Source organism: Haliotis rubra, unplaced genomic scaffold (genome assembly GCF_003918875.1).
Source record: "Haliotis rubra isolate DU_JTF1 unplaced genomic scaffold, ASM391887v1 Scf1090, whole genome shotgun sequence".
NCBI lineage: Eukaryota > Metazoa > Mollusca > Gastropoda > Lepetellida > Haliotidae > Haliotis > Haliotis rubra.
Genome location: NW_025764993.1, coordinates 68212 through 140300, shown reverse-complemented (window position 1 = coordinate 140300; position 72089 = coordinate 68212). Strand labels below are relative to the sequence as shown.

Sequence of the window (72089 nt, the reverse complement as noted above, 5' to 3'; positions counted from 1 at the left end):
GGAAGAAGCAAGTTGCTGCTTTAGTGCATGTTTATAATTGCACACAAAACTACCAAGCACTCGCCATACTTTCTCATGTTTGGTCGACACCCAAGGCTCCCTATAGACTTTGCCTATGGTCTTGATGTTGAACCTGAAAAGTCTAGATCACTTCTACAGTGCATCGAATCTTTGAAGAGTAGACTTAAACTGGCATATGATTTGGCTGCAGAAAAGGCGACAAAGTCTCAGCGTCGTACGAGAGCTCGAGCAGCTATTCTTCATGTGGGAGACAGAGTACTTGTTAAACGTGTAGCGTTTGAAAGTCGTCATAAAATTGCGGACAAGTGGGAGGATGACATATATGTTGTGATGACGCACCCAAACACCTCAGTGCCTGTATATGTAGTTGGTGACGTTAAAAAATAACTCACTCACTCTTTCGAGCTCCGTCATAGGTGGATGCAAAGTCAGTTTCTAACTTCTATGTACATGTTCAAACACACTTGCAACACGCAAACAACATCATCAGAATATCACACGTAAAGCCATCGTGTTGAAGTTTAAATCGTTCACTCCAAACAACCTGTCTTCTTGGTACATATGCTTCCTTTCAAGTGGGAAGATACATCCAATCTTCAACTTGAGGTATAAATACCTTATAAGGGCACAACATAGGCCAGAAGTTAGCTGAATACCATACAGTAATGTCCCTTAGCGTGACACTCCTTCATGTGCTTGAGAACACGTGCAATCATAAATACAGGAGGCACTGTCCAGTTATTGTTTTCACCCCAGGACACAGATAAAACATCCACTCCGTCACTTCCTGGATTCCAAAATCTGGAGTTAAACCTTACAACTTTAGTATTGTAATATGACGAAAATTTGTCAAAGTCAAATGGGATAAATTTGGCAGAGACACTTGGAAACACATAATCCTGGATACCTCAACCATCGCCATCTACTATCTTACTGAGATAATCAGCACGCTCATTTTCTAACCTAGGTATCCACTGCATGTCAACATTATATTCATTGCACAGCTTGAATATATCTGCTGCCAAAGCTTGAATATCGGCTTTCATGCTACCTTTCGACACAGTCGACTCTACATTTTGAGTGTCAGTAAACAATTTTACATTGTGCGATTCCTAAATGGAAACGACACTTTTCATAACCAGAAACACAGCCTTCAGCTCTCCCCACGTGGAACTTCGTGACACTTCTATTGCGTGACTAGTGACCATGTGTTATGGCTTGACCAACTTCTACAAAGTACCCATCGAAAACGGAATTATAAGCATCACTGTAAACTACCCGTATAGGAATGCTTCCATAGCATAGAGTACATTCACTGTGTCTATCAGTATGTGCAGCCAAAATTGTAATTGATCTCTACTCCAAATCGATAGCATTACAGTTTCCTTCCACGATGTAGCCTTGAGTGTCTGAATACTCAGAAACTTTGTCATTAGTTGAGACAAAGTACCAACAACCATCTTCATAGCAACTACTTGTCCAACAACCGAAGCTAAGCTCTTCAACGGGACTGACACAGTAGAAGACAAAAGTTCTGCTATACTTTGCTGAAGCTTATAAATCTTCTGGTGAGGAATGAACATCTTAATTTGTCTAATATATATGATAAAACCCAACCATTCGATCACTTGAACCGGCTTCCATAGGAACGTTTCTACTTTTGGTACACAGCCTGATTCTAACAAGTATTGTTTGACATGTTGGCCAACAGCTGTGGTTTCACATTCGGAAAAAACTTTAAAGGATCCCATCATCTACAAAAGTAAAAATCTTGTAACCTTGGAAACAGCAGAATTCTCCTTAGCGGATCTATTGTTCCTTATATTCATTCTTTATGGGGCAGAGTAAAATGGTGTTTTGTATCAGTTTTCAACAATGTCAAAAACAAAATCTACAGCACATATTTCTTTCCAAAACGAAAGATGATTTTGCAGTCTACCATTCACATTTATATCTATCCCATCTTGTTCATATTCAGAAAAGTCAATTGTAATGCGAGGTTCAACAACGTTTACGTAAAGTATACTCAACTTCAGGTTCTGCTTCCTTGGAACGTATCCTACACTCTGTCAAGCTTCCCACGTTGTATTGTTAAGCAAGGGTGACTGACGTCTCCAGTGGTTGAAGTCGCCAGACATCAAGCACGCTCCTGACATTTGATCTCGGCCACGAAAATTATTAGACTGGTCACCAGCATAAGAATCTGTTGAATCTTGAGTGACTGTCGAGGATGGAAGCTGGGTCGACTTATGTGGGACTAGATACCCTTTTCTTGATCGCTTTGCTTTCCGCTCGGTTGATTCTTTTGTCGTCATCACAATCAGAATTCATGAGCCACATAATTGCGCACTGTTTCCCAGTCCCCCTCTGAGGAATCAGCTATCTTTGTATGCTTGTTTCTTGTCTTGAACTTCGAATCTTCTTGACTAATTAATTCCAGTCTTACCATACTGAACAGCAGCAAAACGTAATTGTTCAACGTTTTCCAGAGCTTCGGAATTGAAAGCAAACTGAATACTGTCCCCTTCTCTTTTCCATTGATAGCCCCTCTCGGCTTTCAATTTATGTAACAACCATAAATATGTTGCTGGAACGATGAAAAAAGTATTGAAAGAGCGTGTTATTTCTCTCTGTATTTTCTAGCATGCGCCTCTGGGTTTTATGGAGCCAACTGTGAACAGTCCTGTGCTGCACGTCACTGCAAGATGGACTCTGTCTGTGATGCGATACATGGCGAGTGTGTCGGAGGATGTGCAGCTGGATATCGAGGAACAGACTGTAGACAAGGTAATTCTTTCAACACAGCACTTTACCCGTAAAACAACCATAAATATGTTGCTGGAACGATGAAATAAGTATTGAAAGAGCGTGTTATTTCTCTCTGTATTTTCTAGCATGCCCCTCTGGGTTTTATGGAGCCAACTGTGAACAGTCCTGTGCTGCACGTCACTGCAAGATGGACTCTGTCTGTGATGCGATACATGGCGAGTGTGTCGGAGGATGTGCAGCTGGATATCGAGGAACAGACTGTAGACAAGGTAATTCTTTCAACACAGCACTTTACCCGTCAAACAACCATAAATATGTTGCTGGAACGATGAAATAAGTATTGAAAGAGCGTGTTATTTCTCTCTGTATTTTCTAGCATGCCCCTCTGGGCTTTATGGAGCCAACTGTGAACAGTCCTGTGCTGCACGTCACTGCAAGATGGACTCTGTCTGTGATGCGATACATGGCGAGTGTGTCGGAGGATGTGCAGCTGGATATCGAGGAACAGACTGTAGACAAGGTAATTCTTTCAACACAGCACTTTACCCGTAAAACAACCATAATAATGTTGCTGGAACGATGAAATAAGTATTGAAAGAGCGTGTTATTTCTCTCTGTATTTTCTAGCATGCCACTCTGGGTTTTATGGAGCCAACTGTGAACAGTCCTGTGCTGCACGTCACTGCAAGATGGACTCTGTCTGTGATGCGATACATGGCGAGTGTGTCGGAGGATGTGCAGCTGGATATCGAGGAACAGACTGTAGACAAGGTAATTCTTTCAACACAGCACTTTACCTGTAAAACAACCATAAATATGTTGCTGGAATGATGAAATAAGTATTGAAAGAGCGTGTTATTTCTCTCTGTATTTTCTAGCATGCGCCTCTGGGTTTTATGGAGCCAACTGTGAACAGTCCTGTGCTGCACGTCACTGCAAGATGGACTCTGTCTGTGATGCGATACATGGCGAGTGTGTCGGAGGATGTGCAGCTGGATATCGAGGAACAGACTGTAGACAAGGTAATTCTTTCAACACAGCACTTTACCCGTAAAACAACCATAAATATATTGCTGGAATGATGAAATAAGTATTGAAAGAGCGTGTTATTTCTCTCTGTATTTTCTAGCATGCCCCTCTGGGCTTTATGGAGCTAACTGTGAACAGTCCTGTGCTGCACGTCACTGCAAGATGGACTCTGTCTGTGATGCGATACATGGCAAGTGTGTCGGAGGATGTGCAGCTGGATATCGAGGAACAGACTGTAGACAAGGTAATTCTTTCAACACAGCACTTTACCCGTCAAACAACCATAAATATGTTGCTGGAACGATGAAATAAGTATTGAAAGAGCGTGTTATTTCTCTCTGTATTTTCTAGCATGCGCCTCTGGGTTTTATGGAGCCAGCTGTGAACAGTCCTGTGCTGCACGTCACTGCAAGATGGACTCTGTCTGTGATGCGATACATGGCGAGTGTGTCGGAGGATGTGCAGCTGGATATCGAGGAACAGACTGTAGACAAGGTAATTTTTTCAACACAGCACTTTACCCGTCAAACAACCATAAATATGTTGCTGGAACGATGAAATAAGTATTGAAAGAGCGTGTTATTTCTCTCTGTATTTTCTAGCATGCGCCTCTGGGTTTTATGGAGCCAACTGTGAACAGTTCTGTGCTGCACGTCACTGCAAGATGGACTCTGTCTGTGATGCGATACATGGCGAGTGTGTCGGAGGATGTGCAGCTGGATATCGAGGAACAGACTGTAGACAAGGTATTTTTTTCAACACAGCACTTTACCCGTAAAACAACCATAAATATGTTGCTGGAACGATGAAATAAGTATTGAAAGAGCGTGTTATTTCTCTCTGTATTTTCTAGCATGCGCCTCTGGGTTTTATGGAGCCAACTGTGAACAGTCCTGTGCTGCACGTCACTGCAAGATGGACTCTATCTGTGATGGGATACATGGCGAGTGTGTCGGAGGATGTGCAGCTGGATATCGAGGAACAGACTGTAGACAAGGTAATTTTTTCAACACAGCACTTTACCCGTAAAACAACCATAATAATGTTGCTGGAACGATGAAATAAGTATTGAAAGAGCGTGTTATTTCTCTCTGTATTTTCTAGCATGCGCCTCTGGGTTTTATGGAGCCAACTGTGAATAGTCCTGTGCTGCACGTCACTGCAAGATGGACTCTGTCTGTGATGCGATACATGGCGAGTGTGTCGGAGGATGTGCAGCTGGATATCGAGGAACAGACTGTAGACAAGGTAATTTTTTCAACACAGCACTTTCCCCGTACAACAACCGTAAAATGTTTTAATAAGAATCATTTGAAAATCGTTCAGAAAGTTTCGTTCTGTTACCGTATTTACCTTATACATGTGTAAAGAGCTAAAATTCAAATCCAATGAACGTGTGCTTGCAATCGAATGGTTTATTTACGTTTCTTTAATTCGAAACAGAAACTGCTGGATATACATCATTTGTGAATATAAAAAAGTTATCATTGTTAATTGCACAGACACACCAGTCGCTGCACGTTGCCAACAAGGTGTTCTGACATTTGTGAATCTGAGGCAAAATATTCATTCGCCGGTTATCATTGTGCGTCGCTTTTTTCCCAGTCTTCCCCAAGTTCACATCTTTTTTATGATGCATAGAGCAGGGTTTCAATTAAAATGCTCCACTTCTATTATTGTAGTGTCTAGTTGTAACCCCATCCGTTTGCCGATACGTGTCCCACAGCCTAAAATTACACGGTTTGATTTGAAGGACTCTCACGGAACTTAGAATATTGACGACGTCACTCTATCCTACTCACAATCCGTAATTCTTTTAACATAGCAGTTTACAACAACGGTAAAATGTTTTCAGAATAGACATTTGGCAAACGCCCAGGAAGTTTCGTTCGTTATTGTATATATCTGATACGTGTGTGAATAGCTAAAATCAAATCCAATGACCGTGTGCTTGCATAGAAAAGTTTCTTTTCGTTTTCATAATTCAAAACAGAAACTACAGGACAAACAGCATTTTCATTTTTTTCATTTTTCCCCAGCCTTCTCAAGTTCACATCGTTTTCGGATGCATAGAGCAGATTTCAATTTTAAATGGTGAAATCTCCTCTCCTGTGAACAGTGAGCGTCACTGCAAGATGGACTCCAGCTGTGGCGTGACACTTGGAAAGAACATCAGCTTCCTTTCCTCTCTGCTTCCTTTATACCATCAACATTTGCCTGCTTGTCTTAAACCGTATGTATACTAGTTTTCTTCTTTTACAGAGTTAGAGAGTTATTGGGCAGTCGCTCCTATAACAACTGGCATAATCGGCTTTGCTGCTGGTGTACCCTTTATGCTGATTCTTGGAGTTGGACTGTGTGTTGTGCTGATACGACTACGGAGGTAAGTGAACCTGAAATACGTACTTTTCAAGGGGAGACCGCTTTGGCTGTCGGCAGGGTCTGGCGTGCTTGTCAGCCGCTTCGCTGTAATGATCTAAATTGGGTTCAATAGTTGATGTTTATTAATGTGTTTGGTTTATGTTACCCGTATTATGACTTAGGCAACTGACTGTAGATTACCTAGGGACAAATGAGGTATTATTTTGCCACAGTTGCGTGTTTTATTCTATCGCGCTGACTTCCCAGTTTTCGCGCATTTGTGTTAATTTTCATCTAAGGTTGTTGACAGAAATATTTGGGTATGGAGAGCGACAATGATGCTGATGGGGATGAGGATATTCATTCTACCTCATTGAGGAAACCTCGACATGTGCCGAATTTACAGAGAAACACGAGTCAATGACATCCAAACATTTAAACGAAAACTTGAGGATGGCCGAGTTGTGAATGATCTGATTTCGGCATTACCTTTTGTTTGTTGTCATTTTTACTTCTGTTGACTCAAGATTACGTTTTACAAACTTGAGTCCATCTGTTTTGGCTCGGGATATTAACTAAAACATTGGGAATGTGGGGCAAACTGTCCAAAAGAGTCTTAGTGAATCTATTAAAAACTGATTTTGTTAGTGGCTGTATCCTCGAAGGGGGTTAAAGTACTGTAAAATTGTTGTCCTCCTGAGAGGATACGTAAGTCCCAAAACAATTAAAGTAAATTTAAGCATACTGCTACTTTTAACCGCAGTATATATGCTATTTTAATCTATGGCTAGCAAAAGGTGAAATATGTGAACGACTTTTGCGTGGAAAAGAAAAGGAGATTACTATTTCAATTCTGCTTATCTTTTCAAGCCCACACTTGCCTGATCGTGTCAGAATGTATTATAAGTCATTTCAAATGCATGTGTACATCCCACCAGCTATTAGATTTTACAATTGCCAACAGTTTGCAATGTCTCAATGTCAAAGTAACAAGAAGACAAAGTCATCAATATCCCCCGCAATGGCAAGATGCTCTTCATGAATATGTCTACGATTATGTCAAATGTTTTGGCGTGTAAACAGCAAAGTGGAAGGAGAGTATTGAAAGGTTTTAACGTTCAGCCCCGGAAGGGAATACTACCACCAAATTCATTTGAAGCCAAACTTGTTGCCATGGACACGCAGAAAATATTTTCTTCAGAAATTCAAAACAACCCAAAGGCACCAGTACATAACCAGACCTATCTATGCGCCAAGTTTGGTGAAGAAACATTTAACGGTTCTAAAATTCTGCTCCGGAAAATAGCACAACCACCAATTTCAGGCCATATCAAACTTGTTGCCATGGAAACGCCAAACATATTTTATTCGGAATTCCAAAACTACCAAAAGGCACCAGTACACCACCAGACCGATCTATCTAACAAATTTGGTGAAGAAATATTGAACGGTTTTAAAGTTCTGCTCTGGAAAAGAGTACAACCCCCAATTTCAGTCAAAGTCGAACGTGTTGCCATGGAAACGCAAAAACTTATTTCATTCAGAATTCCCAAACTACCAAAAGGCACCAGTCATCCGCAGATGTACCAATGTGCCAAGTTTGGAGAAGAAATAGTGAACGGTTTTAAAGTTCTGCTCCAGAAAAGAACACAACCACCAAATGCAATCAAACTTGTTGCCATGGAAACACAAACATGTTTAATTCAGAATTCCAAAACTACCAAAAGGCAGCAGTACACCATCAGACCTATCTATGTAACAAGTTTGGTGAAGAAATAGAGAACGGTTTTATAGTTCTGCTCTGGAAAAGAACACAACTACCAAATTGTGTCGCAGTCGAACTTGTTGTCATGGAAACACAACAAAAGTTTAATTCAGAATTCCAAAACTACCAAAAGGCACCAGTACACCAAAAGACTTTCTATGACACAAATTTGGTGAAGAAATAGTGAACGGTTTTAAAGTTCTGCTTCGGAAAAGAGTACAGCCCCCAATTTCAGTGAAAGTCGAACTTGTTGCCATGGAAACACAAACATGTTTAATTCAGAATTCCAAAACTACCAAAAGGCACCAGTACACCACCAGACCTATCTATGTAACAAGTTCGGTGAAGAAATAGAGAACGTTTTATAGATCTGCCCCGGAAAAGAACAACCACCAAATTTAGTCCAAGTCGAACTTGTCATGGAAACACAAATAAATGTTTTATTCAGAATTCCAAAAAGTAGCAAAAGGCACCAGTACATCACCAGACAACCGATGTTCCAAGTTTGGTGAAGAAATATTCAACGGTTTTGAAGTTCTGCTCCGGAAAAGAATGTGCACGGACGCACGGAAGGACGGATGGAGCGCATTCCCTTGTGTTATGCAAAGTTTTAATGTAGATTAAGCTCAGTCAACCAAAATCAGCACCTACTGAAACTATTCTTGTGGCTCCAGCTACAATTGTAGATGGTTCCTTTCTTGTTCAAAGTCATTGCGGATTGTTTCAGTACAACTAGCAAAGAAGAGTTAATAGAAGGAATGGTATCGTTTACTTCTTGATGTGTCAAGAGATATCTTGCATAATTTACTGGTTGAAGGGGAATTGATAGGGCTCTCATTTTCCTCACTATCCTGCACTGGAACGCTGAAAGTCGTGATGCACATGGAGCCAATCTGAAATCCTTTTCATTAATCATTTATCCACTGCGTAAAGGCAACATGTTTGTTTCCTGAAAGTAACTTAAGAATTAATGGTTACAATAGTTTGTGTAAGGGCAGATTAACTAGTTATCCAAATGTAAACAATTCACACAGAGGAGGATGCACTGGGTGTTTTTCAAATCTGAAGTATATTTACAGAACGAGAACATCCTTTGAGGGTGAAGTAGCAATATGTTATGCTAATGAATGAAAAAGCATAGAAATTAATATAAAACACTGGAAAATCAAGTGTGAATGATTATAGATCGTCCATAGTTCATGCTTGACAACTGTACAAGAAACTATCGAAACGTCGCACCGACGAATAAAAAAAGTTGTTATCCATAAAGTTTATTCTATATGGTCCTTCCCAACTTCTCTAATGCCACCTAAAGAAGTGATTTCGACAGTCATCATGGTTTCTGGGGCAGTGATAAATCAGATTGTGGAGGCATTATTGAATGCTGCTGATCTGATTATCCTAAATAACGGTAAAAAGACTAGAATGGATCCTGGAAGAGAGACATTTTCTCCTTTAGATATGTATGTATGTGGTTCCTCTTCATTGGCAAATAAGTGCAACTGGGAAGTGTTAGTAGAAAATCAAGTCTAATGCGGTTTTTAAAAAATAATAATACCATGTTTAAAGCTCACAACCGGAGCAGATAATTTGTGCTATGAGTTGTGTAAGCATATGCCAGATTCTTCTCTTGTAGTTATTCGCGAACTTTTCAATACTTCTGGCCATCGGGATCGGTTCCAGAGGCTGGGTGACTTGCCATAATTGTACCTGTACTAAATACAAGCGACAAAACCATTTCCACATCCAAAACAAATCTCTGATAAAAGGAGACACTTATGATTATGTCATGAGTATACATTTGTTTCAGCAGTATTAGAGCTGTACGATGTTGTTTGTATGAAAAAAAAGCCTGGACCAGACAATCAAGCGATTGTCTCCATGAGATACGATGACTGCGCATGTGTTTATGACTCACTATGAAATAGCGTTGATACAAGCTGTTCGCGCAAAGGTGAGCGTATCCTGCCCCACCGGTGGCCTCCGGCATAAACATATGCTAAGTCTAGTTTTGTTTTCCACTGAAATCATTCGGGAACGGATGGTAAGTCAAAATAGGGAACTGCATCGAACATCATTTTAGTCATTGATTCTACTGTCACCGACATGTCTACTATATAGTTTCTTGAAAGCTTTACTGAGACCTTGAATGTTGTAACCTTGATGAAACTTCTGAGCAAGAGAGGCATGACGCGCTTGGAAATCCTAATAAAAAGAGCACGCTCGATTGTACCACAAATGTTGTCAAATGTAAATACCACAAGACGAAGCTATTGGAATATTGCTTGACATAAAAGGGAAGTTTAATATCATACCTTCTGCCATACAGTCTTGTGGAGAGTTTTTCATCACTCTTTATTTTTATACATAGATGTAAATATAACCGCCTCCGTGTTGTAGTGGTTAGAGCATCCGCCCGGAGAGCGGAAGGTCGCGGGTTAGATCCCCGACCACGTCATACCAAAAGGCGTTAAAATATGGTCCTTGTTGGTCCCTGCCTGGCGCTCGGCATTAATGGGTACAACAAGGACTGGTCGGCTCGGAGTCAGTATAATGTGTCTGAGCGGGGTATTCATGCTTCACTGCGGCGTGGTATCTCGGTGGGCTAGCACTATAAAACCAGCTTAAGTCTGGCCTAGTACAAGCAGCCGCACATACACATACACACGCATGCACGTCGTCATATGAGCGAAATATACTCAAGCACAACGTTAAACCCAATTTCATCTCACCTCACCTAGATCTAAATATGAAACAGTTTAGGCGGTCTCACTTTTTTCAGATGGTTCAGATAGGTAAATCAGTGCAAGGCAATTGGCGATTTGTTTATTGAACGATATTAGATCATTGATGTACCGGAAGCTTAAGTTAAACATATTGGCCGTATTACCGTGTTTCGATTTTGCCAATCCAAGCAGAAATTCCGATTCATGTGCATGAAGAAACAGATCAATGGGGATGTCTATTTTTTGGTGAATTTTATATATTACATGTATGTATACTAAGCAGCAAAAGAAACGTCAGTTTGAAAATTCCCGTCGCAGAAACGGACATTTAATGTTTTGATTGCATAATGTTGACAACATCTCCAACTTTACCTGAGCAAAAACATTCCTTCCTAAACTCAGAATGGAACCCAGGAAATGGTCTCAAAAACGCAACCTGATCTCGGAGATGGTACGGTGTTCTCCGTGTTTTTCATGCAACTCATGCTGTACGTGCTGTTCACAAGGATCAGCCCTATAACATGCACCCCAAACCTGGTTGAAACATTCACATTACAACGTCAGCAGGATGTCCCTTCTCAAGACAGCTCAGAGGAACCAGGCACAAGGAAGACTTGAAGCTGGCCAGACTGCACAAGTTGTTGCCAATCACTTCCTGGTCAACGTTCGGACCATCTACAGGCTGCAGCAACGTTTCCGGGCACCAACACCACAAATGATCGCCCCCGTACTGACAGACAAAGGGTGACCACAAGACGATAAGACCGCCATGTTGTGCGACAGCATGTACAGAATCCCTTTATGCAGGCATCCGAAACAGCACGCCAGACAGTGGGAACACACGGAAGACCAATCAGTACTGATACAGTTCGCCGACGTCTTAACAGCAGGAACCTCCATTGCCGTAGACCTTACCGTGGACATATCCTCACCCCTCGTCATCGGCGTGCACGTCTGCAGTTTGCCCTACAACACCGAAACTGGCGAGACAAGCAATGGGGAACACGTCATACCACATTTCGCACGTCACCGGAACAACATTTACCAGCATGATAACGCCCGGGCCCATACTGCCAGAGCTAAACGGGACTTCCTACAGCGGAACGGTGTCAACATTATGCAGTGGCCAGCCCTTAGTCCTGATTTAAACCCCCTGTGACATTTTTTGGATGGAATTCAGAGGAGACTGAATAATGTCATACTAAGGCCGAACACAGTCGATTTATTGCGCCAGGCCTTTCTCAGAGTATGGTTCCAGGTGCCAGTGACCTTCATCAATCGACTGGTGCACTCCATACATAGACGCTGTGCTGCAGTTATTGCCGCTCGTGGTGTTCACACTAGATATTGAAGTCAAGAGTCTGAATGGACTGCAAACGTTCACGTAATGTCTTGGAATTGTGCTGAGTTATTCATTGATGTGTCAAGATATTGTACGCAAACAATGTTTTTGAACCGCTTATTATGACCGTATCTGTAATGATTTGATTACAGTGCCTATCTCATTTTGAACTCGTACTGACGTTTTTTTGCTGCTGAGTATATTATGAATTTAGAACTAGATTAAGTCTCGATATGGCTGAAATATTAAATCTGAACTCACTTACCAACTCAAGCAAATATTTACAAAAATCCGTTTGTTTATGCTTCATACCTTGCAGATTGCAAAGGCTCAACCCTTCTCAGGAGGATAGGGAAATAGTCCAGGAGCAAGTCGACCAGAACACTGCACAATCGTCAGACAACTGCATATCGATGTCCGAACAGGCTATTGGCGACATCATCCACAACAACGACTATGCTACGTTAGATGTTGCAGCAGGGGCGAACAATGACTATGACGTCATTCAGAACAGGATTTATGAAAATATGTAGGTCATGCTCAATAGTTACAAAACACATGAAGTTTCAATGTTTCTCATTCTATTCAGAAGGGAATAATAAGCTGTGGCAATGCCTGAAAGCAAACATCCATTGCCTACTAACGACTCCAGCACCTTAAACATAATCATTTGTGTCACAGTTGCTCTGAGTTCTGAAGAGAATGCATTCGTTTATTTTCTCACTTTCTTCCCTTTATACCATCCTTGATTGGTGTAATTGTATAAGCCTGTATGTAGTCCATGTACATGTAATGGGGTTATATTTGTGAAATATTTTGCTAACGTATATGTCATTAACTGATAACCTCACGTGCATTATCGTCGTTGTTTTATATCATCTTTCTGCTTGATTTCCGTTTGTTTTTTTAATTAAGTGTTTTTGCTGTTTTTTATTTTATTTTTTTTTATTATTGGGAGGTGGGGTTTCGCTTTGTAAATTTCACCGATTTAGGTATTTCTGTGACACTATCCGTTCTGAAACTGCGTAATTTGCGAACTTTAAATTTGAGTTCTGGAGTTATCAGATGCTGGTTGTTGCAGGAAGCAGTTACTGAAGAGGACGGTATATGCCATAGGTAGTTTCTCTCTCTCTCTTTCACTAATCGTGATATTTAACTTTTCATGATTTTGGGCTGCATTGACAAGGGGTATTAGAGATATCGGTTTACCCCAAATGTTCGAATATCACGGCAGGGTCAGAATAAATTGATCAGTCATTATGGGCCCTTTGCATTCAGTGATAAAGAGGTTGCCTACCCTTGCTGTATTACTCGGTGTATTACGTATTGCATGAAGATTAAAAATGATTTCATACTTGTCCGTTAGTCCTCAATACTCCTGTACACATAAAGTACTAACCTAGCGTAAACTTCTGAACCATATTGGATGAAATAAACTCCCTCATATCATAAAAAAAATATTCAAGCAATTAAAATAACATAGTTATAAAGAAATTTCCTCGTGTGTTAAGACGGATAATGAAACAGTATCGTTACCTTTTGAGACTGTTTGATTGTAATCCAAGTTTGTATCTTTACACACACTTTAAATATTTTACATACTTACTGGGGATTTAAGACCATATGTATGTTTGTTTGTTTGTTTTTCTTTATGCACATATCATTTGTCAGTATCTATTATTTTTAATATGTATCGTTGGCGCACTTTAGTTTGAGCCAATAACAACATTGTTAGAAAGGAAATTTATATACCTGACCTGTTAATACTGACGAGTGAGTGAGTGAGTTAACATTTAACGTCACCCCGGCAATATTTCAGCCATAAAGTGATACAAAATGTTGCACATACACAATAAATGCAAGTAGTTCAATACCCAGTCATCGACGGACTGTAAAATAACTAGAGTATCACAAAAAGAGTTAAAACTAGCTAGTACTATTTTTAAAAGTAGGAAACTATTTGAGACAATACAATGTAAAAATGGGCTAGTGATCGCCAACAACTAAAGGAAGATCACCATACTAGGGACCATGGGGACTTACGTTAATACTGACGATAGTTTCATTGATGACAATGTACAATGCTTGTCTTATGTTACACTTTTGTTTATAAGAGTACTATTTGTACTTGGTTGATCAACTATTTCGTCAAAGGTGAATGATATATACATTTTGTAATCTGGTAAGTTATTGCTCAGAAGAAATTATTTATTATACTACAAACAAAAAGTAAGGGAACACCCTAAAATTTGATAGTCATATGTAAACTTACACTGGTGTGTCTCACTACCCTTGTTTTTCGCTGTTTTTTACAATGTTTCATTTCACTCAAACTCAACGAATATTGAATCAGTTGCTTCACTGCATGTTCCAACATGTCGTGTAAAGTACCCATTAACACAAAAGTTGCATTTACCTAAGAGTATAAATGACCCCAACATGTTTAAGGTTATATAAGACTATGTTTTTCCGTATAATCTCTTCTATTGCCATAGTGGTGAATGCTGGATTCAGAGCTACCCATTCTAAAACTACAAAACTACACGAAAGTTTCCCAGCGGGTCATATCCGAAAGAGAAGGGTGATAAAATTCATGACATTAAAAACAGTAAACGTATGTGCATACAATACATGTCATATGCCAGGATGTTACATCCTCATTTCTCCTGACATCGCCCGTGACACAAGTCCCATCTTTGAGGGGCATACGTCAACGTCAGTACGTTAGCTAGCATGCACATCTAGTAGACATGATGCTATATACGAGATTGTATACGACTGTCAAGCGATTCCCTGGTTCCTAGGCAACACTTTAGGAACTGAAACGTTTAAGATGGGACTTCAACAGTTGCACATCTTTCATTCAAGTAAACGAGGTTGTTGAGAAAACCTATGCAACATATTTAGGACTGCTTGCCTCTAGGCAGGAGACCTATTGTAATCGTTCGGATTATAATGATGATTATTATTATTTTTTATCATTCCGCCGATATTTGTACCAAACATAACTCCCAAACCAATGCTCCGAATCGCTTACAAAAAATCACACAGATGCGCACCGAGGTGTAGATATTCCCCTAAAATCTCTAGGCTCTAGGCCCAATAGCAAAGGGGAGATAATTGAAAATTAATTTTTAAAAATCAAAGTTTGACAGCAAATATCTCAAGAACTAATTGGTTCAACACTTCCAAATCTCTTGTACAGATGCACAATCGAATTCCCAACGATTTTGCCTGGACGGGTCAAGTCGCTAAAACGTATCGTTTGGCAGTTATTTTTCTGAGTATTTTGCAGAGTATTTTGCTCCCAAAATGTGCAAATTCTGCACAAAATACCAGTATGGTAGATGAAGGTGATGGTATTTCCAGAACACAAATTGTTTTGACCGTAGATCCAAGAACAACTGAGATACAGCCTTTTAAAGAGGGAACTATTTCTTCTCCGTAACTTCTTGATCCGCTCGCCTGTCAAAAACGTCTCCGTTTTGGACGATGATTTCTACCCCTCAGATGCAATAGATAGAACTAAAGCCAATGAGCCCTCATTGCTTGCAATTATATTTCAAGATATATTCCTGTCAATTACGTGAATGTGAATGATGTATATCTTGTTTATTTGGACTGTGTTATGATAAATGTCTAAATCACTGTATATATTATTACATTCACTGTTCAGTGAAATGTATTTAATTTCATCAACATGTTTGCACAGTCGAATCGTGTTTGTTCTTCAAGTATCACACTTGCATGTCTATATGTATGTACAGCGGACGGAAGATAGCAGACATGGTCAGGGGAATTACTTGATCACGTGTCTAGATAAGCCGATAGGTAAAAAAAGTTAGGAAGATTCCAGTTATTATCACTATTGCTAAGAAAATGACTGCTTTCTGGTATGAATTTGAAACTGTTATTTATCCATTTAAGTTATCCTCATGTCTGTATCAACTCACAAAGTTAGATACCACCCTCAAACCTTATCACAATAATGCGTAGTTAAGTCACATTAAGAGTATTTGAGATAACTCTGGTTAACCTGTATTATTGAAAACGTAGTTCCGTGACAATACATTGGCTGATATCTGTAGTAGAATCCACGCTAAGAGATCAGTTTATAAAAAAAACGGAATGAAACTATATACAGTAGCTCTAAAAGCATGTATTATGAATTTATGAACTAAGGAAGGATAAGCCAACTTTCTAACCATATCTGCTTCTCCCACAACACATTGCAAACCCAATAGTGCGGTTTAGAACCTCTAATCATCATTTACCAGAAGAGACCCGTCACTGAAAAAAATACCTAAACAGTTAATAAAAAAGTGCCATTTATGGAATTCCCCATTGATAGCTGACGAGTTACATTATTTGTTTAAATGTTCGTACTTTGATAATAGCAAATCTATTTATATTAAATATTATTTCTGTAAATAACCAAATCTTATACAAGTTAAAAACCTTTTGTCCACCTGTAAGTACTGTACCATAATATCTCTATCAAAATTTATACGGATTGTAAATGAAACCGTCAAATTGTAATATATTTATTTACCTAAGTGATCACATGTTACCTATTTAATATTCATATTGTAAAATATTGTTCCTGTACCACTGATGGTGGTTTGTTGGAACAAAGAAATTGATTTGAATCGAAAACAACATAGATGCAAATGTTGTAGAAGTAACAGTTGTGTTACTCTGTTGTCGGAACCTTCCATTTCACGTGTCCTGTGCAGCATTCTCTGATTTTACACACTCAGTACACAGCCTTGTCATCTGGTTATATATTCCAGTTCCAATTATATTGTATCTGAATTGCATATACTATCATCTAAAAGCTAATTTTCATGTAAATATGTTATTTTCACTGCTTTTATATAAATTTCTATATTACTGTTGTGTTTTCCTTCAGTACATTATGTCCGCACCTTGTTGATTTGGTGTCACGTAACAGATGAAATGCATATGCAAGATAGCGAGATGTGTCCTCCTTACATAATAAGGTTAAATAGACATACCCCATGGTTGTTCGAACTACAAACACATTAATTGTCATGTGTCTTTTGTGTGCTGGAGAATGTTCCGCCTCTATTGTTGATAATAAGATCATTCGTCAGTTGTTCAAGCAATGCCTAATATATCATTAACTGACTGAATCATGACTTGAAGTCATCTTGGCTGTTTTTGAAGCGTGTTCCACAAATACAAATATTTGCGTCATGACAGTGCACGTTACCAGCATCACATGGCGTTAGACAAGATCGCTTGGCGATTATTCCCTTCGAATTAGCAGCCTTCCACGTGTATACAATCAACATTATTTATCACACTGATAAACGTTGATGGTGTGAGTACATTGAGTGCACTGAATTTGCTTATTAATGCCTATTTGTTGAAGAATAATAATTTTCTAAATCGCGCGAGGATGTCGGTAACTCGAAGTCTGGATGTCCGTAACGTGCAGTGAATGATGCTGGTAACACATACTGTCCTGCTTTAGTCGGAAAAAAGAAATTGTCGGTAAATAGAAATACAAACGAGATACAAATATCAGTTCTTATGTTTTACACAGATGTGTACGCCTGCTGCATTAACAGTATGAGCGATTTTTTCTGCGCACCGGAGAGTTGTTGCTTGCCTTGAATCAGGGTGTGTTTAATCACACTATCTATGTTTCATTGAACTTGAACGGATTTAGATGTGGGTGCCCATTGTCCATTACGCTGAGAGTTTTTGCTCTGTCCCTCCTCAAATCGGGCATTTGACATGTTGATTTCGTTGCAATGCTAACGTTTAAAGTACATTTTACAGCGTGCATTAATTGGGTAGGGCTGAATATATAAAGCTATATACATGTAGTCTGTCAACCTAACTTTAGGGACTGCATATTTTGCACATCTTTTATCCTCATTGTCTGTGTCAACTGTCATTACCTTATCCCAATTATCATTGTTTTTATAACTGCTCTTGAACGGACCTCTGTGATTGATTGTATATACATGTACATATCTGGCTTCCTGTAAATCTGGTATATATAGTTTGATTTCTACATATGTCTTTAATCACCTGAAGAAGGGGCAAGAAGTAGCCCAGAAACGTTGTGTTATACAATAAACAAGAAGTTGCCATCCATATACTCGTCTTATATAGGATCCAGAATGTCCCGGATGTTGTGGTCGCCATTGAGATTTAAACCAACAGTTACAAAGCCCAGTTTACAATCATGGGAGAGACAACCCAAGACCATGACAGGTCCCCTAGTCACGCTGACGCCCGTCTGTGACGTGCAATAAAAATGACTCGCATCCGACCAATGCACCTTCCTCAATGACATCAAATTCTAAGGACTTTGGGGTAAACACCACTCCAAATGAGCACTCTTGTGAAGATTGGTCAAGGCTCGAGGCTTGGTCACCGTTCTTGCCCCTCATCCCATGTGCCTTTATGCGGTTTCTTACGGTCCCATTGCACAGACGTCTGTTGGGGAGCCATAGGTTCTTCAGGACGCCATTTGTAGTGAAAGGCTGACGTCTCGCATCCATATCCTTAACTTTTTTTCCAATCTGTATTTCAGTATACCAGGGTTACATGTTTGTACAGTTAGCGTTGTTAGTGCGTATTCTGTTGCATGTTTTTAAGCGTACTTGGCTCTTCAATTATATCGAATAAATCTTCTTTCATTTCCGGAGTATCTGTTCTTTCTAGTATGTTTTCTGCCATCTCATGGTCAGTTTGAGTTTGCTCAGCGTATAAAAGTAGATATAAATTTCATTCTACAGCACAGACGATCCCACATCCCTCATTCTACAGCACACACGATCCCACATCACACATCACACCCACCAAAAAAATCACTCATTTCATGCTCCAATTAGCAAAACCAATGGAACCAATGACCAGAAATCCCACATTCACATCCCACCCTAAAAAAACCCCACATTTCATGCTCCAATTAGCAAATACAATGGAACCAATAACCAGAAATCCCGCATTTCATCCTAAAATAATCTTACAATACAGCAATTAGCTAGCAATCCCATATCCCACATTATATCCCACATCCCACATTTCTTTCTAAAATAGTCTCACAATACAGTAATTAGCTAGTAATCCAACATCCTACATTTTATCCCATATCCCACAATTCATCCTAAAATAGTCTCACAATACAGCAATGAGCTAGTAATCCCACATCCCACATTTTATCCCACATCCCGCATTTCTTCCTAAAATAGTTTCACAATACAGTAATTAGCTAGTAATCCCACATCCCACATTTTATCCCACATCCCACATTTCTTCCTAAAATAGTCTCACAATACAGTAATTAGCTAGCAAATCCACATCCCACATTTTTTCCCACATCTCTTCCTAAAATAGTCTCACAATACAGTAATTAGCTAGTAATCCCACACCCAGCTTCATTAAGCGTAGTGATACACAATGTCTTCTTCATTAAGAAGTTAATGATTGGTTTTAATGAGAAACTTATTTATCGTGAATGGATGTTTCCCGCTATATTTGAATTACGGTTTGCTTAGTGTCACAACAATTGGAATGCTGACTATTCAAAAATATATTTATATATAGATATATAGAGAACAGTTAAGAAAGGGTGGCGTGACTAGATGATACTCAATGCATGGTGTACTCTATATATAGAACAGCTATGAAAGGACAGCGTGATGACTCAGCACATTTTCAAAATCTGCCAATGAGCAATGATGATTATTAGCCAATGACATGGTTTGAATTCACCGATAGGTGTGCGCACGCTCGCAACCATCTACTTCCACTGCTTACAGAAATGTTATTTGTACTGAGTACAAGCAACAGATATCGTGTGCTTTTGCTGAACAGATATCATCGGAACAAGAGTTACAGATCGGTTCATATTCTTTTATACAAAATCGTCGCCATTTAGTCAACATTATCCTGTTAGGATTGAACTTGATGGCAAAACCTTCAACTGTGCTGAGCAGTATTACATGTACATGGAGGCAATGACGTTTGGTGATGTGGATACAGCTCAAAACATTTTAAAAGCCTCTTCTCCTGTTCAACAGAAGAGATTGGGTAGATGTGTCAAAAGCTTTATTCAACATAAATGGGATGTGTTGAGCTACAGTGCTGTGTGAAGAAAGTTTACTCAGTCTTCCACTCCTCAACATATGTTAATAAACACCTCTCCAAAAATATTAGCTGAAGCCAGTCCATATGATAGACGGTGGGGTGTTGGACTCTCTCTTGTCAACCCAAAGCTAATAAATCCGTCTAACTGGAAGGGACAAAACTGGTTAGGAAAAGCTTTGATGGAGGTCAGGCAAGAGCTTATGAATAAGGCTGTTGTGATTGAAAAGTGTTAATTTCCTATTTACAGTAAACTGAATGGTAAAGCATCTTTCTACTCATGGAAGCAGGTTTTGCATCCATCACACAGCTTGGACGAAACAGTAGTCATGCAGTCTAATAATGAATGGTTTCAAGATCGCAGTGAAAGTGTCAAGAATGCTAAGAGGAAGTTTCAAGATGATTCTTGAACAACTAAAAGAATCATCATCAAAAAGACGAGAAAGTTCTTGTGCGTCGACGAAGTAGACAGTGTAAATCACATAACGCACGCTGAAAATCTTCTCACTTTGTGTTACACTTTGGAACTGTCTAAAATTCTTAGACGGCTGTCCTGTGTTTTGTGTTTTGGATGTATGTTCGATTCCAAGGGTTAACTGATCCACACATGTAAGGATATGTCAGAACAGGATCAAGTTGATCATCTTTTCATGAGTGCAATGTCTGAACTCCATGATGATCACGTGATTGACAACTGGGTGGAAGTGTTTAGTGATGATCCATCTCTGAATCATGTGAACATAGTTTCATACCGCTGTAAAGACTATGGGGACACCCATTTTAAAACATCAGACTGGTTTAATGATCATGGTATATCTGTGTAACCTTGAATTCTATTAATTAAAATATATGTTTTATTATTATTTATACCTTCATGTTATCTATTGCTTGATACAGCTGGTTCCATTCAGTACATTGTGAGTTCACAAGAGATGAACAGGGTATTGACAGAGAAGCACGAAAACGCATTAGAAAAGTATTATTATGATCGTCACAATCCAGGAGCCTATTATGGATCATCTAAACTTCGACAGGTATTTAAGATGAAAGCTCAACCTGATGTTAAGCTCAGAAAGGTGAAATGGTTTGTCAACAACCAAAATACTTACAGTTTACACAAACCAGTCAAGCATAGATTTAAAAGGATGAAAGTCAGAGTGAATTCCATTGACGAAATGTTGGATGTGGACCTTGCTGATCTTTCACGTTACAGCATAGAAAATCAGGGTATACGTTATTTGCTTGTTGTGATTGACATACTGAGTAGATTTACCTTTGTCCTTCCTTTGGAAAATAAGAAACCCGAGTCCGTGTTGAAAGCCTTTAAAAAATACTTCAAGAAAGGTACGCGTAGATGGTGGTAGTGAGTTTAAGGGAGTGATCAAATCTTTTTTGGAAAAACATTAAAAGTAATTATGTAGAACGTTCCAACAGAACACTGAAATCGTTGATCACACGTTTCATGACGCGCAAAAACACCAAACATTATCTCAGTGTTCTACCCGATTCATTGTACAACTACAACCATACTATACATTCGTCTTTACCCCTTTTATCTCCTGCTCAAATCAATAAAAGCAATGAATTGGAAGTATGGAAACACTTGTATGTCAAACATTTGTTGAAGCCTAAGAAAGCAAAAAGTTCAGTGATAAAGAAATACAGATATAAAGTAGGTGACCTTGTCCGCATCCCATATCTGAGGAAACCTTTCAGTAAAGAACTTGATCTGAAGTGGACAGAAGAACTCTTTAAAGTAACAGAACGTTTAAAAAAACAAGATATACCTCTGTACAGAATCAAAGATTTCCACGGTGAACTTATTAAAGGGAGTTTTCACACTACTGAACTGCAGAGGGTTAATAAAAAAGAAGATATTGAGTGGCAAGTGGAAAAGATCTTAAAAAAGACACACATGAGAGGAAAGACATACGTTTTGGTTCGCTGGTTAGGTTGGCCTAGTTCTTTTGATTCACATGTTGAAGAAAACCAACTGAAAAATCTATGATGGAGAAATATGTTTTTCTCAAGAGCTCTGACACCCAAAATTCTTATTTCAAGGATAACACCCCCTATCATTTTTCGCATAAATCTTAATCAAAGATTGGTGTTGGATGGATTTTGGGTTGTGTCTGAGGAAAGTCTTTGTAGAACGAACGAACGAAATTGGAGGTTTTACGTCGGCTTTTAGCGTGGCCAATGTCGCCGACGGGGTAGGTGGGGTTGATATATAAATTAATTAATAATGTAGTAATAGGGATAAACCACCATACCCAAAAAAATGTAAATTGTGGGAGATTAAACTTAGGTAGTTTTAGAATAAAAGTAGTTAAAAATATGATATAAATAAATAAAAAGCCGAAATTATAAAGAGAGACAGAAAAATAAAGCAGTTGTTATGAATAAGAGGAGTTGGAATAAATGGGGGTAGTTAAAGTTGGGTGAGGGGGTGGGGGTGGGAGTGAGTGTAAAATAGGTGTATAGCATATTGGGGATATGATGTAGTGATACAGTTATGCTGTAGTTATTTAATATAGGGGGCCTAATAAAGAAAGAAAAAACGGGTTGAAACGGGGGTGGGGGTAGGGGGTGAGGGGACGATAAGGCAAAGGCCGTGTGTGTGGTGAGGAACTGTTTGTGAACTGGCTTGGGGCTGAGGTCGTGACCTTTGTACATGAGGGCTGGAGCTAGGTTTGTTTACGCTTTAGTGGTTGCTGATTGGCTGGGAGAGGCGCGGACCTTTTAGCGGAAATAAGACAACTGTAAATAAATGAATTTGTTTCCCAGGTCTAAATGAGCAGGCTTATGTTGGTGGTAGGGAAAGAGTATAGAGAAGTGAGATTTTGGGTGCCTGGTCTAAATATATAGGCTATTGAGAGGTAGTATGTTGAGGATTGTTTGGGAGGATCTAAATTTTATTTATTAGATTTGAGTTTTGGATAAAGGTGGTTATGGCATGGAATACATTTGACGGGTTAAAAGGATTTAAAAGTAGCTGTATGTTGTTATGATATTTAGTTGGAATGCTGGTGTGTAGTTGAGTGATGTTTGCTTGTTGGAGGTGGCAGTTTGTGAATATGTGTTCGATGGTTTCAGGTTGATTGCAATGTGTACATAATCCATCTGGGTGTCTGTTTTGTTTGAATAATGGATGATTTAAGTTTGTGATGCCAGTGATTAATCTTGTAATGAGTGTGTCCATGTGTTTGTTGCTTGAGTAGGTGAGCGTTTTGGTGATAGGTTTAGTTATGATTGCTTTGACCCAGGTGGATTTGTTTGTGTTAAGGTTGTGTTGGTAGTTTTGGTTGATTATGTGGTGTTTGATGAGTTGTTTTATTTCGGTTTTGGATGTATGAAATTTAATGGGTGGAGAGTTTTGTGTGGTGGCTAGTTTGGCTGCTATGTCTGCTGTGTTATTACCTTGGTTGTGTGTGTGAGCTGGAATCCACATTAGTGTTATGTTTTTATTTAGTTGTTGGAGTGAGTCGGTTTGTATAATTATGTTGTGTATTAAGTCGTTTCGTGCTTTTGAGTGCTTGTGTTGAAGTTGTTTGATGGCGCTGAGAGAGTCTGTAAGTAATAGGATGTTGGTGTGTGGGCATAGTGGGATGAGGTGAAGTGCTGATAAGATTGCTGTGAGTTCTGCTGTGTTAAAGTTTGTGTGGTTTGTATAGTGGAGGTTTGTTGTTAGGGGTGTTTGGTTTACATGGATGCCTATGCCTATGCGTTTGTTTGTGCCGATTGAGGCGTCTGTATAAATCTGGGTATGGTTGGGATAATTTAGGTTGATGTGGGTTTTGGATGAGGTATGTTTTGGTTTGAGTGTCTGTGGGTTTAGGGAGATTTTGGAGTGTTTCTACTAGGGTGATATCTGTAGGGGGTGGGGTTTGTCATGAATGTAGCTTGTTATGGGAGGTGTGTGTGCTGGATGGTGTTTAGATGGTGTGAGTGAAGCAGACTGTTGAGGTGAGAGTGAGTAGGGGGCTTTGTTTGAGTTGTTTTTAAATTTTTTGATAGTAGATTTTTTAATGTTTGTGTATTTAGTTGTGATAAGTTTGTAGATTGGGTTGTGTTGGGCCCCAGCCCAGTAATTGAGTGCGGATTGATTTATTCGTGTTTTGATTGAAGGGATGCCTTTGAGTAGGAGAAGAGTGTTGCGGGAGGTACCAGTCCTAGTGCCTAGGGCTTGTTTAAGGGCTTTATACTGTATTGAATTTAGTTTTTGGAGGTTGGTTGGGGAGATAGAGTGGAGCAGCATAGTCCAGTCTAGACTGTATAAGAGTTTTGTATATACTAATAAGTGTTTGTTTGTCGGCACCCCAGTTTGTGCCGCTGATGGCTCGCATGAGATTTAAATCTTTTTGACATGAGTTGACCAGGTTATTAATGTGGGGTGTCCATGTCATGTGTTGGTCGAAAGTTACACCTAAGAATTTTGCCTCTTTTTCAAACTTGATTTCTTGGTTGTTGAGGTGAAGTTTGGGTGTATAATTTTGCATTCTTTGTTTTTTGAATATGATGCCCACGGTTTTTTTAACGTTAATGTGGAACCCCCATTTCTGGGCCCAGTTTTGGATGTGGTTTAGCATTCTTTGAGTTTTGATTGTGGCTTGTTTTCCTGAGGTGTGGATGATGTCCAAAATGAAATGTCATCAGCAAATTTTGCAGTAGAAATTTCTAGCCACTTGTCCGGAAAAATGTCATTTATCATAAAATTGAAAAGTGTTGGGGAAATTATACTCCTGGGGGTTCCATTTTCTAGTGGGAAAGGGTCCGAGACAGTGTTGTTGTGATTTGACTATTATTTGTCTGTTATTAAGAAATGCTTGAATGAAATTTAGAATCCGCCCGTGTATGGCATTTTCTTTTAGTTTTTGTATTAGGCCGTTGTGCCAGATCATGTCGAAAGCTTTGCTGAAATCTATAAAAATGGCCAGCGTGTATTGTTTTTGTGCTTGGGCTACCTTTATATCATGTTCCAAATGTAAAATGTGATCCAAAGTTTGCCTATTAGGAGTGAAGCCACTCTGGTCCTGCTTAATTAGGTTATGGGATTGAATTTGGTGTTTTAGTCTATTGTTTATTATAGACTCTAGTGTTTTACATAGGTGTGAGGTAAGGGAAATGGGTCGAAATGAATCTGGGGAGTTTATGGGTTTCCCTGGCTTTAGGATTGGTACCACCTTGGCTGTTTTCCATGAAGATGGTATGTTTCCTGTGGTCCAGATATGGTTGAATAGGGTGAGTGTTAAGTTTAGGATGTTTGGTGGAAGTTTGTTTAGTACGGTGTATGTAATGTTATCTGGACCAGGGGCTGAGGCTGTTTTTTTATGTTTTAAGGCTGCCTTAAGTTCATGTATGTTAATGTTTTTGTTTATAGGTAGATGTGAGTGGGGTGGTTCAGGTGAGTAGGGTGGGTGGTTTTTAATGGTGTTGTGGAAGTTTTGTGTGTAGTTGGTGGAGCTGCTAGTGTCCGAGAAGTGGGCAGCAACAGCATTAGCTTTATCTTTGTTTGTGGAGAGGTTCGGAAGGTTAGGTTGAATTATGGATTTTGAATTTCCCTGTATGGCTTTAAATTTTTTCCACATTTTCCTCGAGTTATGTTGATTTAGCCTGAGGGTTGAGCAAAATTTTCTCCAATGTTCCTTTTTTGCTGCCTTGATTAATTGTTTTGTATTATTTCTGAGTTTTTTAGCTAAATGTAATTTCGAACGGTCCCTCTTTGATTTATTAAGGGCCTTTTTTCTTGCCTTTCTGGCGTTAATTATGTCTTGGCTCCACCATGGGACTGTTTTTTGTGCTTGAGTGGTCCGAAATGTGGGTATGCATGTATTTGTTATATTGATGATGGTGTTTGTGAGTTGTGAATTAAAAGTTTCTGTGTCAGTGTTTATAATGTTTGATGGGTCAATTTGATTGCAGAGTTTGGTGAATTTGTTCCAGTCTGCTTTGTGTATATTGTATTTGATTTCGGCGCTAGAAGTGGGGTAGTTTGGGGTTTTGTATGTGATTCTGGTGTAGAAGTGAAGATGATGGTGATTTTATGGGGCAGTGGTCACTGCCCCATGTATCTCATGTACCTCCCATAGGCAAGCTTTTGAGTATGTAGGGGTGGTGATTGTAAGATCTATTGCAGTTGGAGATTGGGCGTGGGAGAGAGGGTATCTGGTGGGTTGATTGTCGTTTAGTGTGACGAGGTTGTGGTCGTCTAGCCAGTTAGTTAGAAGAAAACCGTTATTATCAGTATAGGGTTTTGTGCCCCATAATGGATGGTGAGAGTTTAGGTCCCCGAGGATAAAGGTGTTGGGCGTTAAGAATTTTGCAATATTGTCTAAATCTTGGGGTATAAGTTTAATAGAGGGTCTTCTGTAGGTATTTATGAAGGTTACTAGTTTATTATTTATTGTAGTTTTTATTGCCAGGACTTCTAAGTTAGTAGTTTTAATGTCAATTTCTGAATAATTGAGTTTATTTGAAATGAATATTCCCAGTCCCCTGCTGGCTGGGACCTGGGAGATTTATTAGCCGGGGTCCTATCCTTCCTGATATAATTGTAGCCTGGGATTTTGAAGGCGAATTTTGGTGAAAAGTTTGTTTCTTGTAAGAATATTATTTGGGGCAGAAATTTTTGTTTTGGGCGATGAGTGCCTTAAGCTCATGCCCGTTTGCTCGGAGGCCGTTACAATTCCCATTGTATCAGAGCCATGACTGCGGTAATTTGGAATATGATATTATAATAAGCCATGGATGGGGCAGAAATTTTTGAAGAGAGGGTTGAAGTGCTAGAGTAGCTTAGTGGTGGGTTGTTTTATGAGAGGGATTTAACTGCTATGATGAGACTAGCTAGACTCTTGTGATATATTTTGTTTCTGCGAGTGCAATGTTATGTAATTTTTGGCTGTGGGATTGTTCATGAGTATTGCTGCAGTGATGAATTCAATAATGAGGTTTAAATTGTGATTTATTTTTGTGGGGTGAGTGTGAGATTTGTTTGTGGGGGCAGATGTAGTGGATTTTTTGGGGTGGAGTGAGCGGGGTTTGGTGAAGCTGGTGAAGGAGGAGGGTTGAGGGGGATGGAGGATGTGGGGGAGTGTGGTTGGTTGGGGGTTTGGTGGGTGTGGGGGCAGTTTGGAACAGGGTTGTTTGGGTGGCTTGGGTGGGGTGGTGTTGGGAAGAGGAGTAGTGGTTTTTGATTGGTTGGGGATTTGGAGGTGGGTACCTTGGTGGTGGGTTGGGGTTTGGGTTTGGATGGTTTGGGGCAGGGGTGATTGGGGAGGTTTGGCTGGTGGGGGAGGGATGGTGGTTGGGAGGGAGGTAGGGATGGAGGTTGGCGGGGTTTATGGGATTTGGTAGGGCGGATGGGGGCATGGTAGGAAGGGGTGGAGGTGTTGGAGGACGAGGAGATGTTTGAGGGAGAGGAGGATGAAACTGATAGTAGTAGGAGTAGTTATTTTGTAGTTGTAAGTTGCAGGTTTGGGCAGGTCAGTTTGTTTGGAGGTGCTTGTTGATTTTAATATTTGTGTCTGTTTTATGGGGCAAGTGTTTTGATTGGCAGAGTGTCCTTGTATTTGGCAGTGTATGCAATATGTAGGGTGTGGGTGCATTCTGTAATGTCATGCATGTCTGACCCGCATTTTGGACAAAGTGAGTAGTTTTTGCAGTTGTCTGTGGTGTGATTGTATTGCATGCAGTTTTTACATTGTGTGGGGTTTTTGCGGATGGGGTGAACTTTGTAGTTTAATGCGCCAAATGTGATGTAGGTTGGTAGGGTGGTTGATTGAAATGTGAGGAAGGTTATCTGGGTATTGGGGTTGTTTGCGGATGGTTGTTTTGTGTTTATTGTTTTGTAGTCTGTGATTTTGGGTTGGTTTGTGATGGTATTTGCAATGTGTATGTATTCTTGAATGTCTGTTGGTGTTTCCCTGTTGTCGATGTGAATGACCCCCTGTGATTGTGTCTGCCACCTAGGTTTCTCCCATTTTATTGTATTTTATTTGTAGAACGCAACCACTACCCACCTTAAATAGTCAACAGAACCATCGAATCAACGCTTTCACCTCCTGCCAAAAGATCTAAACCAGAATCAGCCCCCATCAAGATATCCATTCCCTACATTGGTAAACCATCACACCAATCAGCCGACTCCTGAAACAACAGGCAGGCATGGACACAACCTTCTCAGCGTCCTCCAGCCTCAACAACCTCCTCCATGCCAACGGAAGAAAACAACCCACCGTCAACAACAACAACCCGAAATGTGTTATTTATAAAATAAACTGTGATTGTGGCCAATGCTACATAGGTGAAACATCCCGACCCTTCAACACCCGAGTCAAAGAACATCGCACCTCTGTTGCTAATTCCGACACCAAATCAGCTGTCTCTGACCACATCAAAGTTTACCCCAATCATCAAATAGAGTGGTCCGACATCACCATTCTCGCCAACAACCAAACGAACTTCACTAAACGCAAGCTCACAGAAGCCATTCACATCAAACGCCACAAGCCCACCATCAACCGTGACCAAGGATACTTCATTCCATTAGCTTATGATCCACTCCTCCACCAAGCCCAATCTATTTTATAAACATCGCATCTATTGTATAAACATCTCATTGTAACTACATCTCTGGCTTCCATTCACTATCCTTTGTGTACTCACTGGCTTCATCAGCTTACTGCTTAGCCAATCATGGCAATTATGTTGTTTTCTTTGTCTATTATGTTGTTTCATTGTTATATACAGTATATATATGCAGCTCCTACACTTCATGTATCACTCTTGCTTGACAACGGTACAAGAATCTGTATCGAAACGTCGCACTCACGAAATAAAGAAGTTGTTATCCATAAAACTTGTTCTATATTTTACATCTCAACTTCTAAAATGCCACTCAAACAAGTAATACCAAGTTACCTTTGTTAAGATGCATTGACCCGAGGAATGGTCCCAACTTTTCCTTTGCCAATGAATACAATATCCACGTAATGGTCAAAGTGTCACCCGACATTGAAATCTGTATAAAAGCCAGCAATGGAATACCATTGTCATTCTTGAAAGAGGAGACTCATGCAACACTTCACTTGAGACGTTATCCCTTTGCTGATTGAACATGGGTTCCCTCCCTCTGTATATCCCTGATTATAGCAAATGGCAGAATTACTTCAAAAAACACATGACAGGTACTTCTCGTGTTGTTAAAGGAAAAACTGCCCCCAAAGTTATTCCATCTCTCCGACCTGTTGCTCAAAAATCGAACCGCAGATGACTTCAGAACCACAAAGTGTGGTGGAGAGAGCAGATGCCAAAGAGAAGCGTCATAGATCTTTAAAAAGAGCTGCAGGTGAACAGGTTGTCACAGCCAGGAAGATACGTCAGACAGGCAACATTCCCTGCAAGACAGCTAAAGTACTCAACCCTTGAAAGAAAACGACATCTTCAAGTGTTGAACGACATGTCTTTATTGAATAGCAAAGATTTTGAAGAATTGATTCCGGGGTCATTAATCCTATTTACTCTGCCACCATATCAGACCAGCATCCAACAACACTATTTTGTAGATGTACGCCCGCTCAGTCAAATTAATGACTCCTCCCCACTGGAATTTCACATATCTAATTCGGGCAGCCATTACATCGATTTGTAGCGAACAAGATTGCATATGAAACTCAAAGTCACTCATTCAGATGGCACAGTATTGGATAATGATGAACACGTGGCAATCTGTTTATGCAGGCGTTATTTCCTCAAGTTTTAGTGCATATGCAGAACTAATTGGCGTCTTCGACTAACAATCATTATGCTTACAAGAGCATGATGAAGACATTGCTTAACTATGGAGCCGATGCCAAAAACTCCCAAATGACATCACAGCTGTTTTACAAAGATGAGGGTGGAAATAATAGTGCCATTGAATCAACCAATTCTGTCACTGGAACCAATGATGGTTTGACTGCACATGGTAATTTTACCAAGAAAAGCAAAGAACTGACCATGTCTGGACCTTTGTATGAAGATGTGTTTGGTATGAAAAGACATTTGATCAATGGAGTAGATTTGACTTTGAAACTGAACAGATCATCACCTGCTTTTTGTTTGATGAGTGGTAAAGCTAAACAAGAGTATACCATTGAGCTACTCGATGCATATCTCCAAATATGCAAACTCAAAGTCAACCCGGCACTGATCCTAGCTCACAACACCCTGTTCCAAAATAACTCCTATGCACTCTATCCTCTCACTAAGTCTGAGGTCAAGGTCAACAGCATCCCCGTTTCTCAACTGACACGCACCATTGATAATGTGTCCAACCCCATTGCTAATTGCTACATCGTTGGCTTTGTGGAAAGCAAGAGTTTGAATGGGGCATATGATGGGAATCCTTTCAACTTTCAATCAAGCATGCTCAAAACTGTCAGCTTCTATGTGAATGGTGTCAGTGTACCTGGTCGTCCAACCCGTGCTGATGATGTGAACAGCTATGTTAACATGTTTGATGGTGCCGGACTTTGGAGAGAAAATCGAGGAAACTGTATTTCTAGAGAAGAGTTTTTGTTAGGAAATGCACTGTTTGTCTTCGAGCTGGAAGAGGTGTGTGGAGAATCTGAATACCTCAATCTGGTGAAATCTGGAAATGTGCCGTTGGAAATTGAGTTCAAAACTGCACTAGCCCAAACCTTGAGCTGCATCATTCTCAGTGAAAGAAACTCCATCATAGAAATCGATCAGGCTCGAAACGTCTTTATCAAGTAAAGACAGAGGTGAAAGCTTCGCAGTTGATGTGTGCCCTTCAGTGTGATTCAACCCTACAGAGACATGTCTTGGAAGTATATGCCAGAGATATGCTTCCTATAATCACGCCTTTCATGCAAAGACAAGGTGTAGAACTTATTGTGATTTGTGTAATTGATCACTATTTAAAGGTTTTTGCTGGTTCTTACTTACGTAACAATCACCAGTTACAATCTGTAGATTCAAATGTCTGTGGGTTCTATTGTTTGTACTATGTCTTATGTAAAATTAAAGCACATCAGAGTCTAAACCATATACTTCATCAGTTTGATATATATACTTCTTGTGGAATGACACCTTTGTATCTGAATATATTTGTAATTATTTCGAATACTGTACTCTTTCTTGTCTTGTAATTGATGCTATTTATGTATGTACTAGAAGAAAAAATTAGTGTAGACGAGATTATGCTTGTGTTGTGTATAAATACCTTTGTATCATGATATTTAGTGTAGTTCTGTGCTAAAGAGCAATCTGGATCGACATGGAAGAATGAGTGTTACAATTTCAAACTCCCACCACAATATCGGTTGTGGGTGGTTCTTCATGTGGAAAAACATTTTGGGTTGCACGACTCTTAAAACGAGCTGGTAGCATGTTCGATCCACCACCCAACCTGATTGTGTATTGCTATGCTGTGCGACAGGATGTCTACAGCGAACTTGAGAGGGTGATTCCCAACATTCGATTTAAAGATGCACTACCTACGGAAGAGGAGTTAAAATCATATTCCTCAGAATCTGATAAACGGTGTGTACTGGTAGTAGATGACTTCATGCAGGACATTTGTAAGAACCCTCTGTTTTTACATCTTTACACCACACAGTCAGCCTTTCCTAAAGGCGAATGTAACAGAACCATGTCTTTAAACACCCATTACTTTGTTCTGTTATCTAACCCACGTTCAGCGCATGAATACAAAATTTTGGCATCGCAAATATTTCCAGGACAGAGCAAATATTTTACGGAGTCCTTACAAGATGCAGTGGGGAGAAATAAATATGGGTATCTTGTTTTGGATGCTTCACCCTATGCTGATGAACCCTATGGACGTTTTCGCACAAACATATTCCCTGATGAAGCATGTGCAGTCTACTTACCGCAGTCATAGAATTATGCCCAAGATGATATATATCCGTCTCTCTATGAGTGTTTTCATCATTTCACTTTCATCACTATAACTGAACAGAACCATGGATGAGTGTGGACGCTTCAATGATGTGTTCCCAGATTGTGTTGAAATAGAGACTCACACTGAGAGCTATGGATAAAAGTTTAGTGACAAACTGAAGTCATTCAGCAAATGGCCTGTTCAAATGGAGCAGTCGCCAAAAGCCATGGATGAAGCAGGATTTATTTACACAGGACAATATGATAAAGTCTACTGCTTCAAATGCAAGCTTTGCGTACATCAATGGTTACCTGATGATGATCCCACGACCAGACACTTCAGACTGTCTCCTCACTGTAGCTATATGCGCATGGGGTCTGAACCCAAGAAAGGTTAGAAAGTAATAAAATCCTGTTGACTATGCTATACTTGTACATTCGAAAGTGGCACATCGAACATTCAACATCACATCACATCACATCACATCATGAGTGAACTACTAGAAAAAACATTAGAATTTTCTTCTGATGTTGGAGCAAGCCGGTGTTGGACAAAGAAAGGCTTTGTTAATACAAGCGTCACATGGACAGTTTATGTCGGTGATTACTCTTATATTTAACATTCTGCGAGGAATCATACCTCTACCAGATAGTGATAAAATACGACTGACACGCTACAAGAAGTGCATTCGATCTTTAGCCAGCAAGACAGTTAGCAACCACGAGAAACGTGAGCTGATTCTGATGCATCATTCGGTTCTACCCATTTGCATAAGATCGTATCAAGCATACCTCTCATCGATTCACTTTGAACAAGCCTATGGTTCTTCTGAACAGAGAGACCTACCAGAGGTTGATGAACAATCAAGAAGAACAGATTCCTCCTCAGACAGTGAATCAGACACCGATTCAGGATCATCTGACAACGAAACAAGATCTGAAGATTATGAATCATAATAATGGATCTAGTAACAGCGGTGATGAAGAAACACCTGCATCTGTTGTGAAGCATACCATAGACATCATGCTTCATCGGCAAGGTAATGACTTTGTGGATATTTATGAAAGAAAACATTCTAAACAGACAAATAGGACTGACAGAAGATTTACAACTTTTGTTACCTAATGGTGAGGTGTTGCATGGTTCGAACATAGTAGACTTGATCCGCTGTGTTATCATGAAAGCAGGTGTTAAAAGTCACTGTCCAGTAGGATATAGGGACTTTTATTAACTTTAAGACATTCACATAATCCTAAACATCTCATGAAAAGCAGACAAAAGAAAGACAAAAAGAAGAAAACTGTAAATACTTTAAATTTAAAACGCAAAGATTCTGATGGTGCGCCTGGTACAGCACAAGTAAGGGCAATCGATCCTTTTTAATGTAAATCCATCACTCTATACATATTATGTACAAGGAAATAAAAATGGATTACTGAATGAATAGTTTGTCTTGTTTATGGCAAACTCATGTTGAGTTTGGTGAGCATCTCCAGTCTCTCTTTTCCTATGTTGGATAGCAAACCAGAATTCAATAATCAATGTTTTCATAACATACGGTACGTCTGTCATGTAAGTCTAGTCTGAGTTGTGTACGTTGCTGTCGTGCTCTTTCTAAAATGTTCTGATGAGGTATTCCACTCAGAGCGTCCTCAAAATAGAGGTCCACCTTTTCAGCACTATCCATCATCACACACTGGTGGTGAATTTGTGAGGGATGATCAATTTCACATCCATAACAATTGTCTTGACACAGTTTTGTTATTCTTCTCTGGAGTTCATTCAGGTAGAGAGTTTCCAGAATGGTCTCAAACTTCCGTCGATTTTGTCTCAAGTCACGTGCACGCTCAAGAGACTGTGTTGTGGTGGAAATTTCATGCACTTCCACAGGATATACAGTGTTTGCAGTGATAACACCTCACTTCATTTTTCGTTGTAGAACCCCCTGTGCTGCTTGATAAGCTGCCATACGTGTTCGTCTTAAGGTCTGACCTTCACGCAGCGTTTCACCATTGACATTGATCAACCTGTATTCATATCTCTGGATATCCATTTTGATACTGAAAATGAACAAATGAATAAATTAATAATTAAATAAATAGATAGATAAATGAACAAAAAAATATATGGTGAATGAGTAAATGAAGTACATACCGGCTGACTACTGTTTTCCTGTGAAGATGTCTTCACATACATAGGGAGTATATATAAAGTTTTACTTCGGTGAATATCCATATGGGACGCTGTGAATAGCATCATCTAACAGATACCGCTTGTCGGTGTCAATGCCACTTTGCTTTGTCTCTCAGTGTACAAAGTGTTATTGTGTGATCGAATCAAGTGAAAGGAACAACTGAACCTCTTCTGATCAAATAATGATTGTTTATACAGATCATGTCTGAGATGACAGATTTCTTAATGCCTTTGGCTGTGTTTTTTTCGATGACGTTTTTTGATTTTTGCATCAGGAAAGAGTACATTTTGCTTTTTAACCCTACAAACTCTAATATGGTGCTCCCACCTGCTTCATCTTTCATTTTACCAGTCACCTTGCGATTTTTATCCGAATATAACCCTTTGAGGTCATCAGGTGCATAGTTTGAAGTGTCAAACAAATGCAAATTGAGTTTCATGAACACATAAGGATCCAAAAGGAGCTCATCTGGAGGTGCATGTACATGCATTAACAAACTGTGCGTGTCCGTCATCAAAAGGTCAAGTCTTTCTGGTCCATACTGTCTTTGTATGACATCATAAAAAATGGAGTAAATTTCATATTTGGCTAAATCCAAGATGGTGAATCCAACTGCAATGGGCTGATCTAAATGTTCGGATAATTTCTACCACAGTCACGTCTTCTGAAAATATTTTGACCTGCTTGAAGTTACTTTTAGTTGAACATTTTCGAAGTTTGGACCTCTGCGTCACCAACTGAGCTGTTTTATGTTTTCGTTTATTCACGCAGGACCGTCCAAACACACAATTGTTCATGAGTTTATACCGATCTTTATCACATTCATCCTTGGCATTTGCGGGTTAGCCAAATTAAGATCAATGTGAGGTTTCAACCATGCTCCTTGTCTAAATTTGAGCACTCTGTGTATTTTTGTACATATCAATCCATGTCTCAGATACAGCTGCAAAGTTTTGAAGTGAACCACGTAGTGGGAACGATCTTTCAGAGTAGTGAAAAGTTTTTACACGATTTCTTGGAACGTTAACGCGATGATTTTTCCTGGTGAGCAGGTGAAAACTCATCGAAGGGAACATCATCATGAGTAGGAGCCATTGGAAAAGCGGCACGAGCTTTGTGTATCTGTTTGGGGTACAACAAATCCACTTCAAGGATGTAGCCTGTATCTCCTTGTGTACCTACAGTTGTCCAGTCAATGCTGTCATACTCCTCAGAACTGATGAACTGATAGTTTCCAATGGGGAGGGGTTGTAGCATGACAGTTGCATAGAGGGAGTTAATATCAAAGTAGAGAAGAAAGGAGGTGTCTATCATAATATCACAATCTGATATGCAGGTGCTAACAATCATCACCTATTTCTCGCTAATCATAGACACCCAACCACGAATGGAATTTTCAATAACATTGTAAGTGTCCACATTAGTGAACAGATCAGGATTGGCATCTGTGATTTTCATGGCAGCATCCAGACAGAACCCCGACATTGAGTAATAATGACAAATGTCAGACAAAGAACTAAAGAACTGAAGAAGGATTCTTGGGAAGGTAAACAAACCTCATTCAATTTTTCCCAGTCATCCATGTATTCATAAGGAAAGGGAAGTTTCCTTGTTAACATGTTTCCATGATGGGGAAAGTGTTCTTTCAAATAGACAAATGAATCTACACCTTTGTTCAATTTGTTTTGAGTCAGTGCATCTAATGAACTTTGCAGAAATTTGTAACTATCCAAAAAGACAAAATTGTTATCTACTGTCAAAGACAGAAACTGTTCCAAATTGTGAGGGATGACTGTAATGTCTCTGTCGCCAAAGTGTTGTGCTACTTCCAGTATTAAGTGAGAATCATAACGTTCAGAGTTATGAAGCATGACAACCACTTTCTTGCTTAACTGAAAATTCAGGTTACATCTATTATGCAAGACTTGTCGAAAACGTCCTGTCAGGTGGTCATGGTCTAACACTCGGTCAGTACTCAAAAGTTCACCACACAAACCACAATGAGTAGCATTGGCGATAGTTATCTTATCTTGTTCACACAGTTCCATTGGTTTGATAGAATCCAACAAAGCCTAGATGTTATCATATTCCCTTAAAATACTTTCAATAAAATGTTCAGCCGCCTGTTCTCCTACATAGGTTTGTACAGGTTTAGAGTACTGCTCCTCCGTGCACACCACTTTGTAGGCATAAGCACAAGGTACATGCTTATTTAGTCGTGAACTACCTGGGTTGCTTTCTGGAATGAGCAAGGACTCCAAATCAGCTTTGATAACAACTTGGCTCTTTCTGTTTTGCTTTGGGAACGCAAGCCAAACTGATACACAGCATCCTCCGGATTAGGCATAATGACTCTTTGTGCCTTGTCATAACAGTAGTCTTTATGCTTATCCAAGCATTGTTGTGATGTATAACACCAAAGACATTTTCGGCAGATGAACTGAGTGCGGTTATTACATTGCTTGTTACTGACTAACCCACTTACACTGGTAATGAGACACTAATGTGTATTTGGTTTAACGTCTACGTCCATGGGCTCATATTCTTTTAACCCTGAGATTTCTTCAAAATCATCTGATTCAATTTCTTGTGAAAGCAACAAAAAATCAATCTTTCTGTTTTCATCTACATCTAGCAGATTGCTGATGTACATGGGATACAAAGTATTATCTTCAAATCCATACACATTGATACTCATCTTATTGACTTCTTCAAATCGTGGAATTTGTTTTAAAATCATTGGAAAAATAAATCCTTCTAAATTCAATCTGTTTAAATAAGGATGATAATGCGCTTCACTTTTTTGTTATGAGAAGCCGGAAACAGTTTTGCTAAAATGCTGTAGACAAAACAAAGGTTATCATCATTTTTGATGTTGATAATACTTTTGGATTTCTTAACAAGAGTTTGTGGGAGTGGAATATAACTTCCGCCTTTAAAAGGTTGAAACTTTACCACAGTGAGTTTCAAATTTACAATAACTGAGATATTCAAACCAGAATGAACCCCCTCTTAATCATCCAGCCTCTGAAGCATCTTGTGCACGGCTTCAAGATACTGTTCATTTAAGTCACCTCCCTCTGTAGCTATAGTCATGACACTTCTGAAATAAGCCTCATGGTAACTTGTACTATGATCTTCACGATTAGGTTTAACCATTCTTATATGGAGGCACAACCCCCATTTCACTGCTCTTTTCTCACGAATTTCATCCTCAATTGTATCAATAACCTGACTTTGTTCATTGATCATGAAATTCAGTGGATCCGCGCTATTCCGTCCTCAAAGTCATAGTCTCTAACATCTCCCTGTAAGGACTGTCTCGAACATGATCCCGAGGTCTTATCGGATGGAGGAGGGGTGTTCGGTGGAGGAGAAGTTGGAGATGGAGGAACAGATACCGTGGCCGTTTTAGCCTTTTCACTACCTTTACCTTTACCACCGCCTGTCATGTCATGGTCAGTTTTATGTTTGTGCATTCTTAACGCTTTAGAGGTTGGGAAAGATTGATGGCAAGTTTGACATATATGTTCATCAGCGACAGATGTCGCACAGTTATATGAATGCCATTGATAACTGGATTCACTGCTAAAGTGTTCAAAGCAATGCGGACATTGATGACAATAGACAACATTTTTGGAACAACTTTTGACATGGCGTTTTAAACTGTCTTTCCGATTAAAGGTTCGATGACAATGGTCGTAGGTAAACAATGTGTTCACTTGTCCACAATGTCTCTGATGTCTTAACAAATGACATTTTTGTTTGAAACAATGGCCGCAAATTTCACATTGGAAGACAGGGCATGTAGTTTGCTCAGACATTTTGTTCTACTAGTACATGTTTTTTCTTGAAAACTTCTGCTTTGTTTATCTCAAATAATAAAAGTTATGATAGAACGTTTCTAACAATGATATGGCTTAAAATGATAAAAGAAAAAAACAATGATAAAATATTCTGATTGTTACTTACTTGTCTGTTGCTTGCACGTCCGCTGTTAGAAAAAACAAAACGTCCTAACACTCTTAAGACAAGAATGCTTTCCGAGACTGACTCAACTCTGTTGATGGTCTGTTAAAGTGTGTTTCCAGTTGTACATAACCCTATCATTTTATTCCTCAAAAAAGAGTGCTGCATCACGGTTACTCGCTTCTTGTCTGTAAGTCGGTGTGGGTAGCTCGGTACATGTAGGCGTATTGATGGAACGTGTTTTGGAATGAAAGAGGTGTGTGTCTAGGTTCACGTTTGAAAAGTGACGTGTCTCAACCTTAGTCACATTTCTTTTTCTACAAGTCAGTGAGGTGGGTTGGTAGTAGTGGCTAACTGTGGTTGGACATGACCAGGTACTGCACATTTTGTGCTAAATCATGATGTGTTATACATACAGCTTTCACCAGAGAACAGTTACGAAGTCTGCTCACTTCTGACATTGCAGTTCATTCGACTTACCAAGCTGAAATCATGGCTGATTCAGTTAATGTTCAGTTTGCAGACAAACACTTTTTGTCTATCAATTTGTTTAATGGAACTGTGTACATTCACCTTAAGAACTGGAATGCTAGACAACAGAGAAAGAGCATATCTATGACATTAGATGTCTTCAATCAACTTTTGACTGATGCACCCCGTTACGTGCAACAGGCTGAAAATATTGCGCTAACGACGGATGAACTACTAGACATCGCTCCCATCCCGGAAATTGATACACCTGACGAGATTCAACATGCATCAACACCGCTACTGATGCCACCACCTCCCACACCGACAACAACACCGGATATGAGAATGACCAGCATCCCCACCATGTCAATGAAACAAACTGGGGGAGTTACTCCAATGGTTGGGAAAGCAACCACCATCAGAAGCATGCCATATGGTCTTGGTAAGTGATGCATCAGTTTGATAATGTACAAATACTAAAATGCTGAAAATTATTCTTTACCGGCAAGCTGTCAAGGAAGTGAGGTAAAATAATGTATGCGTAAGCCATCATATCAATGAAGTGATACAAAACTGTACCGCAAGCTACCAACAGGGTGAAATGTTCTAAAATATTTTATATCGTAAGCTAACAACTGAGTGAAGTGTCGTAAATTATGTGTATCGTACGGTATCAACTCAATGACGTGATGTAACTGTACCTCAAACTATTCTGTGCTTGGAAGGTTCTTACAGTCTGTTAACGCAATTTTCATTGATGTTGTACAAAATCACTGTAAGGTGCTATTTAAGTGTCCAATTCTGTCTCCTTGATTTATCTTGATATCATCGTTTTCCATCTAGTTTCTACGTGTTTACTCTCATTGGAGGAAAAATAAACTACTCATTGCTGTAGAGACGTTATCCCTCACTTTCCATTAAGTGATCTAATGTTCATTTATTTAACAGCACACAAAAGTAAATCAGAAGTGTCAGACCCAACTTGTGGAGATTTCTAAAGATAATACGCTCACACCGAATGAATAAATACAAATAACATCCGTATTGTTGTTGTTATCCTTACACCATGCTTCAAGAACACTAGAATTACGGTTTGCTTAGACGGAGTCACAGTGTTTGTGTATTTTACGGTGTGGTAGTTAACGTGTCTTGTAAGTGTGTCGTAGTGAGAGTTCGAATCCGATCGGAACCGTTAAGAACATATCCCCATTTAGATTATAAGACTCTTTGACTAAGTTCTGCACAACCGGAGGGGAGGTTCAGGGAAGGACACGTGCAAGAGCGAGGTAGTCATGTCGCCCTGCATTGGTTATCGACACGAGTGTTAAATAGTGTCAGATAGTGAGAGTTCAGGGTGGTGTCACGTGACACTTTCCCCTTCGGATGAGAGGCTCGTGTAAACAGCTGGCGGACGAGTCGCGTAGCAGTGTGAACAGTTAGGTTTGTTGAGAAATGTAGTCGTTTGGAAACATTAAGTGGTGACAGGTGGTGTTTTCTACGTTTTCAGCCTTAAGAATATTATGAAGTATTCTGTGCACGGAGTATATGCGTAAATGTCGTGTTCATTGTCTGAGAGTAACAGTGTGCGTAGTCACAGGATTATTCAACCCACTCAGGATGACCCACTGCAGCCTACAGACACACGATCTTTCCCGACGGTAAGACCGTATATGGCACAGTGAACACATAGGCTTGCTGGCGACAGTGGTGACGTAGTTCTATCTTTAGCTGTATAACATCACAGTGACGCTGGTTGGGGGTTAAAACTAGGTTATACAATTAATGTTAATGTATTACTTCAAGAGTATGCTTGCAAAATATATCAGTCACTTAGACTTAAACGTACCATCACATAGACAACGTGATCAAATCAGGAGACCGAAACGCATGACTTACACGGTTTGGGGATACCATTCCGCTCAACGCAAACAGCATCAAACAAATCATTTTTTGCTTGAATGAAAGGTTAATTCGAGTTATTTCCTATTATACCATAAACATTTTGTTTGACTGTTTTCAACCAAGGGGCGGTGGGGTAGCCTAGTGGTTAAAGCGTTGGCTCGTCACGCCGACGAAGACACGGGTTCGAATCCCCACTTGGGTAAAATGTGTGAAGCCCATTTCTGGTGCTCCCGCCGTGATGTTGCTGGTATATTGCTAAAAGCGGCGTAAAACCAAACTCATTCTGTCAGTCAGTTTTCAATCAACCAATGAAATACGACCCACGTACACGCGCGGGAATAATGCAAGTGAAAACAGCAACAATGTAACACATGATGTTCAAAGATCAAAGAAAGTGGCGACACACAGTCTCGTGTCGGCGACAAGAAAGGAATGTGGGTGAGGGATATTGCACGTACACATTCTGGTTAAACACAAAACGATTTTCATACCTTACAAACAGGAGGAAACTTTCATTAAAAGTACGTCAATCTCCGACTTCGTCAAGATAAATGTTAAACCTCCGTGGCACAATAGGACAACACCAGAAAAATGTCTTTTTGGAAAATGTTGGAAAGAATTTTTTTAAAATTTATACCAATAGTGACAACCTCACTTACTCTTGCCCGTTTCAAATATTTTCCTAAATAATTATAAACGATTTCGGCAGAAAATTTATTTAAAATAATAGTTTCAAATGGTGATGTTTTTTCCGAAATTTGCAAACTCCATTCATCTGAATGATAAATTGTATCAATACTATTCATTGCTGGTGTGTACCCTGTCGTGAGTGGGTAAGTCTGATGAGGGGCAAATGTGTGTGTGTGTGTGTGTGTATGTGTGTACACGTTGCGAACAATGGCTGTGTGAGTCGGGTGATCACGTGTTTCCTCGGAGAAACGTCTCGCAACCACCTTTCATATATCGTTTTAGATTACTTCACGGGTAACTGCAGAGATGCCGTCCATCTTAATAAGACATTATGATGCTAGTAGTACTCATTTAAAACGTACATACGTTTTAAAACTTGTGCAGAATAAGTTTTAAGTTACATTAGTTTAACAATGTGTTTAGGTACGATATGGATGAGATATTGTCAAAGGACCTTTAAATCTTAACACCTTAAAGTAATACGCATGATTTAATTTAAATGTGGACGGTAACCTGTTACAATATATTAACCCTAAGTTCACGGCGGTATTTTCCTGCATCTTAGCAATAATAGTATATAGCAATAAATGTGAAATTTATCCTACACTATCGCGATGTGGGTAATATAAAAAGTGTGAGAGAAAGAACACTTTTGTGAATTTTCTCGTTCTCAGTACTCGCCTAGTATACGGTACACCAGATCATTATCTGAGCGGTTTATTACACCTATCAAGATGTATACATTTGTGAATATCACCTTTGTTCAAGACAATCGCATGAACATAATTATAAACCACTTATCAGACAGATAAGTAATCTGTATCACATGATAGATAATACGTGATTGTGATAACATATGTGATGATCGAAGTTGATGCAAAGTACTTGCGTGTTAGGTTCTGCAGCTTTTCAACAGATCACTAATCACGCGGCTTAAAATTTATTGTTAGGAACAAAATCTCCCTCAGTTTGCTAGTGAACTCACTATCACATATGTATAAAGACAATGTACGTTTCAAACGAATACAGTTCTCGTTTTAGCCTAACTGCTATAATTCTATCTAACGACCCATCACTTGATACACCACTCACATAATAACAAATTTCAATAAGAGTGGAAACATTGAGGATACCTGTACATGATAGTCCTTTTGACGAGGTAAAGTGCACAAGATGATTAAACAAAAAAGAGATAGAGTACTGAAACATCTACTCTATGTAAATAATGAATATACTTACCTTCTATAAGTTATATTTAAATTCTTCTTTGAATCGGTGAAACTCCACAATAGCATCGGCTTTAATCAGATATTCAACAATAGTTTTCATGTCATCGATATCCAATATGACAAAAGAGCTAGTGTCTGTCTTTTGAATGGAAAGTGATTCAAACAGTCGATCGAAAGTGAAATGAAAGTTTTTTATAATATGACTCAACAAACAACACGTGGTTACGTTGTATGTCTTAGATTTAAAATTTCTAGCTTCTCGGAAAAAGTCGATAAATAACGCTTTTAATTTTGAAACTGTTTCAAAATCTAAAATAAAATCCGAAGCGTTATTATTATTTCCAATTTTAAGTTCGTACTCTGTTTTTGTAGCATTAAATGTAACGCGAAGACCCATTACATGAAATATTCCAACTAAATCCGTTGCGTACAGTGGTGCGCTTTAAGTTGTAAACGAATTTTGCAAACGCTTAAATGTGTTAAAAGCTATTGCTGATGTGGCACCTATGCATACTTAAACGAACTGTCGGAGTACTAACAATTTCTTTTCATCACCAATTCTACTGAAACGTATCGGGGAGGGGTCTTGTGCATCTCAGTTCTATAGACAGTAATACAAAGCGAACCTTCTTGACCTACAGATCAAGCTATTTGTCAGCACTTTGACACAATAGGATAATGAGAAAACCGGTGCATGAACGTGATACAGCGTTTCTCTTTCCTGATGCCACAAGGCGTATTTCAGTGCACGAAATTACTACCACGAGATGGAGCGTGATGGACTAGAGCGTGCATGTATCTTGAAACAAAATCGCTAGATGTTTTAGTCTATTCTGGAAACTCGCCCCAGCCAACAACAAACCGAGAAACTTTAGCACCTCGTGGGTTTCAATTAGTCACTCATTCCAGTTCACCACCACCAGTGTAGATGTTATCCCTCCGCGAGTGATAGGACAATAACGGCTATGGGTGCCTGATAGAAGTCTAACAATGACAAAGGTTAACCTTGGGTTTTAGATACATAACGAGATAATTCTGTGTGTCAGTCCTCTCGTTGTATGATTTGTTGATCTTGGTAAGAGGAGTAAACTCGGATAATTATTCAGATGAAGACGAAGTTAGTCAAGTTTTGTCAGTCATCAATTATCACGCCGACGCCACCTAGACACCGCCTATGCATCCACTTTCAACATTTACCACTGAGAATCATCGAGTCACGCCGTCCTTTCATAGCTGTTCTATATATAGAGTACACCATGCATTGAGTATCAAATATAGCGGGAAACGTCCATTCATGATAGATAATTTTATCATTAAAATCAATCATTAACTTCTTAATGAAGAAGACATTGTGTATCACTACGCTTAATGAAGCTGGGTGTGGGATTACTAGCTAATTACTGTATTGTGAGACTATCTTAGGATGAAATGTGGGATGTGGGGTGTCACCCTTTCTTAACTGTTCCATATGAAGCTGGTGTTGGATTACTAGCTAATTACTGTATTGTGAGACTATTTTAGGAAGAAATGTGGGATGTGGAATAAAATGTGGGAAGTGGGGTCACTAGGTAGTTACTGTATTGTGAGACTATTTTAGGAAGAAATGTGGGTGTGGGATAAAATGTGGATGTGGGATTGCTAGCTCATTGCTGTATTGAAAGACTATTTTAGGATGTAATGTGGGATGTGGGATTACTGGTTATTGGTTCCATTGTTTTTGCTAATTGGAGCATGAAATGTGAGATTTTTTTAGGGTGGGACGTGGGATGTGGGATTTCTGGTCATTGGTTCCATTGGTTTTGCTAATTGGAGCATGAAATGAGTGATTTTTTTGGTGGGTGTGATGTGTGATGTGGGATCGTGTGTGCTGTAGAATGAGGGATGTGGGATCGTCTGTGCTGTAGAATGAAATTTATGTCTACTTATAATGTCTCATAAAGAAGTTTTAGTTCATTTCGTATTTCTATTCAATCAGTTATTATACAGTTATTACTATCTATCTATCCTTATCCCTCTTCTTTGGGGGTTCACCTGGCTTTGGTCAGTCCATAACCTTGTTGGTTTGACGGTGTTTTCAACCTATGACGGTGGGGTGAATGTCCAGTGTCGTGCATTCCAATAATTTGCCATCTTCTTACTTCTGGTAGTTTCCTTCGTCTCATTGTAACAGATACTGTTAAAATCATTAAGAAGTTTTGGCGTTTTATACATTTAGCTGCATTGATGTTAATAGTGCTTTTTGAGACAATCTTGGGTAGTGTGCTTCAACAGCATATTGAGATGCCTTTTGACGATTGATTTAACCAAACCCCTTAAACAACATTGAAAGGAAATACAGTTCAAATAATAGTTATCGTTACAATTCAAGATTTATCAGCAACAAGATTTATGAGTCAGTAACTAAAAATATGTTAGGGGGATTGTTGTAACCAGGTTACTTGGGGACTAAATCGTCCATTTTGAATTTATAATGAGACACCTGGACACCTGGTGTGTCTATTTTTAGATGGTGAATCTTTGTCTCAGGTCTATAGTGAGAACTATGGTGTGAACATCTGGTGTGTCTATTTTTAGAATAATAAAAGGTCCCCCCGAACAGCCCTCCATACACAGTTTCAGTCACTACACCTAGTGATTACACATTGTGGATATACTACCAGTGTTCCTTTTGCAACCCTAGTGACTACAGTTACTGGGTGTAAAGCCATTCTTGGTTTAGACGTTGTACTGTGCGGACGTGTTGCCATTGGTCTGGGATATCATGGATGTGTGTGGACATTACCCACTCGACAAGACAATCGATTGCTGTGCAATCAAGACTGAATGGACTTCATTCCAGAAAAGACTCGATTCGTTTAAAGACTGGCCAGTGCAGATGAAACAGAGTCCTGGTCACATGGCTCAGGCAGGATTTGTGTACTTAATCAGAGGGACGCTTGCAAAGTGTTTTCAATGTGGTCTCGTTCTCAAGAACTGGGAAGTAGATGATGATCCTGGGCCGAACATGAAAAATGGTCTCCAGATTGTCCGTATTTGGCCCTGGTGGGAATACCTCGGAAAGAGGTGACCCGTTAGGTAGTCATGTGGATTTGCAACCAAGAGTGTGATGTAAAATGTGTGACTATTGGAAATAAATCAATGTTAAGAGTATGTCTGCCTTGGTTGTCTATGTATAGTATAAATAGAGGTTGACTCAAATACTAATCTCACTGAGATCCCATCCATGATAAGAGTTTGTTTGCTAGAAATAGTATGGCTAGGTACGTGTTGAAACATTACAAATTTTTAAGGTTCATGTTAATGTTTCAAGACATTGAGGAGATTCGACAAGACATCTTAGAAATGAACAGAGAACAGATTCTTGCCATCAATGGTATTATCAATAGGTTATTAAAGGGAAGATTACCAGTGAGTCTATATGAAAGGCGTCGTTTCCTGAGGAAAAATGATAGAAATAACTATCTAGCGGTGTTACGAAGATTAGTTCACCCCCTGTGGACGACAGACAGTAGGTGGAAGACTCTTTTTGCCAGTAACATGCCAATCGTAGCATTTGTTTTGAAACCACAGTTTGTCAATGCACTTAGAGATGAGGCCATTCAAAATGCCTGGTTGTATGATAGAGCATCGGCTTAGTATGTTTGGTACACCCGGTTTAGTTTGTCATAGTACTGCATCCGAACCATCCTGGCAGCGATGTTGAAAGCTACACCACGCCCAAGGTCAATGAAGATATCTATATAACAGGCCACAAGGGCTATCTAGCTTCATTTAGCCGTGGACCAGTGACAGTGACGCATCACCTCAGGCCGTTTTCATCATGAATAATCCACGATACAAACAAATGGACACGATTTTACATGCTCAGGGCTGAAGGGAAAGGAGACCCTTATCATTCTATAACACGTGGAGGAGAAAAATCTGCCATGTTGTCTGTCGATCGATATTTGGAACTGTATGATCCAGAGTGGAAGAAAGACAAACAAAAACCAGAAACCACAGAGCAACCTAAGATTAATTTCGTTACCCCTACTCAACAAGTGGTTGAACAAGCTAAAGCCAGGTTGAAGAGAGAAAGGGAAAGTGCCATCAATAGGGAAAACACAAAGCGAATGAAAACATATTTTTAAATAGAGACGAAAGGCTAAATGTATCATTTGTAGTAGGACTGTTGACGTGTGAACATCATTATGCATCCCTGTCCCATATGCTCCAAACAATATGTTTGGGCTCATGACTTGTCCCGTCATATTCGAACAAAACATCCAAAAGATATCAAGCAGCAGAAGCAGCAGCAGCAGCAGCCGTCACCACCACCACCACCACCACTACAGCAGCAGCAGCAGCAGCAGCCGTCACCACCACCACCACCACTACAGCAGCAGCAGCAGCAGCAGCAGCAGCAGCAGCAACAACCACATTCATCAGAAAGTATTACCCAGTCATTGGAAGAATGTAGATTGATTCACCCCTTCACCATGATCGTCTCAGGGCCAACCTCCTGTGGGAAAACCTACTTAGTGAAACAGATTCTAGAAAGGATGAACATTAAACCTTATCCTGAACGTATTATATGGCTCTACAAACGATGGCAGCCCTTGTATAATGCCATTCAAACCCATGTTTACCCTTATGTGGAATTTCATCAAGGCATTCCTTCTGATCTCGAAAAGGATGCATTTCTGGACCCCAGTGTGGTGAACGTGGTTATCCTCGATGACTTAATGTCGACAGCGAGCAAAGCCCCACGCATTACAGATCTGTTTACGGAAGGAAGTCATCATCGTAATCTCTCAGTGATCGCCTTGAACCAGAATTTGTATTTCAGTAAGGATCCCACACAACGAAGAAACTGTCATTATCTGCTTCTGTTCAACAACCCTATCGATCAACAACCCATCATGACTTTGGCGAGGCAAATGTATCCAGGTAACACAGACCATTTCATGGAGCCGTTTCAAAGGGCTACCCAGAAGCCTTATGGCTACTTGTTGGTTGATCTAAAACCCCAAACACCTCCCCATATGCGACTTTGTCCCAATGCATTCAGTTTAAAAGGGCACCTCCAAGCCAGGACAATTCAGTCCGAGTTAGATGTTCAGCGTGAGCAGACGTGTGAAGAAACCTCTCAACCATGCCATCTTGTGATGCCTGTGGACTCTGTGTTTTCAAGATGTGCAAGATTTGCAAAAACACAGAAGAAACTGGTGTCCCGAAAAGTCTGCAGTGGGTCCTCCTGGGATACCCCAAGTGAAAAGGCAGTGGGAGGAAGACAACAACTTCTCACCTGTGAAGAGACCACGTCCTCTGGTGGACTGTGACTATTGTGGTCAAGTGTTTAGCACTAACCATAACTTACAAAGACATTTACACGATAAACAATGTCCTGAAATGGAAAATGAGGACGATGATGTTGAATCATTAAGCGATGTCACACACAACAGGAAAAATAAGATGGTTGATCTTGAAGAGCAAGGTATAAGACAAATGTATTCACGTACGCGTGAGCTGAATAAAGACTTTTTGGATGAGAAACGACAGCTGTACATAAAAGAGGGTTTAAACGAAGACATGATTCAAGCCAAACTGAACAAATTGATCTGGAACACGTTTAAAGAGACGTATGCCCGATTTATTACTTATCTGTACCATATGCAGGATGGTCCAAAGACACAAGGAATACTGAAACGAGTAAAAGACACAAATAATATGTATCATGAAGTGATTTCAAAATTGTACCAATATAAGTCTTGGGTCGAAGGCATGACCGAAGATGAAGACATAACATCTGATGAAGAGAGTGAAGGACAGGTGGATGATGATGAAGGGTAATAAGACAACAGATGTAAAGTAGGCATTTGGGAGAGCTCCTATCCCAATGTCTACACATTTGAAACGGAGCTAATAAACAATGAAATCTGTATATCTCTCTTGTTTCTTAATGTATTGTACCTCTGGGTTAAAAGATAAACATTATGCACAGACCACCGCAATAGAGAACTGCTGAGAGTGTACTAAACTCACTGAATGTATTGCTGGAGGACTGACATAAGACAACTGTTGTACAATTCTTGGTTTTTATAATACCAATGTCAACCCTATTTCACCGAATCCACGTATTCCTAACCTCCTCATACTATTATCAGACATACAAGTTTCAGTTTAATCGTCATTCCTGTTGATTGAATACAAGATAACAACTGTTTCAGTTCATGGTATTGAAGATAGCAACTGTTACAGTTCATTGTATTGAATACAACAACAATTTTAATGATCTGTAATGAATATACATATATATATAAACGGTTTATAAATACATAAGCTATTACACTAGTGTTGTAAAGCCATTTTTGGTCTCCCAAGCCGTTTTGGACATGTAGCCGGTTTGGACATGTAGCCATTTTGAGTCAGAACCGTTTGCGAACCGGTTTGATAGACCCTTTTGCGATCCAGTTTGACAGAACCGGTTTTAGGCAGGGGCTGTTGGCGCCAAGCTTGAATGCTCTTTGTTCACTGCCATGTGCAGCCGGTATGTTGTGTTGTGCGTGTTTAGGTATTCTGGCGGTTTCATGACCGTTTAAAACAGCACAGTAGGTGTGGAATTTATGTGATGGATCATTCTCTATTCTAATTTGTGAGTATTTTGCGTATGAACGTATTGTGTGTGAATAATGTTGTTGACGACAGTATCGTGAGTACACATGTTAACAATGCGAGTACATGTACACACTAAAATTGGTTTTATGCAAGCTATAGTTTAGAAAAAACGATGAATCTAGGGAAAGGTTCTGATTATGATTGGACTGTGTTTATTGTGTTGAGATTTAAAGATTCATGGTAAACGGGAGTCATGTGTAATCAACTTTCTATCGGTCGTATCCTGTGTGTGTGTATCAGGCTGTGTTTATTCATGTGATTGTGTGTGAGGTTTTTAAAGTAGGCTCATGGCATATGTGAGTCATGTGTAATCAACTTTCTATAGGTTGTATTCTGTGTGTGTATCGGGCTGTATTTATTCATATGATTACGTGGGATTTTTAAAGTAAGTTCATGGTGACTCGTTCTACATGGGATATTTTGGTGAGAAGCATGCTGTGTGTGATTTCGCTATGAGTTTCAACATTTTACTCAGTTTTTTTCATCGGCGGGCATGGCTAGGACTTTGTTATTTGTTTAAATCTCTTTATTTATCATTTGTTTTCAAAATGGCGGCGGGGGACGCGATCTATGACCTGGTTTCTTCAATGGGCGTGAAGGCCGTCATGCTTCTCGGTTCATTGAACGTAGGGAGAGGCAATGTTATGGTAGAATGAACATGGCACACCTCACTCTCGAGGCGGTCGCAAATTAAAAGAAAGTATTAACATGGACACTCGGTAACATGTATTTGAAGTTATTTTATTTTTCACTCCATTATACGCTTGTTTTCTTAATCTTCATGCTTGGGTGGGATAGGGGATTCCCTTCCCGTAAACATAGCTTTGAATGGCTGTAGGTCGGACTTACGGGTGGGCAAATGAGTCATTCATTGTTGGAGTACAGTATGAATCAATCTGTTTCTTCACATGAATGGGTTACTTGTTCCAACCCCTCTAAACATCTAGATTTACCATCACTGTTTGCCTCAACAATGGATATGATGAACAGAGGTAAGTTGACTTCATGTACATTTTATCCCCAACACTCGTTCAATCTGATGATGTAAATCTTAATCTGTGTTACAATGTATTCTGTGTTACAATGTAAGGACTGAAGGTAGGACGTTGTATACATTTGAATTTCACATTTTAATAGTTACAGTTAGTCAGAAGGGAATTGATACTGTGATAACGGGCGCTCGCTTTGAGATAAAAGAGAAATACACTGGTAGTATAATGTGTAGTGACTCCATTGTATAATCCAAAGATGTTTTGTAATCCAGTGAGAAATATACACAATGTTTAATTACTCCAGAGATGTGTAGTTGAGAGGCTGAGCTATTGAAAATATATATCCAGTGAATCACACAGTATAATCCAAGGTTGTTTAGTAATCCAGTGCACACAGTATAATCCAATAAGACTGGTATGGAGTATATCCACAATGTGTAATCACTAGGTGTAGTGACTGAAACTGTGTATGGAGGGCTGTTCGGGGGGGACCTTTTATTATTCTAAAAATAGACACACCAGATGTTCACACCATAGTTCTCACTATAGACCTGAGACAAAGATTCACCATCTAAAAATAGACACACCAGGTGTCCAGGTGTCTCATTATAAATTCAAAATGGACGATTTAGTCCCCAAGTAACCTGGTTACAACAGGGGATGTTTAGTTAAGTTCCATGTGTCTACCTATATTTTTCGTGATTGTTTTGATCAACTCAGTCTTGGCATGGGTTCAATTGATGTACTGTCTGACAGTTGACAGACACCTGCAGGTGCAAAATAAGCAGTCCCCGAAGTTAGGTTGACAGACTACATGTATATAGCTTTATATATTCAGCCCTACCCAATAAATGCACGCTGTAAAATGTACTTTAAACGTCAACATTGCAACAAAATCAACATGTCAAATATGTCCGAATTGAGGAGAAAATACCCTCAGCGTGCAATGGGCACCCACATCTAAATCCGTTCAAGTTCAATGAAACGACACATAAATAGTGTGATTAAACACACCCTGCTTCCAGGTAAGCGACAACTCTCCGGTACACAGAAAGTCGCTCATACTGTTAATGTAGCAGCAGTACACATCTGTGTAAAACATAACAATGATATTTGTATCTCGTTTGTATTTCTATTTACCGACAATTTCTGTTTACCGACTAAAGCAGGACAGTATGTGTTACCAGCATCATTCATTGCACGTTACCGACATCCAGACTTTTGAGATACCGACATCCTCGCGTGTATACACGTGGAAGACTGCTAATTCGAAGGGAATAATCGCCAAGCGATCTTGTCTAACGCCATGTTGTGATGCTGGTAACGTGCGTTACCAGCATCACCTTATAGGTACAGTGAGATTGGCAACTGTCGAGGGAAGTAACACCTACGTTAATATTTCCACATGATGATGAGAATGTAGGACGTATGGATTAAGATGACAAAAAGTTCCATCTAGAGACATTGCCCGTACTCAGGCGTCGAACGCACTTAAGGCTCGAGCTTTTCACCAGCTAAAGTTTTCAGTGTTAATATGTTCTTTCTGCCGTGAAACATTTAGTTGCAACTACTATTCCTGGTAGAATCACCAAAAGGGGATATAGTGGGTATGACACTCTGTGTGTACAGCTTCCTCTGCACAAACAACATTCATTATCATAGGTATAATAGCATTGTGAAAATATTACGATGACCTGTAAATAATGAAACGAATCAGATCCGGTCAAACGCAAAAGAGAGCAGCAATCAATAACTCACTGCCTGTCAGGTTGTCCATTTGAACCAATCATTCCTCATCTTTCAGCCAAGATAATCATGGGGTCAGTCTTGTCAGGTATCATTTGTATATGGTATTAGATGTACTAGCAACTATTTCATTAATACGTGTATTTGGCTGACTTGAAACTTGATAGACATTGAAGGACACGGTGACATGTCTATTTAATTGTTTATATCTCCAAAACTTTTATTTCTTGGTATTTAACGTTTGTTTGTGCGCTCACACCTTCACATATGTTTTATATCTTCATGTATATTAACAGGGGGGCAATGGAAATTGTGTCGGCATTTTTTAATGGAATTGTAAAATGACTTGTTATTAATAATTTGATTATGTCTATGTAAGGTACGACCACTTTTCGCAACAGTTTGGAAACCGGAATCAGTGGGTAGGTAGTTTGAGTAAAGGTATATTGATGGAGTAGGAAAGGAATTGCAACCACATGATCCCCTTCCATGATTGAAATGAACATTTGTGCCGAAAAATAGCACATTCATTGATTTGCAAAGATAAGGTGGCTAGAAAGTATTGTTATACACAAATGGAGTCATATGTGCTAACAGAGTTTAATCCCAGATATAAATTTATGTCAATCACAATTAGTTGGCGCATCAAATGTTGTGCAAAAACTTGTCGCTTAACCTTCAGCCTGCTGAATAGATTTCAGTATAATATGGCGTTGTTAAAAGGGCGGGTGATTTCAAACAGTCGGTTTGTCACTAAATAAGGGACAACTGAAAAAATATTTCGCACATTAATACTAGACTTAAACACGAACATCATTATCCAAATCATCCTGATAATTTCAAACGTACAGAGGTTAATGGCAAGGCAAACATAAATAATGTAAATGTTCTTGAATTTACCGTCATTACTTGATTTTCAGTCAAATGCGTTTCATAACAGCAACCGAATAAATCGTTGAATTAGCGCAAACCGATTTCAATATTCCTATTTCCGATTTCTCATAATTATCTGACTTTAAGTTCGTATATTTGTATCGGCAAATATCGGCCGGACGACAAATTAAAAAACATTTCTGAAATAAGTATCGAAAACGTTTGTCGTAAACAAATCATATTTCGATGTCATCACGTTTTATGCAAATGATACTAATATGTTTATTCCAACATGTCATGTCATGAAAATGCAGAATAAAATACATGATTTATGAACAATCACGTATCCTAATTTCAAGTGTTATGGTTCATCATTTTCGACACAAACCCACAGAAAGCCGGTGTTGCATCGTCTTACACGTACGAAAAACAAACATGGCGCGCTTCGTCTAAACCCTACATAACATATTGCTATTTTCATGAAAACAGGACTTTCATGTATAAGCCCTGGCGAAAGAGGAAGAAATATCTCATTCTACAAGTGATTCATTTATCATTTTCAGTTTAATATGACGAGAGAAAGACGAAAATTAAGATCGCGAAATCTAACCTTGTTTTCTGGTAAGTGCAAAGGTCACCGGGTGTGATGTCACAGACAGGGATTGCCTGGTAAAATTCATTCGTTATTGAATAGTAACAGTAAATTTGGAGATATTTGCTCTGGCAAACCCAAATTTAACTGTTTAGAATGATTAATCATAGCTCATAGGACTTTTTGTGTGTGTTTTTTACTGTATAATTGGCACATCACGGAACCAGATTGACCTTATATGCTCCCGCGACCCGCAAAGAGTAGTCGATCAACATTCCAATATGCACTTTTCTCAGAATCTTTTATTTGAACTTTTGTCGATATTAGGACCATCACTTTATTCTAAACTGAATCTATCAATGCATTAGCATAGTGTTAAGGACCAATTTGCAATTACTGTCTTTCAGTTATGTGGAAAACTGACAATTTTACATATTTCTTTACTACAACTATACCATAAACTATATGGATAGATGTTTCATATTATTTTGTGTATTTTGTTTCTAAACAATATCTTGCTAAAATATACATCAAATACACATGCGTGATGAACTTTTTTGTTTTCAACAGTACCTCTTTGTTTTATGAATTATGTTCAATCACACAGAACTAATGTCATTTATGCTGTTGCAGTAACAGTATATTTACCAGACAAAGTTATCATTTAATAAAAACAGAGACCATATACATGCAATAAATTATATTGTCTCTGATGAAAGTCAATATGCCACATATTCCGTTAAAACTAAAGTAAATAAAAATTATCTTACCTTAGTATCTTTTCCTGTGTTTTGAAGCAATGACATTATATGAAATTAGTCTATTGAACTTTCAAGGTGAGGTGAGGTAAATTCGTGCTTGAGAATATTTCGCTCATATGGCGACCTTAAGGATTGTTGCTGTTTGCTGAAATGTCTGACAGTGATATACTCCTATTACTTAGTGTGTAAAATTGCCTCTGCCAGCATAACACAAGAAATGTCAATAACAGTCTTTGAATTACAAAATGCCAAAACCTGAGCACTCTTTCGTTAAGGACCTGTCAGTATTTGATATGTCTTTGCAATAATAAAATCAAAATTGCAATCTCAATGAGTTAGCTCCAAACTGGACAACAAAGAAACATCATTTATTGCAGAGCTCGACTTAGGGAAGGAAATCTATTTGTCCCTGGTGCCACCTTGCATGGTTACCTTGATGCCTCAGACAAACACAGGCTGCACTCCCTGCTCAACATACAAGTATCTGTTTTAACCTTCATGGGTATCGGTTGTTTTATCTGTAAATATTCATTGAGACAATGAACGAAATACCAGATACCACTCCCGTTGTGGACCTGATACCTGGCAATCACACTGTAGTATATACAGTCTCGATGAATTAGTACCTGTTCGAGGATCATTCGTATCAGAAATACACTATTCTCGAGATATCATTTGACAAACGATAGACCATATAAGAACAATGTATATCCATCATGGTCAAAGTGTGAATGTGTCATGTTTTAGATCCTTCCCTGTTCTGAGCAGTGACTCATAAATTAAAGAATGTAACTTGAATAGATTATGTTCTGAATATGGTGGTATTTCGTCAGGTTGCTTCTCATACGCTATATGGTAGTTTCATAGGCGCTCAGCTCTGATATATTTACAAGTATGACCTATATATATATCTTATATATAGGTCATACTTATAAAGATATCAGAGTCGGGCGCCTATGAGCAAAACGGAGGGTTATCCCCCTGATGTATTAACTCGAAAGATAGGTTAATTCAATGACAGATTATTGTTTCGGGTCATATCGACCTGAAATTTGATATATAAAAAAACATGAAGTGATGACAAATGACTTTTTGACACATGTCGAATTTGAAGTTATTACTAGGAAAATGACGATATCCAAATCTTGAGAATTCGGAAAGTTGATCCTACAGTTCACTGAGTTCTCGTGCATTTGACCATCTCATAGCCCCACTTGTAATCAGATCAGAAAGAGCCTGTGGTTCTTACAGTGCCTATTCTACCCTTTGTGAAAATTCGCCCACACATTACGCTTTCACGGCAATCTCTGAAGCTTTTTAAATGCGTGTATAATAGTTTATCAAGAAAGGAACTATGGCGTTATATAGGAACACATGTATTGTATTTTTTTCAATTTTGAATGCCAGTATATTTTACAATGGTAAGACTGTGCATTTAAGGCCCAAATATATTGAGTGGGTGTATAAAAAAATCTTGGTGATTTTGCATATTACTTATGGCCATTACATCATTACAGTGGGCGAGCTGTCTAAGGCTCCAGGCTAGTAATCCAGCGAGCTTGGAGGTGACATGGTCATCCGTCATTATACGTTTACCCTTTCACAGTATAGTTGGGTTACAGTGTGTGAGTCAAGCAGTGGAGTAAACCTTGTTTGTTGTTAGTAACCTGGACATTCAGTGACTAGTTCCGAAGCGACAAGAATTTCTGGAGTGTGGTAGGTGTCTTACTGATTTGTGGCTGACAGTTTTCCTGCTACAGAGAGATTTTATAAGATAGGCAATATCCTTGCTTTGGCCAAGGACTAAGTCTGTTGCCTGCCCCACTGGTGGGGCTAGGTGACCTCGACATTGTTAATTGCTGAACATAGATAAATAGGACTGCAGTTTTCACCAGGTATTGTTGCGATCCTATTAAGTACGTTCAGCCTGATAAGCAGCAACACAAGCGACACAGACATTACCCAAATTATATGTCTCTGATGTTTACGAATTACATATAATCGCATACATAAACATGATAAATGAATTATTTAGTGGTTCTCATGTGATGTAAATGTGTGGATCAAAGGACAATGTAGTCTCTGAGATGAAAAGGTATTTTCGTAAATTATATGTTAAAGTATAAAAGTCGTACAGCCTCCTACAGCAAACTACTCCGTAGCCCGTTTCGCGGTTTGCATATGCTTCACTCGGCTAACATCACTGGTGGAAACATTACGTTTATGTTTTTCGACGGATATAATGTCTCTGTTCGACTCACAATTAAACAGCGACACGACAACGTTCTCAATGTTTACAGTCCCACAATGCATCCTTGCAAGCACTGATCAAAACTTACGTGCGACGTTCATATTTCCCCATATGGTTTACGTTAATCACAGATGTAATTAAAATAATTTAGAGAAGATATTTAACCCTAACGTCAAACTGTTTATCATTTGTTGTCTTGGTAACGTGCGTCTTTACGTAGGCGGCAGTCACGTCAATTCAACATCACGTTAGTTAGCCCTGAGAGAGGATCATTAATTTAGGTCACAGACACCGTCGTTTTTCTGTTTGTTTTGTGTCTTAGATTGATCGTAATTAACGTTAGAAAGTATCAAATTTGGCATCTTAGCAAGCGTCCTCGTAGTTTTACTATAAAAGTTCAGGGTAAAAGTGTACTTTATTGCAGTATACATGGGGGTAGAGCGAACCGTTTTTCTTAATTTTCACACTGAAGAAATCTAGACTTGCAGACATGCTTGGGATTTACTTTGGTATCAAAAAGCGAGTCTGAGCGTGTTATTGTGGGTGTTATTGATGGGCTCGACATATATAACATTCTTCTTGGGCCGGGTGGTATTTGGAGGTTGAAGAACGTATTACGTAAGCAACGTGAGTCCACGATGTGAGCCCCGGTAGACAGCATGCAATCAAACTGGACAGTGTCTTTCACTGACTGGCATCAAACTGGATAGTGTCTTTCACTGACTGGCATCAAACTGGACAGTGTATTTCACTGACTGGCATCAAACTGGACAGTGTCTTTCACTGACTGGTATCAAACTGGACAGTGTATTTCACTGACTGGCATCAAACTGGACAGTGTCTTTCACTGACTGGCATCAAACTGGACAGTGTCTTTCACTGACTGGCATCAAACTGGCATCAAACACTCATTCATGGAATGAGTAGCTGAGTGGGTCAGATATCGCTGACAGTGTTGGCCGGCGATTATGTGCCTGACTCTAAGAGTCTGGGTATTGTGGTGTTACCGCTCAGTGTGTCCCCACTAAGGGTCATAATATTGAACAGACAACAGCACGCATCCAAAGCTCCCACACTTTACTTGAATGAACATTCGGTCTGCCCATGCGCAGATACTTTTCCGCTGCTATTTAAATAGCCAGACAATACAACATAAACCGGGCCATACCGGACAAAAAGCAGAAACACTACAGGTATGAGTGTTGAAGATTAATGTATCAATTACATATATTATGCTCGTCACGATTAGAATGCATATGCAACAAATCGAAATTGACGATCCTAATTATCCTCGTTTCATAATTATTAGTCACACCTTCAAAACAGAACGTATGCAAATCCTTCATGAACTCACTCTAAATTTCCTTGAGATTGTCAGGTACTGGCAAATGTGAGCAAACGTTCATATGTTCACGTTACGGTAGCCTTATAGAATAGTTGCGTCATGTTGACCAGCCAAATGTACGCGTTGCCAAGGCACATTAGCTTAGTCCATGGTGTGACCATTACTTGAGTGTCTAAACCGAACATAATAGAAGGAACCTCTTTTATGTGTGATAGAAGAAGAGACTTTGCAACTGAAGGCATCCTTACTTGCTAAACTATTAGGCCTTGCATTCTATGTAATCTTTTTTGTCGTTATACTAAAGGTATAATGATCAATGACTACTAGAGTAGGAAATGAGTTGCAACCATATGATCCCCTTCCGTGATTGAAATGTACATTTGTACCGAAAATAGTACATTTATTGATTTTCAAAGATTAGACGAAGTACAAATAGCCACTGCCTGTGTCATGTCATGTTCACGATACATTGTGATGAGAGAATAACAGTCAAGCATGTCCTGCTTGACTGTGTTGATTTTACCCTTACAAGGGATAAGCATTTCAATATTGAAACTGTTAAGGATCTATTTATAACTGTTAATTTTCATTTAAAGGTCACATGCAACGTAAAACGCAACTTTGCAGATTCCGATACCTTTCGGTATGGACTTACCGAAACAAATCGTCAAAAATGCAAATTCAACTTATAAAGTTGAAAAATAGCACGATGAAAAAAAACGCGCGAAATCGGAGTTCAAACGTTTCACTAATTTTCCCCAGACTTTTCTGGGGAAAACGGGTTTCAACAGCTGGGCTACGCTCATAGCACGTGCGCAGGTAAATAGGTTCGCGCAGCTTGGAATCGGGTTGTCGGGTGAATACTCGGTGAAGGTTTTGGTGTGAGCTATTTTTCTAATGTTTTGTTGATATCTCACAGGCGCGAGCTTTTTATATGTTATGACAGTAAATTAACTGTTTATATAATTTCATTTGTCTATTTCACCACACGTTCTTCTTACCGAGACACTTTCTCAGTTCGATACTTAAAAGCAATGTCATTATTTAGCGTTGACAGAATTTCTAACTGTGATATAGATATGTCGTTGTCACAGACAAAACTCAATGTCTTGTTTTATTGACACCTGTGTGTCTGCCTGCCTGTCTGCTAATGACAATATTCAATACACAACTGCGATCAATGACCAAATGCAATTTGAACTTAACACCAATCAGGCTATACACCATAAACAAAATGCATTGATTTATGGCCCGAGTTCGGTCTGTCACATTATGTAATTACACAGACAGGCAGGTGTGATACTTGAACACATGACATGTTATGATGCCTGTTGATTGCAAAATGTTATACACAAAAAATGAGCATGTTTTTACAAAACCCAACATCTCTTTATATACACACACAATGAGCCGTGAATGAGGGCGGTATCTGCAAATGAACCAGCCGTTACACTTGAGTGCACACCCACCCGCTCTGACTGGGTTCGGTATCCCGGCTGCTTCGTTTCGAGGGAGGTAAACCCAAGTACACAATTTTGCACTTTTGATTTGCGATTATACGCTTATAATTTTGTTTATTTGTTTATTCATGATCAGCAATGCATATTATATGTCATGAAGAAGTGATAATTGTGTTTTAATTATATTTGATTTTTTGGTTGCATGTGACCTTTAAGTATCGGTGTCTTGGAAATTGATTTAATACTGATTAATATGTTTTGTGGATAGATGTATTTTAATAATTGGTAGTATATATTAGTAACTTAGATTGTTAGTGGCTGTATCCTGGGGAGTATTGTAAAATTATTGAGTGAGTGAGTGAGCCATATTGTGACTTAAGAAGTTGTAAATTAACAATAAGCACAATTAAACTATAAATCACCCGTCGACGAAGGACAGTAAAATAACTAGATTATCACAGGAATACATTTAAGACTAGTAATTAAATCTAAAATATTTTACCTATAACTGACATTACAATATAAAAACAGGCTATAGATTGCCAACAACTGAAGGTAGATCATCATACTAGGGACCATACTAGGGACCACAGTACATTTGCTTCCTTCATGGGCCGTAGTTGGATTTACACCATCCCTTAAGCTGTTAGAAATTTAGATACATCTAGCCATACATTGAAAATACACATGTTCTACGATTGAAAAAAGTGGAAAGTTGAAATTAACATTGAATGTTTTGGGACTTACGTACCCTCGAGGATACTGCCACTAACAATCTGAGTAACTAATTGAAACTTCCAATCATAAAATATTTATCTATTTACAAATCATTTAACAACTCTAATTCTTTTTAAAATGCAATATATTCAAGTGAGAACTGATTTTATTCAAAAGATTGTATTCATAGTTCGTGATTTAAAAAAGTTATCCCTGTTGATGGGATATTCAACAGAGTCAAGCAAGGCATGCTTGACAGTACTTCTTTCGTCACAAGGGATATTCATGAGTATATCGTGTGTGTCGCATTATGACCTCTTCAAATCTGGACTGACAACCCAAGTAGGTATAACCAATATAAGGTTTTATTGCATGTAATTTATTTATACCTACTTGGGTGTCTCACTTCTTCTGCATCAGATCACGGATATAAGATCGATTGGTAGCTTTATAATCAGAGTATGGAATAAGAAGTGATGTCACAGATTTGTTGAGTGCTGCCTTAGCAGCAAGATCAGCCATTGTGTTACCTGAAATGCCAACGCGGTTGGGTAACTAACAGAGGACGATGTCGTTTGGCCAGTTGCAAGATCATTATATAGTTCAATAATTTATATTAAAAGTGGATGCTTACACGATAGGTTTTTAATAGCCTGAAGGGAAGATAGAGAGTCTGAATAGATTATGTATTTTTTATGTTAAGGGTGTCTTTGAATATATTTAAGATCCGTTAATATGGCGTTTGCTTCTATTATAAAATAGATCAACGAATATCGATACAGCGTGTTGTTTATTTACTATAGCATTTTTGACAAAGGATTCCAAACGTACCAAATGATCAATGGTACTACGATTTTCCCTGAAACCACATTGAATATTGGTTACAAGGTTATTGGTTTCAAGATACCATGTTAATCTATTGTTTACTATTCGTTCCATGGTTTTACAGACACAACTCGTGAAAGGATTGGTCTGTAATTAGACGGATCAGTATGATACCGGCCAGGTTTTGGAATAGGGACTACAACGGCAGTACGCCACGAAGTTGGGAAATTCCCTGAAGTCCATATTTGATCAAAGATTTCTAAAAGGATTTCTAAACATGATTCCGGCAAATATTTCAAAAGCTGATAGTGAATATTATCAGCTCCTGTTGCTGTATCATGAGCTTGCTCAAGGGAGGTATGGAGCTCATGGAACGAAAATAGTTAAAATTTACTCTTTTCTTCTCCTGTTGTTTCTGATACTTGTGAAACTCAGGGACATAATTAGATAAAGATGAATGCTTGGCAAGACCTTCACCAAGTCTATTTGCAATTAGTCAATAAATTATAATCGTCCTTCAAATGATGAACAGTAGATTTGGAACCTTTGCCTTTTATTCTGTGGATCATGTTCCACCCCTTTGACATAGGTGTACGTGAATTTATTATAGAAACGTAATTTCGCCAAGACTGACGCTTATTTTGTTTAAAAGAACGTCTAGCCTTAGCATTAGTAATTTTGACCTTGTCTAGATTATGGAGTGAGGAGTGAGTTATGATTTAACGTCACATCGGCAATATTTCAGCGATATCGTGACGAGAGCACTTGACATTGAAATAGAATATATATAGAGATTATAAAACCTGCCAACAAAGGACATTAAAGCAACTAGAATATCACAGATATATATGTAAAACTAGTAATGGAATCTAAAACATTTTAACTATAGGGGACAACACAATATAAAAATGGGCTATAGATCGCCAACAACTGAAGGTAGATCACCATACTAGGAGCCATGGGGACTTACATTACTTTTGCTACCTGTATGGACCCTAGTTGGATTTACACCATCCCCTAGATTATGGACAGTAGGGTGCTTGCGAAAATATTTTTCGGCCTTTTTCCTACATTTTATGGCCTGTTTGCATTCATTATTAATAAACCATGGAAGACTGTATATGATCTTTACTGTTCCTAAAAAGATCATGCTTCAAGTGTTCAACACACAGGTTCTCATATAAATGACCAATCAGCCCTGGCGAAATTTCTCCTTGATAAAGGTGGATCATCACCAGGGCTGATTGTTTTGAGAATGGTAGGGAAGTGGTCACTCCAACATAGGTCATCATGGACCAACCATTCAATTTCATTATACCAGTTTGAGTCAGCGAGAGACAGAACCAGGGAAGAATATGTTCCCGTAGCTGAAGATAAGTGGCTGAATCATCATTCAAATACATAAATTATTATCGGAAATGAATTCCTCAATAATTTTACCTTTAGTATTAGTATGAAAACTACCCCCACAGCGGGGGATTGCCCATGATGAGACATGGCTTTGGCAGCTGATGATACAGATATTGCAGATCCGACAGTCGGATATCAGAAGATGGAGGGACATATAAACTGCACAACGTCAACGCAATGTGCATAGTCAGACGAACAGCTTGGAGATTGGTATTAAGAGGGACAGGGCTATGTACGATGCCCTGCTGTACCAAAAAAGAAGCACCAACAGTTGCTTTATCTTCTGGCGGAGAGAAGCAGTGTATTGTCGTAAATTGAATGAGTCCGTATTTTTTATATATGTCCCCTGAACACAAAATGCTGAAGGTTTAAAATCCTGTAATAACAATTGTATCTCATTGAAGTAATTCTTCAGCCAACTGCAATTCCATTGAATTAAATTGGCCAGCTGAGTCATGGTGGCTCAATTGGCGATTTCTCTCGTGAATGTGAGGGGGAGCTGTTCCTCCTCCTGTCCTGCACGGACAGAATTACCTCCATATCCAGAGGCCCAAATTGGCTCTGTAAAGGAACCTCTGATGGTGAAGGGACGGGTAATTGTTTTTCTTTCCTTTCGTTTTTGTCAATTGATTTACTACTGGTTGTTTGACAGAGGTTCCTGATTTTGCCGTAACCTGGTTCTCTGTCTTTGATGCAGACGTTGACTGAATAGCTTGAGAAGGGAGTGTGGTTGATTTTGAAGCAAGGGGCTTCTCTAACTTGACCCATGTCAAGTCAGTTTGACAAGAAATAGTTGATGTTGCCACAGATCGAGAAACTGCAGCAGAATTGGTTATGGTTGATGGAGGTGCTGGCCTCAAGGTAGGAAATATTGTATTGCCACTTGAGCTTGAGTATTTCAGATTCCGTTTGCCACACTGGGCAAGCCTTTGATGATGCAACATGCATGCCATCACAATTGCAGCGTTTATAATCTTTTTGACAGTCAGTGCCCTCGTGGTTGTCACCACAACGATGACAGACAACAGAGTTTCGACAAGATCTTGAACCATGTCCGAATTTTTTACATTTATAACATCGGGGTGGAGAGGGGACATACACCTCAACTCCAATATTACAATATCCTGCTTTAATAGAGTCTGGTAGAGAAGAACGCGCAAACGACATTAAATATGTGTTTGTTTTTATCATTGCTCCATCTTTCTTGATGGTAAAACGCTTAACTGAGGTTACCGCCTGTTCTTTTAGCTCCGTAGCGATTTCTTCTTCAGACATGTCGGACAAGCAACCAGCTCTGTCCCGAACAATGCCTCGACAAGAGTTAAGTGTCCTGTGCACAGTAACAACAACCTCAATATTTGCAAATGTTTTGATCGATAGCAAATTGTCAAATTGCTGTCTCCGTGCACACTCCACAAGAAGTGAACCACTACGGAGATGGGTGACATTGTTAGCTTGTCCGCAAATACCAGATTCAGCCTTTGAGATTGCAAACGGGTTTAGTTTAATGGGTAGGAAATCTGCAGCCAGTAATCAACTTTTCTAGTTGAGAGATCTAAGTCCTCTTAACGTCTTTTCTTTTCTTTGCAAATTGAACCAGCATGTATAAGCTCCATGATGAAAGGAAATAATTCAGCACCCCTGCTCCCCACCCACCACGGAGTGTCAACAAGGACAGTGTCAAATAGCAACGGCTATCCAAGATGCTGACACCAGGGATACAGGGGTGTTATACTCCAGAGAAAACAACACAAATAGCTGCATTTATCTACCAATTTCATGCCCGACTGGTTTGGCCCAAGACAAGAAATTAGAGACATGCATCATTTGGAGGTCATTATCAGCCAAATTGGCCCATGAGCCACCGCCTTCTGGCATAGGACTCTAGGCAAATGTATATAATAATATAATTTTGAAATGCAACATTCAATATCAACATTATATAAATGTACATTATATAAATTTGAATGTTGTCCATGCACAGGGCATGGCGTTCCAGCCAACTGATAGAACCGAGCCAGTTCTACCACCCGTCTAGGTGAAGTCAGGGCCGAAGTGGTGTGTTGGGCAAAGGAACACTTCCTTGAACCAGTGCCCTCAACCACCAGAATCGAGTCCTCCACCGACACAGGGGCGCAACCCACGGCAAACGTGTTGGTGGACCAAATATACCCCCGGGTCAACAGCGGGGGGTTGAACAGCGCTTAGCGTTACCCAGCACCCACCTCGAGGAGGTGGCTCTTCAAGGGTGCCAATTTGACGAAAAAGAATGTTTGGCGAGAGTTTCACCAAGCTTATTGGCAATGTCAGACTTATCAGTTAAAAAATTGTCACCATCCTTCAGATGATGGACTGTAGATGTGGAACCTTTGCCCTTTATTGGTTGAATCATGTCCCAAAACCTTTAAAAGGTGTGCGTGAATTAATTTTGGAAACATACTTCCTCCAAGACTGGCGGTACAATTATTGTCCTCCTGAAAGGGTACGTGAGTCCCGAAACATTCAAAGGAAATTCAGATTTACCAGGTCTTTTAAATGTAGTATTTTTGTCATTTTAATTTTGGCTATTTTTTACTACAATCGCCAGCTGCCGAAGGGTTGATATAGATCCTGCTAGGGACCGTGCAGGTAGTAAAAGTACTGTAAATCCCCGCGGTCCCTAGTATGGTGATCAGCCTTCATGTTGCTGGTGATCTACAGCCCGTTTTTACATTGTACTGTTGTCTATAAGGATATTTTTGTGTGAAAGCATACTAGTTTTAAATCAAGAGCTGTGATACTCTAGCAGTTGTACTGTCCTTCGATGACAGTAGTTTCCGTTCTAGATTTATTGATTTGAAATATTGATGTAAATGAAATATTGCCGATGAGACGCTAAATAATAACTCACTCACTCCCAGAGACTAATACCTTTTGGTGTAAAGGGAAACATAGCTGTGAAAAGTATATGATGATGAATGGATAACTAAACAGCAAATGTTGGCGAAAACAACAAGCATGTCCTGCCCTACCCGAAGCCCGAGCCATTTTAAAAAATTGCCTAAAATTGAAGTATTTAAAGAAAATATATACTTCAACTGAACTTTACAAAATCATGACGACGAAGTATTTTATACTGTATATTTATTGAAATAATAGTATTTTGAAATCACAACATCTGGATGATAATGAATGTAGTAAGCTCACTAGTATGTATACCATGCAAGGCATGTTATGTTTGCACATTATCTGACCTTGCTATGGTGAAGTCGACTACATGCTGTGTTTATCATGGAGAATGGATATATCTACGGCGCTCTACTGAATATGAGGTATTTTTAGATGTGTTTGTCTGCAGACCATATATAGTCAACAGTTTGCATTAAATGTATGCAGGCGGATTCTTTTGTCTGATGACATTCACTGGGATGGGCTCACAATGAACATACATAAATAGGAACGTGATCGTCTTCTCACAGCATCTGTGTGACACAATGGCGGTGTGGACCAGTGCTGTGTTGTGGATGGCCAGTCTCAGTCTTGCAGCAGGTAAGTACATTTTAACCTTCATCGGAATAGGTTGTTTTAACTTTTACATATTCAATGAGATGACTAACTCACTCACTCACTTATGAAATACTGTTATGGGCATTCTCGTGATCTCGACCTTTGGAAACAAGCTAGAAATGTCAAAAGTGCGAGAATGCGAGATCAAGAGAACGCCATATTTGGCAAAAATCTCGCTTTCTCACGATCTCACATTCTCTTGTTTTTGGTACATAGCAATTTTTGTCAAAAGTTGACAACACGAGAATGCGATATTTGTACAAGCTGTCAAATATCGCAATCTCGTAATCTCGACTTGTCAAATAAGGCTACAAAATCACGAAATCGCGACAACGCGAGAATGCGACATTACATTTTCTCGCGTTTGAGACGCTGTCATTGCGCGTGCATAATATCACAAGGTCAAGGCGCATGCGCATGTTAGTACTGCTGTGGTCATGCTCTTTTATGCTCCTCATTTGTCAAGTAGCATTAAGAAAAATTATGACTTAGTTTGAAAATGCTACTTAAAGTTTAGGGTAGTGTATACAAGTCCGCTCCTAGTATTACAATTTCCTATGTTAATCCTCAACATGGATAAATAATAATTTAACAAACGAAATTATGAACATGAATGTCCAATAATAGTGAAAACAGGAAAGTGGAAAAAAATATATTAACCGCAATGAGTGATAAAATATTGCTTAAAGCCGCATCAGCAGTATTGCCGCATATCGCAGTTACACCGTCAGCTATAGAAAAAATCACATACCCATGAGTTTCTCTATGGTGTTGAGTAAAACATCAGACACGCTCATTTTAGCCGACTGCTACAAATTGGTCTGTTGGAATCTTGCTAGCCTAGACTAACGCTTAGTCTCTGAATATATATTTTTTATTGTAACAAATAAACACATTTAAATTGAATAGGAGCCCAAGGGAGACCAGACCTGAATCTGAGGAAATCTAGACTTGCTTCATTTAGGATTTTAGCATTGCAGTGAGGGCTAGGCAGTAGGGAAAATAATGTGGTTCAGGGACTGTGAGACATATTATTGTGAGCCGTATATGATATTACATCATGGACAAACTCACTGGTCTGTGATTATTTCTATAAGTAGTAGGGGGAATGGGGGTTCTGGACCAGTTCCAACCAAAGCCTCTGCAAAGCCTTATTTCACAAGTAAGGCTTTGGTCGGACCCTCAGCTCTTGCTACCATTACCCCTACTATGAAAAAGTTTGGGACGATAGTGGGATACAAATTGCACATGTATACCTCACAACCGCGCCGCTTAACCGACTGAGCTACCGGGGGTATTGCATCATCGTGCCGCTATGCCGTGTTGCCAGGAGGTAACACTGTGCCGTACGGTACGATAAATAATTCCGCTCTTACAAACCCCCTACCTGGGCCATCCCTCAAGTAGTACAAGTTAGGCTCGTCTGCTTTGATGTCCACTTTATCTATGTTGTAAGTTTTGACTGACCATATAGGATCGGTGGCTCGCTTACGGCTATCACCCTCGTGTTCCCCCGGCTGGTATAGATACCTCACTAGGGCCTTATCTGGTATCTGTTTCTCCTTCCCACGCAATGGAGCAGCCGACTCTGCAACTATTGATTTTAGTTTGATAGCGTCTGCCGGTTTCTTATCAGTGAGCCGGGTGACTTCATGGTTGATTGCCGACACCACCTTGGGTAACCTCGCGACCCATTCAGTCGATCGTTTTCCCCGGGGTTGCCATCTCCCTAGCATACTGATGTCCGAATAATCGCTCGGCCAAAATCTCTCAACTATGGCTTGGCTGCGATGGGCTCCAGCCGTGCCACGCCTGACCTTTGTATCGTGTTTGGCTAGCAGTTGTGACACGACACCCATGAACTCCCGCCCGGGGTCAACTTGCAGCTCTGTTGGCCACGTTAGCGGACTGCGTTTGTATATGCGTTCGAATCCTCTGGCTACCTGGGCCGAATCTTTCGTGGTCAAGGGTTCGGCTTCCTTGTAGCGACTGGCTACGTCCACTACGGTTAAGTCATACTTGTACCTCTTGTCGTGGGGTAGGAACAGTAGGTCTGCCTGGTGAACGCTATTAGGTGTGTTAATACCGAACCTCCTTCTAGGCACGTAGCATGGTGCCGGTAAATAGATCTGCCACAGGGCTTGTTTTTCAAGCCACGCTTTGGCCTCCTCTGGGGGTACTCGCGCCATTTTAGCCAGCTTATCTACAGCGCTAGCTCCTTTCCAGTACCCACGCGGGCTGTAGTAAATAGCCTCAAACTTTCTCTGGTTCCGTTCTTGGTTCAATTTTCTCATGCCCGTACGCGTACGTGTTTATCCCATCAATAGGTATCCAACGTTTAGTGTCCATCGGCGACAGGGACGTCTTGTTTATAGTAAGTCCGTACATCTTATGCCCATCACTTCTAAGTGTGTTCAGTTTATGTCTAATGGTACGGGTCTTGAACAGGGCTTCCTTGAATCTGGCGTGTTTGATGTGTTGTTTAACCATGTACTTCTTAACACCCTTAGCCTTCCGGATCTCACCATTGTCGGCTTTCAGTATGGAGTACATCTTAGGTCTCAAACCTATGTACTCGGCTATGGGCGTGCCAGCACACTCGTCCTTCATCTTACCTAGGACCTTTTTATTTACCGTGCTGTGTATGGCATGGTCCTTGGGGTAGTCGCTGGTGTCGTACAAATCGAGGTGTTTTTTCATGTCCTCGTACACATCCTCGGTTCGAATCTCCATCAGCAGGGAATTCGTGTCAGTGTACAGCACTTCACACCTGTCGTCGTACTGTTTCGTAAGCTCGTTGTAGTAAAAGTCGTACATCAGGTGTTTGGATAAGTCGAGGATGCTCATCCCCACGTAAACAGGCCGGTTGAATTTGATGTGGCTTTTCTTCATGTGTAGGGCAACTAGGTCATCGGTGAATATTTTGCTATGACCTTTTTATTTACCGTGCTGTGTATGGCATGGTCCTTGGGGTAGTCGCTGGTGTCGTACAAATCGAGGTGTTTTTTCATGTCCTCGTACACATCCTCGGTTCGAATCTCCATCAGCAGGGAATTCGTGTCAGTGTACAGCACTTCACACCTGTCGTCGTACTGTAATGCCGGACTGGCTATCAGTCTCCTGAGCTTGTCTTCCTCATTCGACCGAACCAGCTTCATGGTCACGCATTTCCTCAGGTTTTCCATAGTCTTACCGAACACCGAGTTGTTCATGAGCTTGTAGAGGTTTTTCTCAAAGTCACTGGTGGCAAGCTTTCGGAGGTCTGTGTTCATTCTGATGTAAGGCTCCATCCATGGGCTCTGGTTGAACACAAGCACCCTGTGTATTTTGGTCAGCCTCATACCCAACGACAGGTACAGCTGTAGGTTGCGATAGTGAACCATGTACTTGGTCTTATTCATTAAGTTGGGCACGAGTTTTTCAACATCTGCCACCCGCCCACCTAACAAGTTATGTTGGTACTCAGACATCCAGTCTGGGTTTACCCTCATATGTTCGGGGGGCTAGGGGGTAGCTGTTGTGTGATGTGTGTAATGCCTTGGGGTATTCTAAGTCAACCTCGAGGATATAACCTTTGTTCGAATCTGGTGCGATGCTCACCTCCTGTGGCACCCATTCGAATCCCCCTGTGGGTAGATACTGGCTCATGGCCCAGCCGTACAGGTTGTTTGCGTCGAGGTAGAGAATGTGATTGGTTGGCTTGCTTGGGTCGTAGCCCTTCACGTATTGATTATTTGCTTTCGCGTATCGCTTGGTTGCCATGGAGATCCCACCTTGCAAGCCTTTCTCAATGAATAGGTGCATGTCATAATCTGTAAGCAATTCCAGCTTAACTCCGGTCTTTTTAAGCAAGGCATCCCACGACAGACCTGGGCTGGTGTAATACCATGCGGGGGTCGAGTTTATACTGCTTGAAACATGTCCGCCTAAACGTCTCAAATACGTCGGCTAACAGCAGTACATCTGTCCTCAAGTACAGGTCGTGATAGTCACCCAGATTCTCACAACCTAGTTTATTCCATACATTAATAGCGTGCGAGTAATCGTCTTGGGATATTTCCGAGTCCGTCAGATTGCTGTAAAATTCTCTGATGGGGGGGTAGTCTGGTCTCGGCGAACTTGGCCCAACTATCCATGTACTCATAGGGGTACACACCCTTCCTCATAAGCAGGGGTCTAGTCTCGGCGTCTGTGTATCGATCGGTAATAGGGAAGGTATCGTTGGCCTTGACCAGACTGTCGAGTGAGGACAGTAGAAATTGTACTGAATCTATGAACCTAAGGCTGTTTAAGCTGAAGGAGATGTATCTCTCCATGTTGTTGGGGATGCACGTTATATTACCATCGATTTTCGCGATGGCCTGCATGATTAAGTGAGAGTCGTACCCTCTCAAGTTGTGAAAGACCACGGGGATGTTTATTGTCTTAGGGATGATTCTAAGCTTGAGGTTACACGCGCTGTGAGCGGCGGCTCTATACTTACCGGTTATGTGACAGTGATCTCTCACCGAATCACCGTTAAGTGGTGAGTCACACACGTGGCAGTTAATGCTACAGGCGTGAGCTAATCTGTCGGCTCGGGTCATACGCATGGGAGCGACTGTATACAAGGCATTCCTAATAATTTTTTTCTTCCTCCTGCAAACACTTTAGAAACCTTTCAGCCGCGTCAGGGCCCCTATACACTACCGGAGCTTTCGTTTCCCCATCACACCTGACGACCACGTATCCAAACCCACAGGCCTCATGCTCCTGTGTTTTGTGTGTGAAGCTCTCACCTGTGGGTAGAGCATTGGGAGTACCCCCAACAGCCTCAACAGGTTGAACCAAGGCTTCAAAGTCGGCGTATATGATATAAGGCACAGACAGTTGGTTCTTGTGGTTACCGAATTTTAGGATATTGTCACCTTCTTTAGGCATGTCGACTCGTATAGCCGTCTGCCCCACACCTTGGCAGTTCTCCCGGTGGGATTCTAATAAATCAGCTCGTGTGAAGCCATGTAGGCACCGTTCGCAGAAGTGGGTCTTTTCTCTGTGTGCTGATTGGTCATACAACAGCCTGCTAAAGTGTTTTATCCATGTGTAGTGGTACTTGTCACCTCGCTGGATCATGAATATATTGATAACGCGAGTGGGGTTCCCCCCTTACTGAGCTTACTCTGTGCACTATTGTTGTGTTACCTTCGTGCCCAAAGACATTTATAGCTGGATTATTCTGTTTTTCTATTTTAGTTATCTGGGACATGGGGGGTTGGTTCATCTATACCATCCCAGTTGAGCCCATCATCCTGGGGATAGCTAGAAAGCCTGTCTGAATGAGTGTCAGCTGGAAACAAGGCTGACCTGATAGCTACCCTCAGGCAATCGTCTCCTCTATTCTTAACGTTGACCATGGCATGTTTTTTCCTATAGTAGGGAGGCAAGTCTAGGTATGACCCGCCTCTGAACGGCACGTAGTTAGCTATGTCTAGATAGACATTATCGATTTTATCTACAGTCCACCCGGACCCCAAGTGTGTGTAGCGTTCTAGGTATTCTCTTATCTGCTGAAAACTGGTATCGATTGATGCGTCTATGGTCTCTATATGGGTCACGACCTCTTGCCTACCTAGGAAGTAAGGCTGAACGTACTCAGTGACCCCAGTGGGGGTTCCCCCCACGCCCCCTACTTGCTTATCGAGCGACATTTTCACTGTGATTTGAAATTTGATACTTCCTAGACTGTTTAGTTCCTGGTTTATTTTATCAACTATCAGAGGCTTCATATGTATAATATCTATGTTCCTATCAACATGCATGTGCCAGCCTCTTAAATAATTACCTACAGTGCGCTCAGTGCGCACGAACTGTAGGTCAATAGCTCTATTCTGCCGTAATAGTTCTACAAGCTGTGGTTTCCTCATACGGGAATATCCCCCTAACCCCAAATCACGTGCCTGAACTTTCACTTGTTTTACAGTGGGAGGTTTTGCTACGGGGGCATGTGATAACAATGCGATTAACCCGGCTCTCCCCAGGTTTGAATAACCTGTGCGCCCAAGCTGTTTTGCTTGAGCTTTTAATTGTTTTACCGTAGGAGGGGCTTCTAAACCTAGTAATTTCAACAATGCTGGTTTGGGCATTCCAGAATACCCAATTACACCCCTCTGCCTGGCGACCCGCTTAAGTTCACCAACAGTAGTCATAGTTGCGTACACACCTATGAAGATCAATGTCTAATTGGGCCGCCGTAAAGGTAAAAAATCTAGATACACCTTATCGATTATTCCCTCGGCCCACCCGGAACATGCGCAGTATAGTAGGGTGTTTTGTATTACTTGCAACGAGTCATCAACAAGTATATCTATATCCCCATGCACATCTACTCGCCCCCCATCAAAGTAATTCCAAGTGTGCCCAGCCCATGGCACA

General features: G+C 39.9%; 1 protein-coding gene and 1 long non-coding RNA gene across 2 annotated transcripts; one reads left to right on the top strand and one right to left on the bottom strand.

Moving 5' to 3' along the window:
* Window positions 1-29959: 29959 nt before the first annotated feature.
* On the top strand, window positions 29960-30898 carry LOC124283237 (uncharacterized protein F54H12.2-like). Its single transcript, XM_046719271.1, has one exon. The coding sequence runs from the start codon at window positions 29960-29962 to the stop codon at window positions 30896-30898; it is 939 nt and encodes a 312-aa protein (XP_046575227.1).
* A 1244-nt stretch (window positions 30899-32142) lies between these two features.
* On the bottom strand, window positions 32143-49748 carry LOC124283214. Its single transcript, XR_006900313.1, has 3 exons — window positions 49736-49748; window positions 32895-32966; window positions 32143-32198 (listed from the first exon to the last, which is right to left on the bottom strand). It is a non-coding gene; the product is annotated as an uncharacterized LOC124283214 (long non-coding RNA).
* Window positions 49749-72089: the final 22341 nt, after the last annotated feature.

Coding starts and splice junctions, on each gene's coding strand:
- LOC124283237 (XM_046719271.1), top strand. CDS start 29,960: ATGATGAAGACATTGCTTAACTATGGAGCCGATGCCAAAAACTCCCAA.